Source organism: Zalophus californianus, chromosome 8 (assembly GCF_009762305.2).
Source record: "Zalophus californianus isolate mZalCal1 chromosome 8, mZalCal1.pri.v2, whole genome shotgun sequence".
In the NCBI taxonomy this organism is placed as follows: domain Eukaryota; kingdom Metazoa; phylum Chordata; class Mammalia; order Carnivora; family Otariidae; genus Zalophus; species Zalophus californianus.
In genome coordinates, this window is record NC_045602.1 from 60945407 (window position 1) to 61017495 (window position 72089).

General features: G+C 38.8%; 1 protein-coding gene across 4 annotated transcripts; it reads right to left on the reverse strand.

The window, feature by feature from the left end:
• Positions 1 to 3487: 3487 nt before the first annotated feature.
• On the reverse strand, positions 3488 to 37599 carry REL (REL proto-oncogene, NF-kB subunit). 4 transcript variants are annotated; one of them, XM_027621642.1, is made up of 10 exons: positions 37295 to 37599; positions 27386 to 27528; positions 26760 to 26908; positions 21925 to 22016; positions 10964 to 11104; positions 9737 to 9841; positions 8958 to 9170; positions 8135 to 8203; positions 7937 to 8005; positions 3488 to 6542 (listed from the first exon to the last, which is right to left on the reverse strand). In XM_027621642.1, the coding sequence occupies exons 1-10, from the start codon at positions 37302 to 37304 to the stop codon at positions 5749 to 5751; spliced, it is 1785 nt and encodes a 594-aa protein (XP_027477443.1). In that variant the 5' UTR covers positions 37305 to 37599; the 3' UTR covers positions 3488 to 5748. The 4 variants fall into 4 exon arrangements, with proteins under 4 accessions (XP_027477443.1, XP_027477442.1, XP_027477445.1 ...); XM_027621641.1 differs by having other exon boundaries at positions 7937 to 8008; XM_027621644.1 differs by lacking the exon at positions 37295 to 37599 and adding an exon at positions 36388 to 36499 and having other exon boundaries at positions 7937 to 8008.
• Positions 37600 to 72089: the final 34490 nt, after the last annotated feature.

Here is a 72089-nt window from a genome sequence, read left to right on the forward strand (position 1 = left end):
ATCAAAAACATATTTTATTTACTCTGCCGATAGCCCTGAAAACTCGATTTACTGAAGCACCAACATTATTTACTAATTATTGTGTATTACTACTCACACATAGGTGTTTAATGAAAATTTTAAAATTCTTTAAATTTTTGAAAAGTCCAATAGTAAACTGAAGTTTTGGAAACAAGTGGTAAGTGACAAATGATAAATTCTACCCTCTTTAAATAGGTCATTACTAGCAGGTGGTATTTTTTCCCAAAGCCATAGACATTTAAAATAGAAAAATATTTAGAAAATCTTTAGAAGAAATAATTGTTTAAACATTTCATCTGTGTTTTGTTTATTAGTCATGGCAGTGGGGACACGATGGGAGCTTTCTGATCTCTACTTTTGTATGAATGAAAAAAGTTATAATTACTTTTGAGATTCAGTCTTATTCACCGATTTTAAGTTTGTGCTTTAAACTCTACTAAGATGTATTAGTTAGACTATTAGTTTGACTGAGTCTTAGACAAAGGCATAAAATTGGATATAGACAAACCATACATTTATCTCTGATTAGTTGCCCACTCCTGGGCTTATAATGTTAAAATAGCATGATATTTTTTATTTTTGTGATACCAAAAGCATCCTAATTTTGCCCCTTTCATACTCAACCCCTGAAAACTAAACAGATCAGAAATCCTTCAGTGGCAACTTCATTAGCTATGATGAGGTTCCCTTTTAGGAAGACAGTCATGTAACTCCCAATTCATAATCAACTTTGGCAAAGAAATTAAGGGTCCTAGAACTTCAGAACTGAAGTCAGTAAATGACCTTGTCTTTGCTATATAATAGAAACCGGTTCTGAAAAGAGTAAGGCCAAAAGAAGGGCCTCCAGATCTGGGGAAAACAAACAGCCACTCTAAAGAGAAACCCATCTCAGGGTTCTTACTAAAGAATCTAATCCATAGCGATTTTTCTCACTCTGCCATGTATCAGAAGGAGTTTCTGGGCTTAGAGATTAATCAAGGCCACAGGATTACACCCATATTTATTAATATTTGATTAGCACTACACTATTTACAGTTTCTTATGCATCATTTTATTTAATACAACACATCTTGTGAGGTAGGTAAGCAGGGTATTATCTGCATTTTACATCTGAAGAGAGGCCCACAAAAGGCATGGTTTGTTAGATATTATATAATGAGTACGTGGCAGAGCTGAAGATTCAACCCAGATGTCCTGACAAAAAAAAAAAAAACCCTATTTTTGGGCGCCTGAGTGGCTCAGTCGGTTAAACGTCTGCCTTTGGCTCAGGTCATGATCTCAGGGCTCTGAGATTGAGCCCTGCATCAGGCTCCCTGCTCAGTGGGAAGCCTGCTTCTCTCTCTCCCTGCCTGCCGCTCCCCCAGCTTGAGCTCTCTCTCTGCCAAATAAATAAAATCTTTTTAAAAAAAAATCTCTATTCTTTCCATTTCTCCATGCTATTTAACATCACATGGCAATTTCTTTAATCCCCTAGTATATCAATGTATGATACAACAAATTATTTGGTGCTACTGGGCAGCCTGGATCACCAATTCCAAGTCTCTCTTAACATGGACAGTCTCAATTTTTTTTTTTTCCTGAAACATTAGGTTAAAAACTGACAACCCAGCTGTTAGAGAAACCCAGTTACCAGTTTAAAAAACCATTATGATAGCAGGTTCTGATGACAGAAATCAGAATAGTGGTTCTGAGGAGTAAGCAGATTGGCAAGGGCATAAAGAACAGAGGCAGAGTGGATAACATGGTAAAGGCATGGAGGCCTGGCAGCCTAAGAGAGTTTTCAAGGAATGCCAGCTTATTATAGGGTTTAAGGATAACATGATATTATTTTTAACCAGAGCATACTGAAGATTCTTGTGGGGGAAAAGGAATGAAGGCCTATACTAAGGAAGCACTAGGAATGAAGGAGGGACTAATGCAAGACATTTTTATGAGGCAGAATTTAAAAGACTTGATAACTAAGTAGGACAGTAAAGGAGAAAAGGAATAAAACATGATTCAAGGTTCCAATTAATATCTTGGGTGCCAGGGTAAATGGTAATGCCATTAATGAAAGTAGAGAATGCAAAAGGGGGAGGCAGTTTATAAAGGCATTTGGGTAGCGTGAGAGAAAGCTGAAACTGGGCACTGATGAGGTCACCAAGGGGGGAAAAATAGGACCAAATGAGGGCTGGGGTTGAGATTCTGGAAGAAAGTCAACCTGAGAGAGGAATCTTATCTACCACAGAAAGCTTGGAGGAGTATCCAAGAAGGGAGTAGCCAATAGGAAAGAAGGTTATGGATAGGTCAGGCAGAGTAAGGACTGATAAAAAGACACTAGATTTGACAAGGAAAGTGTCTCTGGTCACTTTTCCCAGAATATCATAAGAAAACAGTAAGAGGAGGCACCTGGGTGGCTCAGTCGGTTAAATGTCTAACTATTGATTTTGGCTCAGGTCATGATCTCGGGGTCGTAAGATGAACCCTGGGTCGGGCTCTGCACTGGGCATGCAGCCTGCTTAACATTCTCTCTCCCCCTCTCTCTCTCTGCTCTTCCCCCCACCCTTGAGAGTATACAACGCCTACCTCCCGCCCCTGTGCCTCTCTCTCAAAAAACAAAACAAACAAACAAAAAAACAGTAGGAGGTGAAAGACTAATAAGCCAAAGAATGACTGGGAACTGAGGAACTCGAAGCTGAAAGCATTTCCTGAGTCCGGATGTGAAGGAAGGAACATGAAGGTAGTAGGAAAGATTGTTGTTTCCTTTTTTTTTAGGGCTAGAGAAGACGTTTATCACAGTTATACAAAGAAAACCACCACTAAATGGTGATGTGAGGATAGAGAAACAAGATGGGAGAGAGAGCAGGGCCCAGGGTACAAGCAGAGTGTAGAAAGGCAGAGGGGCACTTTGTCCTTGGAAACTAAATGTGAAAAATAAATATAGTTAGAGATAGATGAGAAATACGTTGCCAAATTCTTTTTATGTTATAAAATAAATTCTATGATCAGTAAGCAGTACCTGAAAAATGAAAAAATCCATTGGAAACACTCAACACAGATATAGCAGTACCCTAATTCAGCTTACCTGGGGAAGGGCTGGACAAAACAACCCTGCAAGACAAGTCAGTTGCTTATTTAATGAACAAAAATCCAGTTAGATATTCTAACAGTCTGTGTTTAAGCTGGCCAGTGCTAATTAATACAAAATTATAGGATTCTGTATTTTTTTAAAAAAAGCTCACCACCTATCAACTACTACCTGGAGATATCCTGGGTTCATTCATATTTTGAACAGAAAAGAAATGATGCCTTCCAAGTTTTTTATTCTCCCTGGTAAGTTCTTCTAAAGTATATGTTTATGGTTTTTTTTTTTTTAAGATTTTATTTATTTAATTGAGAGAGACACAGCGAGAAAGGGAACACAAGCAGGGGGAGTGGGAGAGGGAGAAGCAGGCTTCCCGCCAAGCAGGGAACCCGATGTGGAGCTCGATCCCAGGACCCTGGGATCATGACCTGAGCCGAAGGCAGACACTTAACGACTGGGCCACCCAGGCGCCCTATGCTTATGGTTTTTAAAATTATGTAACAAATGTTTCATTTTTAAATCATAATTTCTGAGAAATATTAATGGTACCTAGGTATCTTTAATCTTTTTCTTCTTCTGCTTCCTAGACTATCCTAACCCCAAGTCTTATCTTGCTCTCCTTCCCATTTCCCAGTATCATTCAACTCGGAATTTTTATTTACATGATATTCATACATTTCCCATTTTGATTGTTCCAGTAAACTTACTGGTTTGGTTGGACACTGTGTAAATGAAATGACACACTGTTTCTAGCTCAGAACATGCTCAACATTTATGGCAGGTTCTATTTGTAAAATAGAGTAAGTCTTCAATAAGTCAGTTACTTAGCATCATGACAATTCCATCACAACTAAGATTACTGCCTAAATTCTACCATCATTTTGCCGCTGGGATTACTTTGCTTTCAGATGGTTTGGATTACATTAATCCTTGACCTGAAGGTGCATGATTCTGACATAAACCCAATGTCACATTATAAAAATCATAAATATCTAATTAAAGCTGTTCTTTCAAAAAAAACACAAACTTCTACTAGTAGTACTTTGAACATTCAATAAATATTTACCGAATGCTTAATATGAGGCAGACCCTGTTCTACAAACTGAGGATTCAACAAACAAAACACAAAAATTTTTACCTTTGTGAAGCTTATATTCCAGTATAGGGAGAAAAACTAAAAGTAAAAAATAAATGCTTAGTAAAGGTCAGATCCTGGTAAGTGCTATGGACCAACAGAAAGGAAAGAGGACATGGAGTGCTGATGCGTATAGATTCGAGGAAGGCCTTAATCAGTAACAGGTGAGTGAATCTGAAGGACATTAAGAAGTGAGTTATGCATGTATCTGAGAGAAAAACAGTCAAGCCAGAGGGGACACCAAGTACAAAGAGTCTGAGGCACGGATATACTTGGTGTTTTTGAAGAGAGACTATGAGGGCAGAGTGCCTGGAGCTGAATGAGGGGAAGAAAACAGTAAGAGATGAGATAGGAGACGAAGTATGAGCCTGCCAATTTTAAGGACTTTGATCTTTACTCTGAGTGGGAATGGGGAGCCACTGGATGGTTTTGAGCAGATGAATGATACAATTTGACTTGTTTTAAAAATAATCATTCTGGCTACTTTGGAGAGAAGAGACTATAGGGGCACAAGGAGGAAGATCAAGAACTCAGTTTTGGATATGTTGAGTCTGAGCTGGATTTTTGTTCATTAATTAGGTTTCTAAGTAGAAATGTCGAATAAGTAGTTTTACATACATGCGTAAGCTCCAAGTATGGAGGTCAGAGGACAGGTCTAAGCTAGGGATAAAATTTACGAACAAAGAGCACGAAATTGGATGAGATCACAGTGAGTGAGGAAACACAAGAAAGAAGACAGGCCTAAGGAAACTTCTTTACCTTAAAGACGTGGGTGTAAAGCTAAACTCACAAGCAATTTAGATATTTAAAATGGTCCAAAATGTAGAGAACTTCCCCTTCCTTGAAAGCTCACTTCACTTTCTGTCCAAGTTAGATTTTTTTTTTTAAGACTTTATTTATTTGAGAGAGAGAGCATGCAGGTGCACACGAGCGGGAGTGGGGAAGGGAGAGGGCAAGGCAGACTCCCTGCTGGGCAGGGAGCCTGATGCAACCAGATCCCAGGGTCCCTGGGATCATGACCTGAGCTGAAGGCAGACACTTCACCGGCTGAGCCACCCAGGCACCCCCTGCCAAGTTAGATTCTTAAAGATTTTAAAGATTTTTGATTTACATATAAATCTAAGAAACTCCAAGAAGCCTCAGAAAACCCCTTAGGGGTCACCTTGGCCTATGGGTCTCAAAAATAATAAGGAAATCATTTTTCTAATGACACAGTCATTACAGGTTTTACCTTAAATTTGCTTAAAAGCAAATATCAGTTAATTCATTTAACTAAGAATACATTAATACAATATAAAAGAAGTATAAAAAAATTGTATTTTGAAGAACTGGAGCCTTGCTCTCATTTTCTCCTCATTCTGTACTAGGAAAATGGGGTAAAGGACTCTAAAGACAAATTCCACAGCACACAGTTATCGGGTCACATGTTTCCGAAAGAAGAAACAGTTTTTAAGTTTCTATTTCAGGATTTCCCCTATATGATACTTTCCAGCTTTGAATTCAATATACCCAAACAACCAATTAAGTTTTACAAGTTACCTTGAAAAAAATCAAATGCAAATGAGTCACCTAATTGCTCATTCTGCATAGCGCCAATACTAGAATACTGACTATGAACAAAACCATGACTGTTTGGATTAGTACTGTTTGATGGTCCTGCCTCATTTATCATACTGTTACCTGTGCAGTTGAAGTCAGATCTCTCAAATGCCTCTGGCTGTGGAACAAACGCAGCCGTACTGGAGCCAGCGCCTGCTGGCATACTGGGAGAGGACATCTGATGGAGCTGTCTCAAGTCTCTCGGGTCTAACACCGAATTACATGAGGGGTTTTCAAGATTCATGCTCACAAGTCTCGGATTATCAGTCTCCCTCATGCTGTCATTACTAGGTGTTATCATATTCATAGGGCAATTCGGCAGCATGTTGCCATCAGAAATACCATATAAATCAGCTGGTGACATGGATGGTGCTTCCATTCTGCCTATGTCATTCGAATTGTTATAAATACAAGCATTAGAGGCATTCAAATCACGCTCAAGTGGCATTTCCAGATATGGCGAGATACCTTGTGGATTAGAGGGAAGTGTCCCTGTTGAAAAACCACTCAGTGGATTCGTACTGACTGTGCGCGAGGTGGGGTGGGCCCCTGACGACCAGCTGGAAGAAGGCTGAGACACCATTGAAGGTATGGGTGAAGTATGATGTGACAGTGCATTTGAGATGGACACAGGTGAGGAATAATAGGAATCTCCTTGACTTGAAACACCTGAAGTCCTGGGCATTTCTGTCAAAACTGCACCATGAGAAAAGTTTCCAGATTCTGTGGAGAGGAGAATGTATTTTTATAAACTGAAATAAAAGTATAAAAAACATTATCTCTAAATTAAACTTGCATAAACACACTAATAAAATTTCCAAGCAAACTAACTGATGGAACATTTTAGAGAAAAATATTAAATAGCACTAAAATTATTGTAAGAGTCCAAAAAGCTAAATTCTGTAACACTTACTGTTTTACAAATACCTATAAAATAATTTTGGTAAGTTATTTTGGCATAGATAGCTTCAGTCCAGTTAAATATGAAAATTTAGCTTCTGAGGCTCTATAAAGTGAAAAATAAATCAGAACTTCAGGGATGCCTGCCTGGCTCAGCTGGAAATCCTGATCTCGGGGTCATGAGTTTGAGCTCCAAGTTGGGTGTAGAGATTACTTACAAAGCATTTAAAAAAAAAAACAGAATTTCAGTTAATGGGAATCTAAATAGCCAAAATTATTTCATATTCACTACTTTTAGGAGAAAATAGAGGGATGGAGGAAATGCTCATTAGGGATGATTGAAAAATACACGTAACTCGCTAAGATATATTAAGATATAACTCTAGGGGCACCTGGGTGGCTCAGGTGGCTAAGCGTTTAACTCTTAATTTCAGCTCGGGTCCTGATCTTGGGCTTGTGAAATCGAGCCTTGAGTCAGGTTCCCGGCTGGGCATGGAGCCTGCTTAAGATTCTCTCTCTCCCTCTGCCCCTCCCCTCTCTGTCTCTCTCTCCCCATCTCTCTAAAAAAAAAGATATAATTCTAAGGTACTACAAAATTCCCAGTCAGAAAAAAATTAAGGGTTCTGTATTTATTTATATAGTATATGACTGCTGTACATCCTAAACCAGGAAAAAGCACAGATTTAAGAATGTAAGGGGAAGAAAAGACTTCTGGTTACATAACTCTGGTTCAGTGATTTAAACCAGAGGTTCACAACGTTTTTTTTTTCTGTAAAGGGCCAAATATTTTACGCTCTGTGGGCCATACAGCCTCTGTTGGACCTACACAATTCTGCACTATAGTGCAAAAAAAGCAGCCACAGACAATATCCAATCAAATGAGCATGGTTGTGTTCCAGTTAAGCTTTATTTTTAAAGACAGGCAACTGGCCAGATCCAAACCATTTCTTCCATGATACACTGTAATTAAATAAAATTACCACCATACGAACAGATGTAATTTCTCAAACAATAAATTCCAAAAACATAATCATAGTTTCCAACAGGACCTTAAGAAGCAGAGATCAATTCATTTAATATTCAAAGCATGAAATGGGATTGGAAGTGGGAATGGAAAATAGTGAAGAAGCAGTTTTCATTCCTAAGAATGGAATTCTAATATATTGGGCAAAGCATTGGTCTTTTGACCATAAGGAATACTCTATAGGATAAAATACCTTTTTTGATGAATCTTCCTTCTCCAGTTGATACTAGGGTACCAGGTCTAGGTCTTTCAGGAAAATTAACTGCTGTGATAAAGTTTTTCCATTATTAAATGCAATTTAAAAAAGAACATCAGTTAAAATTTAGAAAACTGAGTAAAGCAAAAAAACCCAAAATCTATTTAAATACAAATCAATCCAAAATAATCTTACCGCAGTCTTGCCACAGTTTCTGGAAAAGTAGAGTTGTTTTTTGTTTCTTTGCTTTATTACCGTAAGTATCTGGTTAAAAAGAAACCAGGAAATCATCACAGGTTTATGCTGCTTCTCCTTTAACAACTAAATAGGTGTTTTATTCCCATAAGATGCTTTAAACAAATGTATGTAATATGGATTTAGTAAATGTTGCAGAATGTGTCCCAAGTCAGTAGGACAGGGTATAATACTCATCTTGTTTTCTTATAACACCTGCAAGTCAACAATGTCAACTAATGCAATAAAGGCATTATTGGAGACCACTCTGAGTGGCAAGCTTTCCATCTTAAAAAGGGCACAATAAGTACAAAAACAGAATCTCAAATATACAATAATTTTGATAAACAGTTCGGATACTCTGAAATTATTCTAGATTCCTTTCCAAAGAAAGAGAGGCAAAGAGCAGAAGGATCAATCGATTAAAAAAAAAATCAACTGAAAACTTCCAGGAAATAGGGGCGCCTGGGTGGCTCAGTCATTAAGCCTCTGCCTTCAGCTCAGGTCATGGTCCCAGGGTCCAGGGATCGAGCCCCACATCGGGCTCCCTGCTCAGCGGGAAGCCTGCTTCTCCCGCTCCCACTCCCCCTGCTTGTGTTCCCTCCCTCGCTGTGTCTCTAATAAAAAAAAAAAAAAAAAAAAATCTTAAAAAAAAACACAAAAACTTCCAGGAAATAAAATGTAATAAATTATGAATAAACCTGACTGTATCCAAATGTATAAAATGTTATTAGGAGAACTAACTTTAAGAAATACATAAAACATGACCACCAAGAAGTCATACCTTTTTCATCTGGCAGATATCTAAAATCCATAGATTCACTAACTTCCTGGTCAGAAGGTCTCCGCAACTGCATTTTTACTGTCACTGGTTCTGTTATCACTCTGCAATATGGTGGAGTCTTAAAAACAATGGCTACTTGACGGTGTACATCAGCTTGTGAAAAGATACCTTTTGCTTCCCAATCGTTCAACACAAACCGAACTTCTATGTCATCTAGTGAATACAAAAGCAAAGGAATAGCAATGGAAAACAAAATCCATCTATTAATCTAAAATACAGATGGTCCCCAACTGATGATGGTTCAACTTAACAATTTTTTGACTTGATGATGGTGTGAAAGTGATATGCATTCAGTAGAAAGTGTATTTCAGATTTTGATCTTTTCCCAGGCTAGTGATAGGCAGTACGACACTCTGAAGATGCTGGGCAGTGGCAGCAAGCACGTTGGCGACATGACCAGGAGGGTAAACAACATACATCACAACTGTTCTGATTTTAACTTTCAGTACAGTTTTCAATAAATCACATGAGATATTCAACACTTTATTACAAGTAGGCTTTGTGTTAGGTCATCCTGCCCAACTGCAGGCTAATGTAAGTGTTCGGGCATGTTTAAGGTACACTAAGCTAAACTATGGTGTTTGGTAGGCTAGGTGTATTAACTGCATTTTCAATTTAAGATTATTTTCAATTTACAGTGAATTTATCATAGTATAACCCCACTGTAAGCCAAGGAAGATCTGTCTATTCTAAATTCAATGAAACAAATAAATGAATACCTTTCTGAACTTTATCACATAGTAGAAATATTTCATCACCACCTCTGACACTTCCACAGTTCTTGTTTACACGACAAATCCTTAATTCTGCAGTATTAGGAGCACCTAAATATAAAGGATTGTTTTAATGGGTTTCTGCTTTAGTAATATTTTTTATTTCTTTTTGATGGTGAGAATTCTAGGAAAACAATTTATAGGACAGATAAAAGCTTTAGTGTATACATAAATTAAGGACACTAAGTACACTAATCACCCACAACTGTCCTTCTCCCTTCTAACTGCACTGCCCAACCTGGTTTACAGCCTTGTGACTTCATTTCTCAGCAATAACTGATCCTCTAGTTAAATCTCTCTGTTCCTAAATTCTGATTCTTTCAATCCATCCATACACTGTCACCAGATTAATCTCTTAAATCATAACTATAAGCCTATAGCAATGCAATTTCATGCTTCCTATTAGGAATATAATTTTAGGAACTCTCCCTGGCAATTCAAAGTTCTCCATGACGAGGATACTCTGATCCACCTTTATAGGCCTATGTCCCACTATGCTACTATATGTAAAACAGGCAGTAATATACCATGAATAGATGCACATATAAGAGCAAATACACGTGTGCATGCAAAAACTTTGAGGGCAATTTCATAATCTTTTAAAACTACAAATACCCATATCCTTTGATCTAGCATTTGCCAACATTTCTACTTCTGTAAAATTATGCTAGAAACACATTTGCACAAAATATGCACGTACAGGATATTTTCTGAAGTACAATTTGTTAGAGAAAAAAATCGAGAAGGAAACAAACCAAATGTCTTGTAATAGGGTAATGATTTAATAAAATTGTGATAGAGCCATATAAGGAAATATGCAGCTACTGAAGAGAATAAGGTACCTGAAAGGGAAAAAGGCTCAAGATATATTGCTAAGAAAAAAAAATTTTTTTTTTAATGATCTGTGATGATTTTTTTTTAAGTTGCCAAAAGTATACTATATGAATGATAGTGATGATGTGTTTTCATATATGAAGAAACTGGTGAAATATGTACCTGGGGATAGTGATTATCTTTGGAGGAGATCAGAGAAGATCTATTCTTCTTGTTATTTCAGTAATGCTTGAATTTTTCTTATAATGAACATACTCTTTCTCTGTCAAAATACCTTAAAAAATTAAACTAAAAAAAACATAAGCTAATGCTACAAATATAAGAAAATAAAGTACTTACGGTTGTCATAAATTGGGTTAGAGACAACAGGAGGTAGAGCCGTTGTCAAATTACCATGTTCATCAGGGAGGAAAACTTGAAAACATAATCTCACCACATTGAGGTCACAATCTTCAATATCAAGCAGCTGCTGTTCAGGGACTAAATAGCACATTTTTTTAAGAATGTAAAATAGTCACATAGAACTAAAATCCTGCTAGGTCCTCCTCCCTGCCCAACATATCCAATAACCCTAGGTAGCATCCAGTCTATGCTAACAAAATAGAATAGTATACAATCTCAAAAATGCCTTTTATCATTATCATATGTAGTCACTAACAGTATCCATTAAGTTACATGCATGGTTGGGAAGTAACTACCCTAAATCATCTGAAATTTAGAGCAGAACTCCAAATTGATATTACTAACCAACCAAATTTTTACTAAAATGGTTGAAGGTTATACAAAACAGAGAAGAGGGAGAATATAAATCTGTGTAAGAATTACTATCATCCCTATTTTATAGATGAGGAACGAATTTTAAAGAGATGAAATTACTTCTCCAAAGTTCCAGATAGGAAGTGGTAGAGAAGGAATTCATACTAAGAAGTCATTGAATCCTGAACCTATGCTCTTGAAAACTGAACTCTATTAGAAAATTTTACATATGTTTTGCATAAAGGTGACATACATAGAAATATTTACCAAAATTCAGAACAATACCTTAGGAATTAAATACCAAGACAATAGATGATATAAGGTAGCCAGCTAGTTTCCATAAAAAGTTTTTTTTTTTTTTTTAAAGATTCTGTTTATCTATTTGACAGAGAGTTCACAAGTAGGCAGAGTGGCAGGCAGAGGGAGAGGGAGAAGCAGGCTCCCCGCTGAGCAGGGAGCCCAATGCGGGACCCGATCCCAGCACCCTGGGACCTGAGCCGAAGGCAGACGCCCAACCAACTGAGCCACCCAGGCGTCCCTCCATAAAAAGTTTTATCTGCAAATGAGGTTTGCTTTAAAAGACAAAAAAATGCTATAGCAGGAAAAATTTGCAGTTCTGAAAAAATATAAAAACCTTTATGACAGAATATAATGTAATGACAGTTTGTTAAATTGACATCTGAAAAGAAATCCAGGTTTAGTTTTGGAATTAAAATATTAACTGCATTTTTCAAATAATATAAGCTGTAGGAGTAAATCATAACATTTTTTTAAAAGCACAAAATACACAATTATGTGAAAATTTGTGAAATTTTCAGAAAGTTAAAATTTGAAATACTAAATTAGAAACAGTTAAAACCCAAATTCTTTAGTCTTACAGGCAATAATAAAATGACAATACAATTTTGATTCTTTTTATTTAAACTATGCTCACAGTCTCAGTAGCTATCAACAACATTTAAAATATCCCCATTAGTATTCTTAAGCGAAGCATTTGAAGGCATCTACAAGAACTTATTTGTACAACTATTAGGTCAAAATATACACCTGTGATGCAGGTGTTCGTATCATAACATAATATGACATAATAGGTGTGGTTGAAAGGGGCTTATTACAAATAACAAAAGATACTCCTTTCAATTTTTTTGCTGTCATCACTTAGCCAGGGTTTAGGAGCTCTTTGCCAGGAATGGGGGTGAAGAGCAAATATATACTTATTATAAATTACAGTATCACAAAAACCCAGAGTTAAGTTCAGCATAAGAGACCTCTTTTTTTCCAGATAGAGCCTGCCAATTTTGTAAGAGGTGGCTAAGAAAATGAGAAGTTGAGATCAACTCTCAATACCCTATAGAGGAAAAATAAAGTTCAGGTTCTACTGAGGATGGAAGATCTGATAAATGCCCTATACTCCGGTTGGGGCCCTGAAGGAGCTATACCTTAGGAGTTAAGAATGAACTGGAAAGATACCAGATCTCACAGAGATGAAGTCCGGCTTCAAATAATCTAACTCATTCACTGATCTGAGGCGATCTGAGATTGCTACCGACTAGCTGCCTACCACAAGAAAATCTTCTGGGGAAAAAAAAAAAGAAAATCTTCTGAAGACAGATAACAATATCCTAGGCCTAAAATCTTTATAATTTTTCATATACAATGACTGGTATTCTATTTTAAATAACAGGCAAATGAAGAGACAAAATAGAGGGGGTTTTTGTGCTTTTTTTTTTTAAAGAAAAGAAAAACAATAGTCTATAGAAATAGACCAGGGGCGCCTGGGTGGCTCAGTTGTTAAGTGACTAACTGACTCTTGATTTCAGCTCAGGTCATGATCTCAGGGTTGTGAGATCGAGCCCCACGTCATGCTCTGGCACTGGGTTTGAAGCCTGCTTAAGATTCTCTCTCTTCCTCTCCTTTTGCCATCCCCCCCAAAAAAGAGAGAGCACAAAGGATTCAAATAATGAAGTCTTCAGACAGGTTATTTAAAATATATATTCAAGGAGTTAAAAGACAAGATGGAGTTTAGTAGAGAACTTGAAATTATTAGGAAAGGAACCAAACAAATTCTACAACTGAAAAATACAATAAACTGAAATTAAGAATATCAAATTTATCAACTGTTTCTATAAAACTTTATTTTGTATCTTGCCTTTCTATATGCCAAGGACTAAAATTTGTTTACCAATATCTTTTACCAAGAGTCTTTAAAAATGTTGATTTACACTTAAATCTTCAATTCACTTTCAGCTGATTTCTGTATATAACAAGAGGTAGAAAAATCCAACTTAAGTCTTGTATTTTCTTAAGTGTCTTTCTGGGCTCACAATTCTACTTCACTGGCCAATCTGTCTATTGTTACCCCAATACTACACTGCCTTAATTAATACATCTTCATAATAAACCCTATTATCTGATAAAGTCAGTTTCTCGTTGCTGTTTCTCTTCTATAAAGTATCCTTCTCCTGTTCGGAATAATTTAATCATATTTAATGAAAAATCTCAAGAGTTTGGACTTGCATTGAGTCTGTATATTAATTTGGGGAAAAATGCCATCTTTATAATATTGATATTAGTGAACATGACATATATCTCCTTCAGTTTAGGTGTTCTCTATCATCTCATAATGAAATTTTATAATTTTCCCTAAAGAAATCTTGATCATTTCTTAGATTTGCTGACATGTACTTTACTTTTTCTGACAACATTCTCTTCAATTATTTGCTGCTGATATATAGAAATGCAACTGACATTTACATATTAATTTTACATCCACTCACCCTTTTAAAGTTATTATTTTAATAATCTATTTGTATGTCCTTTTGAGTTTTCACCATAAATAATAGCTTCCAATAATTACAGTTTTATTTCTGCATTTTTAATCAGGTCTCACTGCACTGGCTACAGTCTCCACTACAACGCTGAACAGAAACAGAAAGAGTACACATCCTTTCCTCATTCCTAATTTCAAAGTGAATGCTTCTGATGTTTCCTTCATTTAGGATAATGCTTGCTGTAGGCTTTTTAATACATACATATGCTGTAACACAAAATGCAGTATTTTATTCTGCAATGTGACAAATGCTACTCAGCTTTTAAAAATATGCAAAATCTGAAGTATGAGAATAATCAAATTCTCTTAAATTCCTCTAAAACTAGTTTAAAATTTCCCTTTATATTTGATCAAAAGAAAACAAGGTAACAATCATTCTTAATCTATCTTTACAGATAAATATTACACCTTAGTCCTAAGAGCAGGATGTACAAGAATTTCATTTTTATCAAAAAATATATTACCATGATGTAATATCTTGGAAGTAGATTCAAATTTTTTTAAAGTCAATTATAACATCTATTAGGTCTAGAGATGTGACATTTCCAAAATTCTAATACAGTTAAATACTATTGAAACACAAGTAAACAACAGGATAAAAATACACAGTATATAGACTAATGATTTTATTTATTTTTTTAAAGATTTTATTTATTTGACAGAGCAAGAGAGAGAGAAGGAGAGCACAAGGAAAGGGAAGGGGAGGGACAGAGGAAGAGACAAAAGCAGGCTTCCCCGCTGAGCAGGGAGACCAATACAGGGCTGGATCCCAGGACCCTAGGATCATGACCTGAGCCGAGGGCAGACGCTTAACCAACTGAGCCACCCAGGCACTCTGATCACTTGTCTTTTTAAACTGTGTTCTTAGAAAACTTAAGAGGGCGCCTGGGTGGCTCAGTTGGTTAAGCGACTGCCTTCAGCTCAGGTCATGATCCTGGAGTCCCGGGATCGAGTCCCGCATCGGGCTCCCTGCTCAGCGGGGAGTCTGCTTCTCCCTCTGACCCTCTTCCCTCTCGTGTTCTCTCTCATTCTCTCTCTCAAATAAATAAATAAAATCTTTAAAAAAAATAAAAATCTTTAGAAAACTTAAGAAAAAAATTAATAAACTGTGTTCTTTTTTAGACTACGAATATAAAATAATTCCCCCAACTCAACTGTAAAACAGTTTTTGTAACAATTCAATGTCCTCTGTATATGGAAAAAAAGTAAAATACTGAATAAAACTGAATTGCAAATTCTTTATTGTCAAAATGCTAGATTTTAATTACTGAATATTAGAATTCCTTTTATGTCCTTAAATACATAGAAAACAATAAATAAATGAAATTTTTTTCAGCTTTTGTAGTAAGAGTCCTCTACGAAGTCTAACCGCTATTCTTTTATTCCAGCTAAGTGGACACTATTAAAACTTGATATTGAAGCCCTTCATTAAATTCCTCACCCAATTTAGATTTTAGCACATCTTAGACAATTTGAACAATATTTTTACATGAAGCCTCAAGTTTAATACTACTTGATTGCTATATATCCCTATTTGCAAGAGATAGTTCCTGTTTTAAAGAACTAATAGCAAGAAAGATAAGGAATGGCCTTACAACATACTAGCTGATGTAGTACACAAACTAATTCTATGCAAAGAATCGTTTTTAATAGTCTTTGTATTTTCATATGATATTTGATCTCTAGAAAATAGACTGTCACAATGAGATAGCATCAGTCTATGGATCAGAATTTGTAGATCCTACTCTGCTAAACATTTCCAATTCCATTGTTTTGTTTTGTTTTTTTTAAAACCCAGGAGAATTGAGAAACTCCTTTGTTTCTATATATCATAAATATATATCACAAAAACAAAGTCAGCTGGTCTCTTCAGTACAGCAGAATTCTCCTATGTGAAGTGATGCAGCTATGAAAAAGTATCAATTCAGCTCTGACAAATTTCTATGTAAGTGGCAGAATTTGAACTTGCAGATCCCCAAAATAAAATAAACAACCAAAGAAAGGATAATTCTACCTCTGAGTTCAGGTTATTTAAATTAGTTTTTAGTGTTTTGAGTTTTTTTAGAGGGATTAGATTTTGTTTTGCTTAGTATTAGAAATGTACATTTTAGGTTTTATTTCAATACTCTAGGAAAATAACATATAATCATTATTTCTATTATGAAAACTACATCAGAATAGAAAATGAGGCCTACTATAACCATCTATTTATAATTTATAATCTGTTCCCCCTAACTACGGATTCCCAACTCCTTATACTGCTGATATTCCCCCTTAGCACTTTTCATTGTCTAATAAGTTATATAATACACTTATCTAGCAAATTTGTTAACTGTTAATCTTTCTCCACAGAAATATAAGCTCCTCAAAGGCAGGAATTTCTGTTTTATTCACTAACTTATCCGAAGCATCTAGAACAAGCTCAGACTATAGAATGAATAAGGTAAAAACCTGTTGAAGGAATGAATGCACATAAGTAGGTAAGATGTGTAACCTACTGCATAGAAGTAGGAGACTTTTACCTCAAGGCACTTAGTTGTGAAGATATTTAATATAAATATACTGTTTAGGTACCAAAGTGAACTATAACCCAGTTCCATCAGAGATCCTGTCCACAGTGAGCATGAAATTCATCTCAGAAGACAACCACCAAAGCATTAAATGATGCAACAGATGTCACAAAGCTTTTCATGACCAATTGCTGAGTGAATGGTATAATTAGGAGGATATCACCTTTGGCTCAAGAGAGCTAAAAAGGTTTTCAGGGCATTTCAGGTAAGGAAAACAACTTGAATATTTTTGGTAGACAAATACAAACAAGGCATGTTCACTCATTCATTTGTTCATTTACCCTTTCAACAAATTTTAATCAAGCCTCTACCATGTGCCAGATACTAGGCTATGTGTTAGAGATACATAGAAGACAGTCCTTCAGAGCCTCAGGACTCAGTTGAAGGAGAAACATGCAAACAAAATTATAGCATATCATATCAGAAATATGTAAAACATTTTGTGAAAACCGGATACTTTGCTCTGTCTGGAAAGGTTACAGAAAGCTTTTCAAAGAGGTGACCTTAAACTTGAAGGATGAGCAGGAAGAATTCACCAGGTAGATCATAATATTCCATGTAAGAGAGCTGCATATATTTAAAGGCTGAGTAGCAAAAAAAAATGTGGCTCTTCTAACATGGCAAAATGGTTCAGATGGCAAAAACAAAGCACATATGTGTGCACTCAGTATTAGGGGAAGGAGGGACAGGAAGTCAAGGCAGAGGATGCAAGCTAGAGGTGAAGATGGAATGGAAAGCAAAGACTGGATTATGAAGGGCTTTGAGTGCCAAGATTGAGAAGTTGAATCTAGCAAGTAGTTCAGAGTTGCTCAAAGTGTGGCCCATGGATCACTTGCATCAGAATCATCTAGGGCAGAGATTTTCAAATTGTAGTTTGGGACCCACACTGGTCATAAAATTAATTTGGTGGTTGGATAAGCATTTTCTTTTTTCTTTAATTTTAATTCCAGTTAGTTAACATACAGTGCACTATGTTAGTTTCAAGTGTACCATATAGTGATTCAACAATTCCATACATCACCTGGTGCTCATCACAAGTGCACTCCTTAATCCCCATCACTTATTTCACCCTCCCCCCAAGTACCCCCCCTCTGGTAACCATCCGTTTGTTCTCTAGAGTTGAGTCTGTTTCTTAGTTTGTCTCTGTTTTTCCCTTTGCTCATTTGTTTTGTTTCCTAAATTCCACATGTGAGTAAAATCATATTGCATTGGTCTTTCTCTGACTGACTTATTTCACTTAATAATACTCTCTAGCTCCATCCATGTCGTTGCAAATGGCAAGATTTTATTCTTTTTATGGCTGAATAACATTTCATTGTGTGTGTAAATACATATATACACATATATCCTTATCCATTCATCAGTTGACGGACACTTAGGCTGCCTCCATATCTTGGCTATTGTAAATAATGCTGCTATAAACATAGAAGTGCATGTAGATAAGCATTTTCTTAAAAAAAAAAGAAAGAGAGAGAAGGAAATGGAATGGAAAAGAATGGAAGAATGGAATAGCGTAGAGAACATATTCCATGTAGTAAGAATTTGGGACCCACTGCTCAGTCATAAAACTAAGTTGGTGGGTTGGATAAGCATTTTCTTAAAAAAGGGGGGGAAGAAATGGAATGCAAAGTCATAGCTATAAAAGAGTATACTGCATGTAGTAAGAATAGTGTTTTTATCTATGTATGTATGTATGCCTATATATGTATTGAGTGGAGAAATAAGATCTGTTTCTTCTGTGAGTCACAGTCAAATAAGTTAAGACACATGGAGCTACAGGCTTCTTGAAACACAGTCCCAGGGTGCCTGGGTGACTCAGTCAGTTAAGCATCAGCCTTTGACTCAGGTCATGGTCCCGGGGTGCTGGGATCAAGCCCCGAGTCTGGGCTCCCTGCTCAGTGGGGAGTCTACTTCTCCCTCTCCTCCTGCCCCCTGCCCCTGCTCGTGTGTGCACTCTTTCTCTCTCTCCCTCAAATAAATAAATCTTTAAAAAACAAACAAAAAAACAACCAACACAGCCCCAGATCCCTTGTCACACCTAACAAATTAATCAGAATGTGACCTGGAATCTACCTTTTTAGCAAGTAAGAAGGGATTCTTAATGCACATTCAAATCGAGAACCACTGGTGAAAATTATTCAGAGCCACTGAAGGATGATAAGCAGAGTTCTGAAGTGATTCCTACTGGTTTTAGAAGGATATTTTTGTATGCAGTGTATAAAGTGTTTGGAATATGATAAAGAACAGAGGCAGGACCACAAGGTTAGGGGCTAACAACAACAGTCCAGGCTACAAATGGTGTAAGCTTACTTCCATCCCTATGGAAAATGAAGAAGATGGCCAGGGAGATGGTCAGGGTAGGGTGAACAAGAGAGTTTTGCTGGAATAGTGAGGGGTTTATGAAGAGGACCAGGGGAAGAGAAGGCAGGAAAGATATATTGGAGTTACATGTGGAAAACTTTCAATTTAGGGCCATTTAGTTTTTAAACTTTTAAAAGAGCCATTCCAATTTCTTAATCAGAATAATATGCTATAAAAAGCACTGTTCTAAGAAGATTACTTCTTAGTAGTAAGTGGGGGTGGGGTGGATTCCACACCTCAAACTGTGCGATACATCCTTTACCTAGAGAGAGCAAAAGGGCTATGGTTCGGAAGAAAGGGATGTTACAAAAAACTAAACAACAACCAAAACCACAAACACTGTGAAGGCTCAACTGGCAGGATTACTTCCTTCCCCAAATCTAAATCCACCTAGGCAGCTCAGCAGAGAGAAGATCATGAGCCTGGTGGCTAGGCTACCTGTGTTCAAATCCCAGCACCACCACTTACCAGTTCCATGACCTTGAGAAAATTACTTAACTTTTCTATGCCTTCATTTCCTTATTTTCAAAATGGAGATGATAACAGTCCCTACCTCATACGTTGCTGTAAGAATTAAATGAAATAAGGAGCACCTAGCTGGCTCAGTCGGAAGGCATGTGACTCTTGATCTTGGGGTTGTGAGTCTGAGCCCCATATTGAAGGGTAGAGATTACTTAAATAAATAAACTTAAAAAAAAGTTTTTTTTTAAAGATTAAATAAAATAAAATATGTAAAACACTTATTTTGTACTAAGAACTATTCTAGGTGCTATATGAGTGTTATTAACATCATGCCTGGTTCTGGATTGGTAAAAAACCAAAAACCTAAAAAACTTCTGGAAGGCCCATCTGCCTCTTACTCCCCGCATCTTCCTTTCTTAATGCCTTTTCCACTGGAGTCAGGAGACCTAGACTTGAACTCTAGCTCTGCCACTTGTACTTGCTATGTAACTTGGGGAAATTACCAAAACCAAAGCTTTGGGGTTCTCTTCTATAAAGCAGTGTTGCTGTAGTGACTAAATACATAGCATACACAAAGTACTTAACATTTACTCCTTGACACACAAAAAATACTTAATACATGGTAGCTGTTATTTATGATCTTCTTCTATACTACACGATCCCTGTTTTATACTGCATCTGGACATAGATGGACTCTATAAGTTTGGGCTTTTACTTTAGCAATGAAAATGAGCATACTCTTGACCCAGAAATTTTCCACTTTTGAAAATTTATCCTAGGGGTGCCTGGCTGACTCAGTCAGAAGAGCAAGCGACCCTAGAGCTCAGGGTCATGAGTTCGAGCCCCACGTTGGGTGTAGAGAGGACTTAAATTAAAAAAAAAAAAAAAACAACCTTAAAAAAAATTTATCCTAAGGAAATAATCACACAAAAACTCCGTGTATAATATATGTTCAATGGAGTTTTTTTAATAAAATGAAAATAACCTAAACATTCATTAACAGATGGCTAGATAAATTGTGGTCTGTCCAAACAATAGCGTACTCTGTTAAAAAGTAAAACAGATTTATAAGTACTAACATGGCAAGATGTTTAAGATCTATTGCTAAGTGAAAAGAAAAAAGCAGTAGCATGGTTCTGTTTATGTAAAAATACATGCATATAGTTGGTATACAGGTGGATATTTACTCTTTAGTGGATTTTGCTGGGGATGGCAACTGTAACCACTCTGTATTGTTTGAATAGATGAATGACTACACCAAGCTAAATGCTGGCATCCCACACTACAGTAGTCTCCACTGTAAAAACTATGAAATGATAAGTTCCTAAACTAGGGAGACAGCTATACATATATAAAGGAAATTCTAAAAAAATACACACCAAACTTAACAGTCATCTGCTCTGATGAGGAAGACTGAAGGGGAAGAAGGGGACTTTTGTTTAGAGCATTATACTAAATAGTATGAAAAATAAAGACCTAGGGAAAAGAGATGCAGACCTTATGGTTCATAAAAATACAGCACTTGGTTATGAACATATTCCTTAAAATATCTTCATAACCCTTAAATTATTTTTATACATCCAGGAAAAACACAAACCAACGATACAAGGATGTCTTAAATATGACGGAGAGATCTATTCTTTGAAAATATTATTGCCGTTCAGTTCCTGAAAGATGCCTATTGAAGTAGCTGCAGAAGACTTTACAGTGGAGACTACTCTAGTGTGGGATGCCAGCATTTAGCTTGGTGTAGTCATTCATCCCTTCAAACAACACAGAGTGCTTACAGTTGCCAGGCGCTACACCAGATCACACTATCCCTGACAAAACCCACTAACCAGTAAATACCTAGCCTTAGACACAAACACACTATGAAAATATTTTGTATAGCTTCTACTATTTCTAAACGTCTTCTCCCACCCTGGGATTAATTTAAATTTCGCTGCTGAGTATGCCTTTGATTTAAATAACCACAGTGCCAGTTCAACATTCAGAAAAGGTAATGTATACTGTCTGCTAGAATGGCAAATGGAAGACCACATTCAAAAAGAAATCAGAACATCTGTGAGGTTTTCTTATAGAAAACAATGGCCCTTTCCACAGATACCAGAAAGCCTTGTCAGAGAATTTTTTCCCCCCAACACTATGAAAGGTTTTAAATCTTCTTCCTTCCTCGGATACAGGTATCCATCAGCAAGCAGAAAAGTGAACACAAAACTTAAGACAGCTTTTAAAGCACAGGTTCAAGATACAAACAGAATTCACTTGCACAAATAGGTCAATATCCAAATAACAGGAATAATTCTGTCAAACATACTTACCATTGAAAGGATTGATTCCTGCCCTTATTCTTGAAATAATAGCTTCTTTTACTTCTTTTTTCTTTACACAACGAATGCCCAAATTTTGAAAACTAGAAGGAAAACAGAACTTTCAAACTGTATTATAGTTAAACACAAGGACATATAAATGAGGTTTTACCAAAAAATACTGCAAAAATCAAGGGTACATCCTGTGCCTATGTCAAATATGCCAAAATAGATGAAGATTAACAGGGAAGTAATATCAAAAAGCTAAAACTGACCTCCCAAACAAAAAAGTTGTAAAAGGAGCCCACAGGTATGTTTTGCTGAGCCCATAAAAGTGTCACCTGTATTAAAAAAAAAAAAATGCGCACACACTACTAACATTTAACAATCCAGTAATTGCATATAAACATCTGGATTTCTGGCTTCTCTTGACCATTCTAAAGGTCTGGCCACAGTAGCCTAATACAAGAACACCTCGTTGGAGCTGAGCACCTGCAGCCCCATTTATTCAGGGCTCTCCAATTTACTACAGTGCCTGCTAGTCCTCTTAACACCTGATCCATTCCACGGACGTTTGATTTTTGAGCCCTGACTTCACTACTAGTAGCAATGGAATATGTTTTATGCTATATTACATGAAATTATAATAATCATTCATAAGAAAGCACTGAAATGTTTTCTTTTAAATTAGAAAGATGTTTAATATGAATAATATTTAACAAGTTTCAAAATGTCATTTATGGAAAACTTCTCAATAGCTACAAATATTACTAATTTGCATATCTGTAGCACAGATGATGGTGGGGGGAACTCCCCTACCACCACCAGTCATAGTTGTTCCCACATGGAAAAACCATGACATCATTAAAGTTGGGTGGGTGTGAATAAGGAAGCAAAACTTGGTTATAACAACATTACTATTTGTTCAAACTTCACATGGCACTTGGGCAACAGGAGGCTGCCTGCCTCGTTTGCTCCTCTCCATCTCATGGTGCCTTATGTTTATGTTCTGCACCTTCACTGTACTTGTCATTTTGTTAGCACCTAAAATATCTTTGGCACTTCTTTCCTCTACCTCCAATAATTAAAAAATAAATCTTGAATTCATAATCCTTTCTCAAAATCCTGAAACCCATAATCCTCTTCTTCAAAAGTATCCCATTTCTTTGAGAGATTCATAGCTTGGTTCTCACTTTTTCTTTGACAAAAGATTTTAAAGAATTATTTATTTTAATGTATTTATACACTACTTAATTTTGTTTCATCTGAAAAATCGTATTTGACTGCTATTCACAGAATATTAGAAGTGGTAGGGATTTTTGAAATTCTGACATGAGGAAACCAAGGATCATGAAGATTATTTGAATCAATTACTCATTCATTCATTGATTCAGTCATTCAAAAAATTTTGGAATTCCTACTCTGTACCAAACACTCTAGAAATGGGCATTACAATCCCTCTCCTCAAGGAGCTTATTCTAGTGCAGAGGTTTACAAACTGTGGCCCATGGACCATACCCGGGCCCACCACCTGTTTTTCTAAATAAAGATTTTTTGGAACACAGACAAGCTGATTTGGTTACATATTGTCTATGTGTGCTCTCATGCTATAACAGAATTGAACAGATGCAACAGAGACCATATAGCCTGCAAAGCCCAAAATATTTACTATCTGGCTCTTAACAGAGAAAGTTTGCTGACCTCTAGTCTAGGGAAGCACTTAGATCAATATTAAATAATCACATGCAAAAAATGCTAAACTGAAATCATGACAACTTTTATAAAGGAGATATACACTGTGTCACGGGAGCCTGTAACAGGAGAGTTGATAAATTCAGGAAGGACAGAGAGGCTTACTGTACAAAGTGGTACTTAACATAAACAGAAATGAACGAGGGGAAGAGGAGAGAAAGAGACTTCAGGAAGAAGGAACAGAACAAGCAAAGGCCCCTACAGAAGAGTCTTGTGAGCACAGGAAACTAAAGGAAGGCCTCTGGGACTGGAGTATAGAGTTCAAGGGGAGCACAGGACAGAGGGCTAAACATACAAGCAGACCCTGTGGTCCCTGTAGGCCAATAAGGAATACTGCCCTTTTTCCAAGAGCCACATAAAGCCCTTAAAATGTTTTAAATGGGAATGTGACAATCAGATTTCTATTTGAAAAGATGACTCCAGGGCGCCTGGGTGGCTCAGTCGGTTAAGCGACTGCCTTCGGCTCAGGTCATGATCCTGGAGTCCCGGGATCGAGTCCCACATCAGGCTCCCTGCTTGGCGGGGAGTCTGCTTCCCCCTCTGACCCTCCTCCCTCTCATGCTCTCTGTCTCTCATTCTCTCTCTCTCAAATAAATAAAATCTTTAAAAAAAAAAAGATCACTCTGAATAAATTAATTTTTAAAAAAGATCACCTTGGCTAAAGTGGAGGACAGATCTTAGGGGAAAAGGTACAAAAAGAGTTGATGCAAGACCAGTCAAGAGACTATTCTGGCAGCCTACATTTATTTTGACCACGGGTAGTGTGGTGCTGACAGAGATCACTGAGAGAAGTGCACAGATTCAAGAACTATTTAGGAGGTACCTGCTAATGAATTCAATGTGTGTGCCTGTGTGAGAGGTGTCAAGGATGATACCCATGTCTGGGGGCTTTTATAGCAACCACCGAGATAAAGCACATTGGAAGACCCATTAAGAAAGAAGTATGATCATGGTAAAGTCAGAGTTTGGGGCATATTCTATTTGAGATGCTTTTCATATATTTAAGAGAATATGTCAAAAAGACAATGAGACTAAATACCATTCTTCACTGAAAGGAACCAGGGCTCCTTAGAAAAAACTGATTTCAGGACTGGGGCGAGAAAAGTACAAGTAAGTCCTGAACACTTTGCTGTGTCAGAAAGTAAAGAAGTGCTCTAAGAAAGAAGCATATCAAAAGGACACAGGGAGCAGGAGGAAGGGGCTTGCCTTGGTCAAATCTGGGTCAATCTGAACATCAAAATAATAATGCCAGTAATGGACTACAGTACACTGAATATACGAATCCAAGGGTCTACAGTGGTATTTTTTTTTTTTTAATGGGGAAGGGGAAAAAGGGAAATTTTTCTTTACAATAGAATGCCAATTAATATCACCAATGGAAAACACTAATACCCCATGTCTCCTGAAGGGATATTTTGAGAACAACATTGCACCCCCCTCTGTAGATTTCTCATCCAAAATGTTTCATGTTAACATGAAAATATTATTCATGTTATTCATAGTAACATGAATATAAATGAGCAACTAGACTAATCCACATTGAACAACAATCTTCAAAACAAGTAGCCTAGACTCTTCAAAAATGTTAATGTCATGAAAGACCAAAAAAGGCTGAGAAACTACTGTAAATTAAAGGAACTTTACTAACCATGACAACTAAATAAACATGACAAGTAAATACAATGTGTGATCCTTAACAGGATCCTGGACTGAGAGGAGAAGCAGGAGAACCATAAAGGGCATTATTGGACATAACTAAGAATTTCACTGTCTATAACTAAGATTGAGAAGGAACAGCCAGAAAAGTAGGAAATAAAACAGGAGACTCTGTTCTCACAGAAATCAAGAAATAAGAATGTTCCAAGAAAGGAATGGTTCACAGTGTAAAATGGTGTTGGGAGGTCAAATGATATAAATAGGAAATATTTCTTGTCATATGTGTATTACTAGATATTTTTGTTTTGTCTTGTAATTGTAAGAGGAATATTTTTAAAGTATATTTTCTAGATAGTTACTATTAATATATAAGAAGGCTACTAACATTTTCCTTGTTGTAATTAGGTTCAGTTTTTTCCAAAGGCAATACATGTTCATTATAAAAAATGAATCACAGAATAAACATAAGTTAAAAGAAAAACATAAAACCCCAGTCTTACCCACCAAGAGACAACCACTATTAATACCTTAGTGTATATACTACCAAGTACATGTACATATCTGTTTTTTTTAAGATTTAAGTCACATATGCTGTCTTAAAACCTATTTATCTAACATAATGTGAATATATTTTTATACAAAGAGATATTTGCAATGTTATTTTTAAGGCTACATAGGAGTACACTGCATGGATGTACCAGTTTATCTAACTGATCCCTCCTTGTTTATTATTTTGATTGCTTTTAACTTTTTGCCATTACAAACTAAGCTGCAATGAACATTAACTATAGCTAAATGTCTGAACATGCTTAATTGTTTCCTGAGGATAAATTCCTAGAAGTAGAATTGCTGGTTTAAGAGACATTCATATTTTTCAGGTTTTTCCTATGTAGTTGTTAAAGTGCTTACAACAGAAGGATTTTATTAATTTATACTATCACTAACATGATGAATGGACCCATCTTCTGGCAGCCTCACCAACACCAAAGTGTTACATCCTTTTCCTTATCTTAGAACTACCATCATGTTACTTTTATAACCTGCCCTTTTCTAAATAATAATTCTAGGTTTCCAGACGGTTTTCTCATATCTGGTAATTTTTAACTATTAATGAAAGGACAAAGTAAAAATATATGAAAGAAAACTTTTCAGAGATTGTGCACACTAAGAAAGAAAATCACAGCATAAAATAAGTTTATGTTTACCTTTAGTAGCAATAAATAAGTATTCCTGCTACCATCATGGGCTGTGTCTACTAATAAAGAATAAAAGGATAGTTCTAATACAAGTGGTAAGAAAATTTAAATGTATACTACAGTAAACAGAAGTAGAACGAGAAATTACTTTATTTGGCTAAGAAATAACAGATGTACATGTACAGGAAACCAAGCATCCTCTGCTTATCCTATTCCTAAAGACGTCTGTGACTGCATACTTACAACAAGGGTCTGCGTTCTTGTCCAAATTCTGCTTCATAGTAGCCATCTCTGCAGTCTTTTCCTACTAAATCATGAGGATGAGGTTTATATGGGTCATTCTTTGTTACTAATGTAATTCTTACTTTTCCCTTTCCGTAATAGTTCATAATCTGAAAAAGGAGGAAATTAAATATATGATCCATAAATTGATCTCATTCAGAACTGACCTACTAAATGAGAGTTCAATTTATATAACGTAGTTAGCACTAGATAAATAAAGTCCAACTGACTGGCAAATACCGTTTGGATGGAACTTTCCAGGGAATACTAGAAGGGAAGAATTTACCTCTCAGTTCCTTGGCATATTATTTTCTGCACTACTTTCATTTGATTCTGCTTATTTTCTTTTTAAAACAAGCTATACCAAAATATTATCACGGAGCGAGAGAAAATACTTGGATGTTGGGCCACTGAATGCCATGCTCTTATATTCACTGTTATATCATAAATATCCGTTGAAAGTATACATGTAAGCCACAGTAGAAATGAGAGCACACTGTGAATAAACTGGGCCTTTCAATATAATTGCTATAGATAAAATATGGAGCAATCAAGAGTTAGATACACACAGGAGAATGGTCTATTACCTGGATAGATGGGTATGTTCGGTTGTTCTCTGTGCTGTGCTCCCCTGGAATGCTGCCTGCTGATCGCCCTTCACATTTGTATCTAAAACGCATGCCCCTCTGCCTGGGCTGTTCAATGATCTCTATACATGGGTTATACCCACCTGAAAATTTAAAAAAGGAGGAGGGTGAGATTATGATAGCAGTAATAATGGATTTGACCATTTTGGTTTTTTTTCAAAATAGCAGACTAAAAAATTTTCCCTCTCAATATTAAATAATAAGGTTGAAATATAATTACCCAAGATTGGATGGTAAAGGTGCCTCTTCTCCCATTCATACTGAGCTCCTATACAGTGTTAACACAAGTCACTCAAATCATATTTGTTGGTTAGCACTTTATCATTTAATATCAAGAACTAATGCCAGTGTGAAGTTCCGAGATCCCCACTTCAGAGATATTCACTTCTCACGTTAAGACCAAGTACAAGGACATCCCTCAAGATTCCCCCAGAAGGGTCAAGAAGATAGTCTTCAAAAGTACACCACCATACTCCAAAAGTGAGTCGAGCTGCTTGATTTTATATTAGACCCTTAACAGTGGACTAAAAGACTGCTAATTGAAAATGAAAATGCATTTAAATCCTTGCAGAAGGATATTTTTTTTAATATCCCCATTGGAATCTTAAGGGACTGATACATAGAACAACAAAACAAGTTCCAGAAGTGTTCATTTTAAGCTCAACAGAATTTTCAATCAGTTCCATCTAAATCTTTACTGAAGACACAAAAGAGGAAAATAAGTTACTTACTTTCTAAAACAGATGTAATTCAAAATACGGAACTTCAGAATGAACTGATCTACACAACATGGATGAATTGTATATGTTATACACCTGAAACTAATGTAACATTATGTGTCAACTATACTCCCAATTTAAAAAAAGTTACACTGACTGAAAGAAGCCAGACCAAAAGAGCACATCCTGTAGGATTCCATTTATATAAAACTCTAGAATATGTAAACTATAATCAAAAAAAAGCAGAACACTGATTGCCTAAGAACAGGTGTGGAATGGATAGGGAAAGTCAGGGGGATGATGGATATATTAATTATCTTGATTGTCATGATGATTTTAAGGTTGTATTCATATGTCAAAAGCTATCAAATTGCAAACTTTAAGCATGTGCATTATAAATTAATTATATGTCAGTAAAGTTGTCTAAAACATATGCATCTTTACCCTTATTATCCATACTATAGAAATGAAAAGTTCAATGAAGACACTCAAGTGTGCTTACAAGTAGGGTACTTGGCAATGTGTCTTTATTTCAGGGGCATGAAGATGTCTTCCATTCAAAAAAACCCCATTTTCCTTCCATCAGTTTAGTGATTTCTAAATTCCCACAATTAGATAATCCATTTCTCTGACTAAAGACTTATCCCGTTAGAATGCAAGCAAATCTTTAGAAAGGGTAACACAATGGATCTTATTGGTACAGTGTGAGGAAGAGGCCTTTTGAGTCCTACTTAGCCATATCTTAATAGCAAGGACCCTAGAAATGTATCTTCTAAGTCTCCTAATCTATGAAATGGGAATAATAATAGCACCTACCTCATGTTGTGAGGTTCAAGGTAGTGTGTGTTCAATTCTTATCAAGTATCACACCTATGACAAATACTCAATAAATGTTGTCTACTATTGTTTCAGATGCTTTCTTGAAAATGATTTATAGTGATACCATGATGGCGTAGCAACTGGTACTTTCAAGAATTTTATAGAACAGTGAGGCAAACAACACAAATTATTAGACTACAGAAGAGTCCAACAAAACAAAATTTTGTTTATGCTAACAAAATTGTGCATTAAATGATAGTAAAAGCAAAAGAATCAGGGATGCTTGTGTCAAATCAAAGAAAAAAGAGTTAATGAAGCAAAAAGGTGAGGAGAGTAGAAGGGAAGGCCTTCTAGTGAAAGGGAACAGTGTGTCCAAAGGCGCAGCAGCACAGAAGAGGAAGAGTTTAAAAATGACCAGTGAAGCCACAGTGGAAGTGGAGTACACTTCTACTGTTGGAACCAAAAGCCAGAGTACATTTGTAATCTGTACAAATCTGTACAAAGTACAAAGGACATTAGGAGGGCGCCTGGGTGGCTCAGATCGTTAAGCATCTGCCTTTGGCTCAGGTCATGATCCCAGGGTCCTGGGATCGAGCCCCACATCAGGCTCCTGGCTCAGTGAGGAGCCTGCTTCTCCTCCCTCTGCCTCTCTCCCTGCTCATGCTTTCTCTCTATCTCTGTCTCAAATGAATAAATAAAATCTTAAAAAACAAACAAAAAAAAACAAAGGACATTAAGGATTTGGATTTATTCCACAAGTGACAAAGAATCAATGAATGGCTTTATGGAGGGGAACTGTATGATTGGACTGACATTTTAGAGTAAGAACTGTGGTGGCAGTGGACAGATTGAAAAGAAAGGAGAAAGAGTATGATGATCGGTTTTGAGGCTGTGACAGTACTGTGGGCAACAGTGAGGGCATGTCTGACATCTAGTAGTAGTAGCAGGAGTGAAGGATTATTTCAACAAAACTGACAGTTTCTGGTGACTGACTGAACATTAGGGTTAGGAGCAAGTAAAGAATCACTGAGGCTCCACAGTTTCTACTTTGGGTTACTGAGGAAAGTTACTCGTAGAGCCAGGGAAACCGGACTTTAACCTAATCACGTTCGTAATACTTATTTCAATTTTACTGAAAAATGTAAGGCATGCAGATGCCTTTCATTTTTCACTGTCACATACTTATATATCCTTGTATATTATGAATAACTCAAATTCACATTTCAGCTTCAAATATTTCACATCCTTATGTATCATTGCAGGAGTACTTAAAAGAAAGTACATTTTCCTCTCAATAGTTCGAAATACTCAACAGTATTTTTTAAGTGATATCTTAAATAATTTATGTGCTTTAACTAAAGGTCAAATAAATCCCTGCCCACTACTTATTTAAAGGTGTCTTGGTGGGCGCCTGGGTGGCTCAGTTGGTTAAACGACTGCCTTCGGCTCAGGTCATGATCCTGGAGTCCCTGGATCGAGTCCCGCATCAGGGTCCCTGCTTGGCAGGGAGTCTGCTTCTCCCTCTGACCCTCCCCCCATCTCATGTGCTCTCTCTCTCTCATTCTCTCTCTCTCAAATAAATAAATATCTTTTAAAAAAAATAAAAATAAAGGTGTCTTGGTGGGAAGTTGATAGAGAATTACATCATTAATGGTAAGTGGCTAACTTCTGAGGGAAGAGTGTGAATAAAAGTGCTAGGCTCATAGGGATTTTTCAAATATTTCATTGGTTACACAACACTTCCTTAAACTAGAAAGTATTTGTAAGAAAAGTCTATAGGCAAGAGAACAGAAAAGCAGTTGTTAAAAGATAAAAGAATTTTTAAAGATGTGAAGTTATAAAAATGACAAATATTAGTGATCATATAATATCAAGTACTTAAAAAACCTTTGAAATCTATTCTTCCTATTGTACAAGCTCTTTACTGGTAAAAACGCTCATTATCAACCAGGTAATATGTTATTGTAATGTTTCATATTCCCCCAGCTGGAAATAATCTCCCCTCCTCTAAATTATCATAGTATTTTGTTCATGACAATTATTCCAAATAACTATAATTTAGGGAAGACTCACTGTTTTATTTCTTCTTGAAAAAAGCTCCTTGTTTTATTTCATCAAGCTACTTGAAGGCAGGAATTGTGACTTCCTCATCAGTGCCGTGCACACAGATATTCAGTAAATATCTGGGGAGTGAATAACTGAAAATCTAAAAATCTTTTTGTTTGTGTAAGTTATACAAATATCGGAAGGATCGTATTAGTGATTAATCAGATTTTCCTTATTAGGTTCCACTATTATGGAAAAAAATAGTGCTTTGTAGGTATTAGAATTGCTATACTTTTCTACTCTTCATACCTATTCATAGTCTAATTTATCTGTACTTATGATTTAAAAACACTTCCCAGCTATAAATCATTTACATCATTTACATCATACATCAGTATAATGTACCTGTTACTTCCTCCCTTAGTACTGTGTTTGAAGTGCCATTCTTCCTGAAGACAGAGTGCGGAACTGTAGTTTTGTACGGAGTGGAAGAAGGTAAAGTGTAAATCAGAGAATTGTAGGGAAAATAAGTACTCTTAACTAAGATTATCTCAAATCACTACAGTTTTGAAAAGTACTGAAATTTCTTCAAAGTGGTTAAGCAAGTTGAGCTTAAGGTTAAGCAATGTACTTTTTTTTAACCAATACTATGCAAAGCTGGGATTGACCCCTACATTTTTAACAATATTGTAAAATGCTAATACAGACCAGAATAATATTTCAAGTAGAGCCAAAATGTTTGCAAGATAGATTTATGTTTTTATTTGCACTTAAGCAAAAAAAAAATGCTCTTTGAGCTTTTAAGATTAAAAAATTACATTGAAATAAAAGTTAAAAATGGAGTCTCAATTGTCAGAAATAAACACATTAAGTAAAACTTTATGGCTAACACCAGGAACCAGCATTAATTGTTCAGGAAAAAATTAATTACAGTAATTATAATACTGTTTTAAAGTACTTTTACATATATTCTCATTTGATCCTCTTAACTTTAATCTTCATAAAAACAGAACAGGAATTATCTCCCATTTTACAGATGATAAATTTCAAAATTATGAAGCCATAAGAAATAGAAATTATGAATGACATTAGCAAATATGATAGCTGGGATCCCAATTGATCAAATTTTTAAAAAAAGCATAAAAACAGCTAGAGGTAAAGTCACAATAACTTATTACAACAAATAACCTAAAATAAATACAACTTAGTTTAAGAAGATAATGCATCTTGGAATAGGCAAGTGAATATTTAGATCCAATGAAATTCCTGGAACAGAGTTCATAGTGGGGGTGTATACTAGAATCACTTTGGAAGCTTTTTCAAAAAACATACATGCCCTGATCCCACCTATAATCTGTTGAATAGAAATAGAAATCTTTAAAGCCCCGACATATTTCTGGGAAAGCCTTCCAAGCAATTCTAACACACTCCTGATTGGGAACCAGAGCCCTAAAACATAAAGAAGCAGAAACAATACACATATCCAGAAAAGCAATCCAAAAATTCATGTACAAGTATGGGCTGGGTGACAAACTAGGCAGAGGAAAAATCTGACTTTTTTTTTTTTTTTTAATTCTGACGACTTTAACTCTTTTTTCTCCCACCCTAAAAAGCTTAGCCAAATATAAGGGAAAAAAGCATTATGATAGGGATAGCCTTCAATCACACCAATTTATTTAAAAGGTAAATTGTTTGCAAAATTAATACTGTAATTATCATCAGTAACATTTCTTAAAATAGGGCAAGCAAGTGATCACACGCTAATGTATCAACACCACAGCTGAGACTGACTGCAGACTGCATCTCCCTCGCAGAAGTATGGGATAACAGACTGCCTGAGAGCCAAAGGAGCAGATGGAGCTAACAATATATACTTTCCTTAGTATCACTTTTACTCACTTTGGAGAAAAAGAAAATAAGATCTATTTATCCTTCCTCAAACCTAGGAACCCAACTGAATCATGGTGATAAGCTTCTTTACCTTAAGACACACTTTTTCCATTTCTTCCTAATTATGATCAAAATTTAGAGTTACCATTTCTCACATAGATAGAATGGCATTCAATTAACAAAGGGGCAATGAAAACTTAAGCCTATTCCCACATGATAGAAAAAGACTAACACAAAAGGTGCAAAAGAAATCAAATGAAGGATAAGTTATATCAATCAAATTAGTAAAAGGACACACGGTCTATCTAAGAAATTTTTGATTTACTTTCTTTCAGAATGTTTACTATCATTTAAGTGGACAAAGGAGAAAAGATACACTGCCTCCAAACATCACTGTCAAATTTTTCTTCACTAGCTTAAAAATACAGAAAACCATTCCAAATTATTTAAAAGTAAATGCACATTCTCATAAAGTCTTGAAAGACTATTTTCTATCTAGCATCTGTTCTATTATTGCAAGTTTTGAAGGTTTCACAGAATTCTAGAATGTCAGGATACTCAATAGTGAGTGCCAACTACCTCTAGTAGCTCCTGTTTCCTAGGGGTCTGAGTCTCCAAACAGCTCCACTATATAAGAAAACACATTTATGGGCATGAATTGTCTCTGTTGTTCCTCAAAACAAGATGTTGTAGTAGTTATTCCCATTTTTATATTACAGAGTGGCAGAACTGGGATAAAACCAGGTTCATTATTGGCTAAAGTCCAGATTTATTCCAATTTCGGAGGCTGATTCTCAAGTCTTAAGCATCCAAGTAAGGGAATTTTCAGATGAGTATTTGGCTGATGTACACACCATAAGGTAAATAAAAGATGCAAGAGCTTCACAACAGAGATTCTACTGCTAGAGATTCCATTATGGTGGGGAGAGAGGGAATCTTGAAAAAAATGTTAACTTCCAGAATGAAAAAGCAGAGAAATATTTAAAAGCTGTCCTAGATTACTCAGGTATTTAATCAAATTAAAAATAAATGGCAGTACCAACTCATCTATCTTAAGACTGCCAGATTTAAAAATAAAAATTACAGGATGCCTACTTAAAAATGAATTAAACAGGGGCGCCTGGGTGGCTCAGTTGGTTAAGCAACTGCCTTCGGCTCAGGTCATGATCCTGGAGTCCCGGGATCGAGTCCCGCATCGGGCTCCCTGCTCAGCAGGGAACCTGCTTCTCCCTCTGACCCTCTTCCCTCTCGTGCTCTCTATCTCTCATTCTCTCTCTCAAATAAATAAATAAAAAATCTTTAAAAAAAAATGAATTAAACAAAGAAATTTTTTTAGTATAAGTATGTCCCATGCAAGTATTTGGGTCATGTGCCTACAAACCCAATCATATGCAGAGAACACAGATGAAAGCAGGATGGAACAGAAGGAAATCCTAGGCCTCTTATATTGTATTTGGGAAAGATACTACACACACCCCAGATGTTCCCAATATCGTTTCATCACAATTCCTCCTTAGCCATTTCACTCACTCATTCCCTTTACCCTATCATATATCACCTTAATTCTTTTATACAGTAGTTGTCTCTACATTTTCACGTGCCACATTTTGGAAACAGCCTTCATGTTTATAGTGTGTAGTCTTCTACTTAAAAAAAGTCATTTGCTTTAGTTGTCAATTCCAGCTTCCGGCTCTATCATTAATGATTAAGTTGCATCATAATTACGCTGATTTTTTCCCCCCTTACTCAAGAGAAATACTTATAGTTCTCTTGAGATCCACACCACAGAGTTGGAAGTAGTGTGGTTTATAAAAACAATTTCTTCATGTACTTCCTATTTTATGACCCAACAGATCTATACTAAAGAACACTGTGAAGAAAAATCAATTATCAAATTTTAAAACATATTTTACCATACTTACAAGTAAACAGAGCTATCTGTGCATAAGAATATTTTGCACTTTCTACAGGAACAATGAGAAGCTTTAAATCCAGACAAAATAGCTAATTTTACTTAAACAAAACAGAATCATAAATATACAAGAGTAGTGACTGCTCATGCACACCCTACATGGGACAGGGAACATTTTTCTTAACAGTACCTGTTCTAATTAATTGTGTCAAAAGACAGAAATCAAGGTGTTAAAACAAAAAGGCCATAAAGACAGCTTAATAGAACCCGATCTGTGAAATCCTAAATAATTTGCTAATTTACCTGAACAAAATTTAGAATCCTATAGAATCATATACATATATATAATTTTTATATATCTATATATTAAATTCCCCATTACTCATGGTACTTAAATTTTTGCTAATGAGATTATGATCTGTTACTTTTATATTCTACGTTTGTTACTTTACATATAACAAATCCAGCTACACATACCTATTTACATGACATCCGGTGAGAAAAGAAGAAATGGTCTTAAGTGCCTGGTAATCAATAAAAATACTTTTTTGAGGTTTTACTACTACCTTACTACAAATAATCTAAACTAGACAGTGATAACTAATTAAGCAAAATTTTTTTCCTATTACTCTTTCAGTTCAATTACTGTTTCAAAACAGGATAAGAATTTATAATTTACTTAATCTTTCTCTCTAAGGCCTTTACAAGTGATTAAGAAAAATACTCCCAGACTCCTTTTTAAAAATTTCCTTTGCAGTTTTCAAACAACTGAATTACAATTTAAATAATCTGTCATATTTTAAATAGTCCCATTTTAATGCAACTCCAGAAAAGGCAAAAAAAAAAAAAGATAATTACCCTACAACTTTCCATTCCTTTAAATTTTTTCCCCTTCAATTTAGGGAATCAGTCCTCACAACAGTACAAAATATAGTACCATTAAACAAATTTTAAATGGTATCATTTTTTAATAATGTGGATCTTACCTTCTATGTAAATAGTTCTTTTCTCTCTTTTAAAAGAATTAGAAGTATTACACTCATACCACATATCAATGAAGTTTGGTTAAACTGCCAGCAGTCTGACCTTTTTTTACTTATAATGCTTATAATCCTTACCATTCTTTACTATTTTCATACAAAATCTTTCTGTCATCAAATAAATTAGCCAAATATTTCAGATCTTTGCACTTTTAATCTAAACGTGCTTTTAAATTATAAATTTACAAAATTATCTGAAAGTTTGGGGTCACTGAAGTGGGTAAAGAGAAAGTTGAAATATTTTAAACTACACTTGTATTGTCACATAAAAAACCACAGACAAACTGAAATCAAATGTCATGTGAACCACCCCAATTTCCTTTTCGGCCTACAGCAGTAGCTATGGCATTGTTCTGCTCAACCCCTTAAAAAAAAAATCCTTTAATGCTTTCTACTTCCTCTTCTCAGCTAGATATCAGCCTCTGAGGGTCACTGAACCAGGGTCTTGGGAGGACGCGGGTCAAGCATAAACAGGTCCCCCAAAACCTTCAGCCTCCTAGTATAGCGCTAACTTACCCTACAAGGCCTCCCTGCCTCTGCTCACGCTGCTTCGTCGGCCGAGAAAGGGCCCTGTGAACCTTGCCAGGATCCTGTAAAGGTCCAACTCGAACACAGTCTACTTGATTTACTTCCCTTTAGGTTACAGGCAGATCTAAACCACGGCTATATATATGAGACTCCCTCCCCTGCCCTCTAACCTGTTTTTTGGTAAACTCGTTTCCGCCCCAAAGCAAGAGATCTACGCATCGGTTAACTGAAAATAAATTGTTACGTTAGTGATGTAAAGTTTTCATTTCTACTCCTATTTTAAAGCACGGATATTCTAATACTCCTTTCCCCCTTTCTTCCAACAAAGAAAAAAAAAAAAAAAGACTTCTCCGTAAACTAGAAAGTACCCGCTTTATAGTAGAAATTAGCCACTTTGTTGAAGCAACTTAAGACCCGTTATACCACTGGTGACTTTTAAAGCCGCACCACATTTTGTACAACTGTCAACACATCCAGCGATCACCTCCTGGCACTTGATGAAATTAAACTAAAAAAGGAGAGTACTCCTGAGGTCTGAAGGTTCTTCATTCCTGTTCTAAAACATAAAACCACCATTTCAATATAAATCAATTTTTAAATACGAGAACTCTCCGTCCTCATTTAGATTCGTGTTACTTCCGTAATCCTAAAAATCAAGTCGTTGGGAATTTCTAAGGTTCCGGCTATTATAAGGGCATCAAAATACAGAGCGTGACTTTGATTTCGCTCGCAAACCCCGTGCCAGGTAACTTTTTTAAAGGCTAACAATTTGCCAGGTGAGACAATTTGAAAGACAGAACGCACACAACCGAAACCGAGACCCCGACACCCTGAACTGCAAGACCCCCCGGACGAGCTCCTTCCCGCGGCCCGGACCCGCGCCTGAAACACTCACCCGAGGCCATGGCTGAGCTCACCGCGCCGCCCTCTTCAAGAGTCCGACCCGAGGCCGCCACAATCAGCCCGCGTCGGTCCGGCGGCGGAGGGACTCTGCCGGCGGGACCCCCAGTCCGCCTGACCAACCCCCGGGGCCTCCTCCTCCTTCCCGCCCTCCTCGGGACCTGCGGCTCACACCTTCCCACCCCCTTAATTCTCGCGTTCCGGATCACCCGGCTTCGCCGTCCAAGGTGCGGGAGCCAGGGGCAGGGGGCGGAGCGCCGCGAAACCCGAGCGCCTGCCGGGCCTAGAGGTAGGCAGCCTGGCGGGAGGGGGATTTCCCGCGGCTGACGTAGGCCCCCCCCCCGCGCCCCGCCCCGTCCTTGCCCCGCGCCCCGCCCCTGCCGCCCTGGGCTTTGAGACTGGGTCGCAGCAGCGGGAGGCGGGATCTTCGGGAGCGCAGGGAACGCTGGGAGCCGGGCGGTGACTGTCCTGAGCGTGCGAAAGCCGCCGACTCCGGAGAAATCCCCCTCCTCCAGGTTGTTCTTAGGCGCGTGGTTTAAAGTTCAGGAGCGGGTGGGAGGGTGCGCTGCCGTCCAGGGGGCCGGCCGCCTGGGAGCACTTGGGGGCGGACCGGGCGGCGAAGTGGGGCTGGCTCTCCCGGGCCCCGGCGGACGGCGGCTCGGGGTTTTCGATGGGTGGTTCCCCCTCTTCCCAATTTCGTACATGCAAATCTTCGCCCCCGCACCGGTCGGCGGCGCAGCTCCGACGTCCCGGTGCGCCCCGCAGGGGAAGTGAGGAAGCCGCTCGCCCCTGTGTTCATTTGTAATTCACGGATTTGCATTTGGGGACCCCCGCAGTCTGATTTTCCCCCATTTTGTCTGAACTACGAAGGTTCTGTCAACCTTACGTAGTTTACCTACGAAAACTTTTTAAACTCTTAAGATCCGCCCTTCCAGTTCGTTGCCTTATGACGCGGTGTGCTCAGGATTAGTGAAGGAAACGCTGTTTTAGGATTTGACAGATACCCACGAGGAAAGGGGGAGTGGAACGAAAGAAAGTTCAGTGTGTTGAGGGACTCTAGTATAACTTTGCTTCTTTCATGGGCTAAGAATCTCCTGTGTGTCAGTTTATTTACCTCATTTATAACATTCTAATTTTATAGATGATGTAATAGGGGTTCTGAGAATTAAGTAATACTTCAGAGAAAAAATAATAAAGGTAATACTTCAGAGAAGTTAAGTTCTGGTAACAAGAAGAGCACAGTTTTAATCCAGGATTGTCTAACTCCATGCTCTTTCCACTATACCTTACTGGCTAAAACAAGTGTGGAGAGGGAATGGGGATTATCAGCCAGCTATATAAGCGCGAAAACTGGAGGACCCAGTTGGGTGAATAATTAAAAATAAAATCTCCTAATATAAAAACCCTCCACGAAGAGTAGAAAACAATGAAACAACTTTATTATTGAATAAGCATTAAAACATGCTGTGATGCACTGAAGAGATTATAAAGACAAAAAAAAATCTCATTTGTTTATGTAGCAGGCAGATACAATCCATGACAGACCTGCTGTCTTTATCCAAAGGAAAAAATAATACGAAGTTACAGCTGGAAACCAAAAGCTGAGGTTTAAACTCCCACAAAGACAGGGAGGTGGAGGTGGGGCACCGTCCTCCTTGATACTTCCATTTCAAAGAGGTAAATTCAAGGCCCCCAAGAAGGACCTTAGGGGGATTCAAAACTGGCACGAGGCTTACTTAGCTTTTTTAAAGGTGCACATACATCTCAAAGAGATAAATCATTTACAATTTTGATTTTTTTAAAGGAATTGCTGAATGAAAAGAAAGGAGGTGAAGTTTCTTGTCCTTTTTGGGACCAGGGAAATTTTTTAATTTAGTTTTTTAAACTTGTATTTACCCTTACAACCCCCAAGGTTAGAGCTGTAAGGGAGAACTGAGGAGAGATTTTTAAGAATCCATTAGGAAGGTGAATGACAAATAGGAATGGAGAATATTTTGCGTGTATTTATTTATATTTCACCCCCAGAAACTGATTGGTTTTAGGCACCTCTTGAACTTAATAGGGGATAATAATGTTTGTTTACTGAAGAGTTCTGGACCAAACAACAGTCTGTCCCAGTTGCAGACTTCAGACCAGTTCTAAAACCACTCCAATCTATAAAATCACAAGTTGCAGCTAAAGAGATTTAGTAAAACTACAGAATTTTGAACTAAGTTTTATCTTTTATTTTTCAAAGACTCTGACTAATTTAACTCTCACTAATAGGACAGCATGTTTATATTTACTTCCAGGGCTCTTTTTGTCACATGACTAAGCTTATTATCTCCCCTTTTATTATGGGTTTTATTATCTCCCCTTTTTATTTTTTTTTAAGATTGTATTTATTTATTTGAGAGAGAGAAGGAGAGAGCAAGCGAGAGAGCATAAGCAGGGGGAGCGGCAGAGAGGGAGAAGCAGGCTCCCCTTTGAGCAGGGATCATGATCTGAGACAAAGGCAGACACTTAAGCTTAACTGCTTAATGGACTGAGCCACCCAGGTGCCCCATCTCACCTCTTTAAAAGTTTTTTTTTTTTTAAGATTTTATTTATTTATTTGAGAGAGAGAATGAGATAGAGCATGAGACAGGGGAGGGTCAGAGGGAGAAGCAGACTCCCTGCTGAGCAGGGACCCTGATGCGGGACTCGATCCTGGGAGTCCAGGATCATGACCTGAGCCGAAGGCAGTCGCTTAACCAACTGAGCCACCCAGGCGCCCCTAAAAGTTTTTTTTTAATCCTTTCACTATTTCTTATGTTTTTAATTTTTTAAATTTATTTTTAAGATTTTATTTATTTATTGAGAGAGAGAGTGTACCTGCATGCATGAGAGCTGGGGGCGTGGTGGGGGGCACGGTGCACAGAGGGAGAAGGAGAGAGAGAGAACCCCAAGCAGACTCTGTGCTGAGTCTGGAGCCTGATACAGGGCTCGATCCCACGATCTGGAGATCACAACCCCAGCCGAAATCAAGAGTCAGAAGCCCAACTGACTGAGCCACTCAGGCGTGCCCCTTTATTTTTTTTTTTTCAAGATTTATTTATTTTTAAAGAGAGAAAGCACGAGCTGGGGGCAGGGCAGAAGGAGAGAAGCAGACCCCCTGCTGAGCACTGAGCCTGACTTGTGGCTCCATTTCACCACCCTGAGATCATGACCTGAGTCAAAACCAGGAGTCAGATGCTTAACCCACTGAGCCACCTGGGCATCCCCCCCACCTTTCACTATTTTTTAAAGTAGCTGAACCCCCTCTTGAAAGATTCCACATCTGAAAAGTGAAAATATTTTAGTTGTACAGGATATGCGTAATTTTTTGAAAAAGAAAGATTACGTGACAAGGTAATGGATGGACTAAAAACAACAAGGGTAAGTGGTGGTTTTGATTTTGGGGGGGCTTACGCTGGTGAAAAAATTTATTACTGTAAAGATGATAAGCAGCTAGTTGTTGGGGCTTATAGAAAAGAATAGCACATGTTTTTCCTCAAGGGTCCCCAGTTGTTGTTAATGTTCAGTTCAACAAATATCTCCTCTGTGTCAGGTACTCCTTACTTGGGAGCCCCATAGACATCCCAAACTCAACCTACTCAACATCTTTTCTCCCAAGTGTACTCTTACCCCATATTTCTTGTACCACCATCTACCCAGATACAGGTCAGGAAGCTGGGAGCCATCTTTGACTTTTAGCATCTCCCATCAACCCCACAACATCCAATCACCAAGTCCTGCAGATTTTACCAATAAAATATGAATCCATTTCTTCTCCACTTTATTGCCGTTGTCCAAGTTCAAATCTTCATCATATCTCACCTAAACTCCTGGAATGGTCTCCTATTGTGCCCACCTACACTTTTGTCCCCTTTGAAAGCCATTCAAACCTATTCAAATCCATTGCTGCTTGAATCTTCTGTATGAATGCACATCAGACTTTCTTTAGCCTCATTTTCTGCATTCCATGCTTTGCACTTTTACGTCATTGAACTGCTTCATAGCTTCTCGTATTCCATAAGCCATATGGTTTCTTATCCATCTGCCTTTGTACTTACTCTCTCCTCTGCCTAGAAGTTCCTCCCCAGAGACATGCCATGTTCATGGATTGAAAGACTTAATATTGTTTAAATGTCAGTTCTCCCCAAATTAATCCATAGGCTTAGTGAATCCCAGCTAAAACCCCAGCATATCGTTGGGGTTGACAAGGTGAGTCTCAAGTATATGTAGAATTGCCAAGGGCCTGGAATAGCCAAGCCAATAGTAAAGAATAAAGCTGAAGAATGTACATTACCAGATATCCACATTTATTATAAAACTACAGGAATTAAGACAGTGTGATATTGGCACAAGTTTAGGTATTAATGGGCTGGATTAGAAAATCCAGAAACAGACCCATACATGTACAGTCTCTTGTTTATAACAGTCTCCACTGCAAGTGGTGTGGGGGAAAGGAGGCCTTTTCACTAACTAGTGCTGGAACAAATCTGTCATCTGGAAAATAATAAAAGCTGACCCCAACTTATACCCATACCCAAAGTATTATTTAAAATGGATCATAAACCTAAATGTGAACAGCAAAATAATAAAACTTCTAGGAGAAAACATAGAATACCTTCATGACCTTGAGAAAAGCAAAGACTTCTTGAACATTATACAAAAAGCAATAACTACCAAAGAAAAGATAGATAAATTGGACTTAATTAAAATTAACAGGTGTCACTAAGAGAATAAAAAGGCAAGCCACATACTGGGAGAAGATACTTGGAATACATACATCTGGTAAAGAATTCTGTGGCATCCATGAAGTTACTTTGCTCAGATCTCCCTTCTAGAGAGGATCTACCTCAGCTTGCAAGCCAAGGCCACATGTTTCCTTGGAAGCACCTAGCCAATTATGAGCACAGTTGTGGGACAAGGGCTCGCTATCTCTAGCGAGTACAGGACTTCTCTATGGGGAGTCGTTGTGTCAGAGCTCCTTACTGGGCTGGCTGAGACTCTTAGAGATGTACGCCAGTCTGATTCTGTTCCTGTCCAATTATTCCATTTCCCTTTTCACAAGTGTCAGACCTGTATCTGGAGACTCTTCTTGCCTATTCCTTCTTTCTCTCCCCTTTTTCTTTCGTATATATCTCTTGCACTGATGATTTCATCTTGATATCTGCCTCACACAGGACCCAACTCATTCATTCTACAAATCAGTAAGAAAAAGTAACTCAATTTTTTAAGTGGGCAAAAGACCCCAATAGGCACTTTACAAAAGAGGATAACCAAATGACAATAAGCATATAAAATCAACATATAAAAAGGCGCTCAGTCAAAAGAGAAATGTGTATAAAAATAATAATAAAATATTGCTACACCTGTGTCAGAATGGCTAAAATTAAAAGAATACCAAGTGTGAGAATGTGAAACAAATGGAATTCCCTTATATTTTTTGTGGGAATATAAATTGGTATAATAACCTTGGAAAATTGGCATATAAATTGGTGTCTAACCCTAAAATAATAAGTATCATATGATCTAGCAGTACCACTCTTAGGTTTATACCTAACAAATACTTATATTTATCAAAACATGGGCAAGAGTATTGAAGGCATCTTTATTTGTACTGCTCAACAATATGAAAACAACTCAAATGTTCATCAACAGCAGAATACATAAATTGCGATATATTCATACCGTGGATTTCTCCCGTTATGAAAAAGAATGTATTATTGCCACACAACAATATGGATGAGTCTTACAAATGAAAAGCTATACACAAGAGCGTGCATACCATATGACTCCATTTATAGGCATACCTTGGAGATAGTATGGATTTGGTTCCAAACAACCACAATAAAGCAAATATTGCAATAAAGTGAGTCAAATGAATTTTTCAGTTTCCCAGGGCACATAAAAGTTATGTTTGTACTACACTGTAGTGTATTAAATGTGTAATATCATTATATCTAAAAAAAAAACCCCAATGTATATACCTTAACTTAAAAATACTTTATTGCTAAAAATACAATCCTCAGAGCTTTCAGTGAGTTGAAATCTTTTTGCTGGTGGAGGGTCTTGCTTTGATGTTAATGGCTGCTGATCAGAGTGGTGATTGCTGAAGTCTGGGGTGGCTATTGTAATTTCTTAAAATAAGACAGTAATGCAGTTTGTCACATTGATTGACTCTTCCTTTCATGAATGATTTCTCTGTACAGTGCTGTTTGATAACGTTTTACCCATAATAGAACTTCTTTCAAAACTAGGGTCCATCTTCTCAAACCCTGACACTGATTTATCAACCATGTTTATTTAATATTCTTAATCCTTTGTTGTTTTTCAGCAGTCTTCATGGCATCTTCATCAGAAGTAGAATCCATCTCGAGAAACTACTTTCTTTGCTCATCCATAAAAAGCAACTCATCCATTAGAGTCTTGCCATGAGACTGCAGCAATTCAGTCCCATCTTCAGGCTCCACTTCTAGTTCTCTTGCTGTTTTCACCACATCTGCTGTTCCTTCCTCCACTGATGTCTTGAACCCCTCAAAGTTTTCTATGAGGGTTGGAATACACTTCTTCCAAACTCATGTTAATGTTGATATTTTGAGTTCTTCCCTTGTATCATGAATATTCTTAATGGCATCTAGAATGCTGAATCCTTTCTAAAAGCTTTCCAATTTACTTTGCCCAAATCCATCAAAGGAATCACTATCTGTGGCAGCTGTAGCCTTATGAAATGTATTTTTAAATTTTTTTATTTAAAACAATTTTTTAAATTGAATTATAATTGACACACTATATTATATTAGTTTCAGGTGTACAACGTAGTGATTCGACAATTATATACATTACAAAATGATCACCATGATGAGTATAATTACCAGCTGTTACCATACCAGGTTATCACAATTTTTTTTTATGTTATGTTAGTCACCATACAATACATCATTAGTTTTTGATGTAGTGTTCCATGATCCATTGTTTTCGTATAACACCCAGTGCTCCATGCAGTACGTACCCTCCTTAATACGCATCACTGGGCTAACCCATCCCTGCTCCCCGCTCCCTTCTAAAACCCTGTTTGTTTCTCAGAGTCCATAGTCTCTCATAGTTCATCTCTCCCTCCAATTTCCCCCCCTTCATTTTTCCCTTCTCCTAATGTCCTCCATACTATTCCTTATGTTCCAAAAATAAGTGAAACCATATCATAATTGACTTTCTTTGCTTGACTTATTTCGCTTAGCATAATCTCCTCCAGTCCCATCCATGTTGATGTAAAAGTTGGGTATTCATCCTTTCTGATGGCTGAGTAATATTCCATTGTATATATGGACCACATCTTCTTTATCCATTCATCTGTTGAAGGGCATCTTGGCTCTTTCCACAGTTGGGCTGTTGCAGACATTGCTGCTATGAACATTGGGGTGCATATGGCCCTTCTTTTCACTACATCTGTGTCTCTGGGGTAAATACCCAGGAGTGCGATAGCTGGGTCATAGAGTAGCTCTAGCTATCACAATATTTCTAACTATATTCCCTATGCTGTACTTTTCATCCCCATGGCTTATTTGTTTTATAACTGGAAGTTTATAACTCTTAATCCCCTTTACCTATTTTGCCCATCCCCCCAATCCTCTCCCCTTTGGCAACCACCAGTTTGGTCTCTGTATTTACAGTCTGTTTCTGCTTTTGTCTCTTTGTTCATTTGTCTTGCTTTTTAGCTCCCATGTGTAAGTGAAATCATATGGTGTTTGTCTTTCTCTGACTTATTTCACTTAGCATAATACCCTCTACGTCCACCCATGTTGTAAATGGCAAGATTTTATTCTTTTTTTTAATGGCTGAGTAATACACCATGGTCTATACCACATCTTCTTTGTCCATTCCTCTATTGTTGGATGCTTAAGTTGCTTCCATATCTTGGCTATTGTAAATAATGCTGCAAGAAACATAAGAGTGCACGTATCTTTTCAAATTAGTGTTTTTGTTATCTTCAGATAAATATCCAGAAGAGGAATTACTAGATCATATATTTCTATTCTATTCTTTTCTTAATTTTTTGAGGAACTTCCATACTGTTTTCCATAGTGGATGTACCAATTTACACTCCCACCAATAGTGCCCGAGGGTTCCTTTTCCTCCACATCCTCGCCAACACTTCTTATTCCTTGTCTTTTTGATACTAGCCATTCTGACAGGTGTGAGGTCTCATTGTGGTTTTGATTCCCATTTCCCTGATGATTAGTGATGTTGAGCATCTTTTCATATGTCTGTTGGCTATTAATCAGATTTTTTAGTTGCATGAGTTCCTTTTATATTTTGGCTATTAACACCTTAGCAGATGTATCATTTGCAAATATCTTCTCCCATTCTGTAGCTTGCCTTTTCATTTTGTTGATGGTTTCCTTTGCTCTGCAAAAGCTTTTTAGTTTGATGCAGTCCCAATTATTTATTTTTGCTTGTTTCTTTTGCCTGAGGAGGCGTCCAGAAAAATATTGCTGAGGCCAATGTCCAAGAGATGTTTTCGTTTAGGAGATTTATATTTTCAGATCTTACATTTAGGTCTTTAATCCGTTTCGAGTTTATTTGTGAGTATGGTGTAGGAATGTTGTTCAGTTTCATTTTTTTGCAAGTAGCTTCCAGTTTTACCAACACCATTTATTGAAGAGACTGTCTTTTCTCCATTGTATATTCTTGCCTCCTTTGTCCTAAATTAATTGACCCTATAAATGTAGAAGTTTTTTTTTTTTTCTGGGATCTCTATTTTGTTCCATTGATCTGTCTATTTTTGTGCCAGTACCTTCTATTTTGATTACTATGACTTTGTAGTATAGTTTGAAATCTGGGATTATGATCTTTCCCGCTTTATTCTTCTTTCTTAATACTGCTTTGGCTATTTGGGGTCTTCTGCAGTTCCATACAAGTTTTAGAATTATTTGTTCTAGTTCTGTGAAAAATATTATTAGTATTTTGATAGGGATTACATTGAATCTATAGATTGCTTTGAGTAGTATGGACATTTTAACAATATTCTAATCCATGAACATGGTCTATGTTTCTATTTATGTCATCTTTAATTTCTTTTAACAATGTCTTATTGTTTTCAGAGTACAGATCTTTCACCTCCTTGGTTAAATTTATTCCTAGGTATTTTATTCTTTTTAATGCAGTTGTAAATGGGATTATTAATTTCTTTTTCTGCTAGTTACTAGTATATACAAACACAACAGATTTCTGTATATTTTGTATCCTACAACTTTACTAAATCAAAATGTATTTATTTTTTTACATTTATAAGATATATTTGTGATTTTTCTGACCAAAGTGCAATGATTTTTAAATCTCCTTAAACAAATAACTGAAAAAAAGTATTCAAGAAAATAAAACACAAATGGGAAATTTAACCATTAGATTTTTTTGCTTCATACCAACCCTATGTTTAGTCTAGAAAACAAACTTTGAATGAAATGTTACTAAAATACTAGCCAAATCACAAAATGTATTTCTTACATAATAAGACTTAAAAGTCAGAATGACTCCTTGATCTTTTGGCTGCAGAATGGATGTTGTGTTAGCGGGCATGAACACAACATGAATCTCATTGTACATCTCCATCAGCACGCTTGGGTGACCAGGTGCATTGCCAATGAGCAGTAATGTTTTGAAAGGACCCCTTTTTTCTGAGCAGTAGATCTTAATAGTGGTCTTAAAGTGTTCAGTAAACTGTATTTGAAACAGATGTGTTTAATCTAGGCCTTGTTCCATTTATAGAGCACAGACAGAGTAGATTTAGCCTAATTCTTAAGAGCCCTAGAATTTTTGGAATGGTAAATGAGTGTTGATTTCAACTTAAAGTTACCAGCTGCATTAGCCCGTAACAAGAGAGTCAGCCTGTCCTTTGAAGCTTTGAAGCCAGACACTGACTTTTTTCTAGCTATTCAGGTCCTGTCTTCTTCCAATAGAAGGTTGTTTTCTCTACATTGGCAATCCGTTGTTTAGCATAGTCAGGGTCATTAATGATCTTAGGTAGATCTTCTGGATAACTTGCTGCTTCACTTCACACTTTTATGTTGTAGAGATTGCTTCTTTCCTTAAACCTCATGAGTCAACCTTTGCTAGCTTCAAACTTTTCTTCTGCAGCTTCCTCACCTCTCTCAGTCTTCATTGAAGAAAGTTAGGGCCTTGCTCCGGATTAGGTTTTGGCTAAAGGGAATGTTGTGGCTGATTCAGTCTTGTATCCAGACCACTAAAACTCTCCATATCAGCAATACGGCTGTTTCTCTTTCTTACCGTTCGTGTGATCACTGGCATAGCACTTTTCATTTCCTTCGAGAACTTTTCCTTTGCATTTACAACTTGGCTAACTATTTCTAACAGGAGGCCTAGCTTTTGGCTTATCTTGGCTTTTGACCTGTTTTCTTCATAAGCTTAATGATTTCTAGCTTTTGATTTGAAGTGAGAGACATGTGAGCAGCACCTGGCTGGCTCAGTTGATAGAGCATGAGACTCTTGATCTCAGAGTCATGAATTCAAGCCCCACATTGGTCGTTCAGCTTACTTCAAAAAAAAAAAAAAGTGAGAAACATGTGATTATTCTTTCACTTGAACACTTAGAAGCCATTTCAGGGTTATTAATTGGCCTAATTAATTCAATTGAATTAATTCAATTCAATTCAATTCAATCAATATTGAATTAATTCAATATTGCTGTGTCTCAGGGAATAGGGAGGCCTGAGGAGGGGGAGAGAGATGGGGAGCACTGGTTGGTGCAGCAGTCAGAACACAACATTTATTAAGTTTGCCATCTTACATAATTGTAGTTTGTAGTGCCCCAAAACAATTACAATAGTAGCATCAAAGATCAAAGATCACACATCACCATAACAAATGTAATAATAATGAAAAAGTTTGAAATTTTGTGACAGTTACCAAAAGGTGACACACAGACATGAAGTGAGCAAATGCTATTAGAAAAATAGTGCCAATAGACTTACTTGATGCAGGGGTACCACAAACCTTTGATTTGTAAAAAAAAAAAAAAAATCTGCAAAGTGTACAATAAAGTGAGAGCAATAAAACAGGGTATATCTGTATATCAAGTTCAAAAAACAGATAAAAACTAATTTTTGTATGGAGGGCAGAATGTTGGGTACCTTTGGGGTAGATATTGATGAGAAGTGGCCCAAGGGAGCCTTCCGAGTTGCTAGAAATGTTTTATATCTTGATCTGGGTGGTGGGCGATAAAGACTCTCTCCTTGGCCAAACTCTAGTCAGGCTCTTCTGAGCCCTGTTTTTCACAAGTCCTCAGTCTTGGCATATAACAACTTCCATCTCTTAGCACAAATTAGTTTTCCCACCCCTTACACTAAGAGGCTTGAACAAACACTAGCAGAGTTTCTAACCACTCAAGTCCAGGATGATGATGTCAGCCATCCTTAGGTTGGTTGCTGCTTAGGAAAGCACAAGACCCCCAAAAGAATTCACCGTTTATTCCAGCCAACACTTAAAGACAGGATGCCTGGGGGCACCTGGGTGGCTCAGTCAGTTGAACATCTGCCTTCTGCTCAGGTCATGATCTCAGGGTCCTGGGATTGAGCCCCACATTGGGCTCCCTGCTCAGCAGGGAGTCTGCTTCTCTCTCTTCCTTTGCCCCCCGCACCCCACCACTCGTGCTCTCTTTCTTTCAAATAAATAAATAAATAAATAAATAAATAAAAATCTTTAAAGACAGGATGACTCTTTCTAGTCTCTGTGGGAGAGTGGGAGCCTAACTTCAATAAATGCTGGTTAACAAACACAGATGGCCCCTTCCCATTTTTTATGAATTTCCACATCCCTGACTGCTCATTTCCCCTCCCTATTTCCCCCTTCTCCATTGAAAATGCCCAGTCACCCCTGCACAAATCAAAGTTGAGTTCAGTTTACACTGGACTCTCTTCCCTATTTCAATACCACTTTAGAGTCTGGATAGCTTTTTTTTTTAATTTAATATTTATTTATTTATTTTAGAGCTCACGCACCCTTACATGCATGCCGCACAGAGGGAGAGGGACAAGCAGACTCCACGCTGAGTGTGGAGCCTTAGTGGGGACTCAACCACGACCCTGAGATCATGACCTGAGCTGAAACCAGGAGTCTGATGCTCAGCCGACTGAGCCACCCAGGCACCCCTGACTTTGTATATCTTTAACATGGGTTACATATATTTAAAAATTGAGCTATACTGGTGTGTAAAGACTTGCACACTTTATGTGTGTTATACCTCAGTTTTTTAAAAGTATCTGAATAGACTTGTGAATAACTTTCCCCACGAGGGCCACACAACCTGCATAGCCTTTCCTTGAGACCCTGCTCACCATCTATCTCCCTTCTCTCCAACTTCTAACACACACTTCTTCACCTGTTTCATTCCTACTCATCCTTTTAAGATTCAGTATACAGATTCCCTTAGCCAGATAGGCTGTTCCTTCTTTGTCCTTGGTTAGCAACATCAGTAGTTCCCCGAGTAAAATTCAAAACTGGCCCCTGTACACTGAGGACAAGGAGAGACTGAAGAAAGGCACACCACTCCAGATTGGTAAACTGCAGGTTTAATAAGCAAGGGAACTTACAAACAAGGTTTGTCTTGGGCAGCTGCAAGACAAGTAGATCTTGCTAGATTCTTAAAAGTTTATTTTGAGGCCTTAATGGATTTCAGTCACATACAAAGTCCAGATGGTCTCAACACATTACTCTCTTAAAGCTGCACCCTTGAAATGGCTCCTAGTGTGGGAATGGTGAGTAGAACCTATATTCCAAGGACAGGGAAGAAGGTAAAGAGCCTCTGATGGCCCAGCTTGAGAGTCAACTGGTGGTCACGTCCTTTCGACCTCCTCTAACATCGGTGCAACATAAAAAACAGCATATTACCTATCATCCTGCTTATCACACTGAACTACAGTTTTCTAGTTATGTGCCTGGTTCCCTTACTTAAAATATAAAATCCTTGAAAGCAGGGAGTCTCTTTATTTCTGGTGGCTGGCATATATAGCAGATATTCAATGTTTGCTGAATGAATTTTCCTGATTAGTGATCAATACCTTTTTTCCTTGAGCCTGGTTTGGTTATTAAACATCCCACCATGTCTGGTCTTTAGTGTGTGGTATATTGTACACCTTGCATTTGGATAGCTCTTCTGAGCCTATGGGGGGCCACAATGGTTGATTTTATTATGAAACTTTGCTATAAACACATCTATTCAGTTTGATAACAGGCATCTTTTTTCTTATAAAGCAATTTCATTTTTTATCTCACTTTCATATTCTTCTGGGATCATAGGCCCACAATACATCAATTTACTAATCAGATTTGTTTGTTTCTTGAGAGATGTGACTTCTTGATTGCTACATCATTTAAAAAAAAGATTTTATGTGTTTAAGCCTGTTCTTTAGTATCAAGAACAATGATTCTTCACCTTATCAGATCAGTGTCCACTGTTTTATAACTTATATTTGTAACATCCCCTTTACTATCCTCAAGTGAAATTCATAGATAAAATCTACCTCACATGTATATTGTCAAGCAAATAAAACAATGGTCTAACAGCAATATCCAGGAGAAATAAAAAGCCATTTATAAAAAAAAATAACACTTCAATATGTAAATGTTTGGTGTGAATAATGGGAAATATGTATACTTAGGTCTCTGCCCCCAGTTCCTGGCACAGAGCTCCTTAAATCTCTTGGAATTTCCTGAGTGATAGCAATGTCTTTTGTTCTAATGAGGCAGCTCCTTATTGGCTCCTGGTTGGTCACCAAAAAGACCAAGCTGCAATGAGAAGCTTGGAATATTCAGCCCTACCCCACCCCGCATTCTCCAAAGAGGGAAGAGGGGCTGGAAATGGAGTTGATAATTGATCATGCCTATGTGATGAAGCCACCATAAAAATCCCAATATTATGGAGTTCAGAGGGCTTCCAGGTTGGTGAACATGTGGAGGTTCTGGGAGAGTAGCTTGCCTGGAGAGGGCAAGGAAGCCCCACCACCCTTCCCACATTCCTTGCTCCGTGTATCTGTGCATATGGCTGTTCATCTGTATCCTTTATCATATCCTTTATTATAGACTAAACTGGTAAATGTAAGCAAATGTTTCCTTGAGTTCTGTAAGCTGTTCTGGCAGACAGTTGAATCCAAAGGGGAGATCATGGGAACTTCTGGTGTGTAGCCAAGTTGGACAGAGGTTATAGGTAACTGGGGGACCTACTACTTGTAGTTGGCATCTGAAGTGTGGGGGCAGTCTTATGGGACTGAGCCCTTAAATCTGTGGGATCTGATGCTCTCCAGGTAGATAGTGTCAGAATTGAGTTAAATTGTAAGACAGCTAGCTGGTGTAACACAGAATCGTTTGGTGTGTAAAAAAATCCCACACATCTGGTATCAGAAGTTGTAGGTTTGATAGCATGAGAATAAAGGAAGAAAACTGAGTTTTTCTTTTTTTTTTTAAGATTTTATTTATTTGAGAGAGCGAGTGGGAGGAGGAGCAGAGGGAGAGGGACAAGCAGACTCCATGCTGAGGGCAGAGCCCTGTGCGGGGCTTGATCCATTGATGTAGAGATCATGACCCAAGCCGAAATCAAGAGCCAGTCGCTTTACCGACTGAGCCACCCAGGCGCCCCCAAAATTGAGTTTTTCTTTACACACTGGGGGTTGACTACATTAAAAGACTTAATGAGAGGGATGCCTGGGTGGCTCAGTCAGTTAAGTGTCTGCCTTCGGCTCTGGTCATGATCCCAGGGTCCTGGGATCGAGTCCCGCTTTGGGCTCCTGACTCAGCAGGGAGCCTGCTTCTCCCTCTGCCTGCCGCTCTCCCTGCTTGTGCTCTCTCTCTCTGACAAATAAATAATAAAAATATTTTATAAGTAAATAAATAAATAAAAGACGTAATGAGGTTTTCAAATGTTTGTGCCTACGTATTAGCATCACAGTGAATGTGAGTGCTGCCCATGCAGCCTGATGCTGTTTTGTTATGGTGAGCTGTCAAAGGTGCGATTTTACAACTTTCAAAAAGTTTTTTAATTAGGGGCACCTGGGTGGCTCAGTCGTTAAGCGTCTGCCTTCTGCTCAGGTCATGATCTCAGGGTCCTGGGATCGAGCCCCACGTCGGGCTCCCTGCTCCTTGGGGAGCCTGCTTCTCCCTCTCGCACTCCCCCTGCTTGTGTTCCCTTTCCCGCTGTGTCTCTCTGTCAAATAAGTAAATAAAATCTTTTTAAAAAAAGTTTTCTAATTAAACAATCTTTTGATTTACACAGTAGTTGCATTCCTGGGGGAATTCAGTGTATATGAAAACCACGTGAAAAATATTTTGTGCTTATATGTAAAATGGAATTGTGTTCCAGGCTTATAATAGATTTTTTACCTACATGCTTGTGAGTATCAGGTGAGACACTGGGAAATCATAAGGATGGGGGCCAGCTCTTGGCTGTGCCAGATTCTCCCTAGAAGGCATGTAGCATCTCTAGCCACCCCCCACAATAAGTGCCCACAGGGCCCCCAAATCATTTTGACAACCAACAATTTGGTCACAGATTTCCAAAATATCCCAAGGGGTTTGAAATAGTGGTTCTTTAATTTTGGGAGTCATAAGAATCACTTGGGGAGCTTATTTGGAATGCATATTCCTTGGCCCCATTCTCAAAAATTCTGGTTCAATACATAGGGGAAGGGCTCTGGAATCCATGTTTTTTTATTTACTATTCTAAGAGTTCGGTCCCTCAAAACTCACTAAGACAGGCTTTGCTCTTCACTAGAGCCATGATAGTCAACTTACTGTGCTCTCCTACAGAAGCCAAGACACAGCAGGGGACAAATTTGCCCCATAAAAACCGTTATATTTAGAGATGTTCATTTGGTACATTTATGTTTTAAGGCCATACAAATTGTAGTAGTATTTTTGGCAATACATTTTATTGCTATCAGTTTATGACACCAACAGAAGTAAAAATTCCATTAGTAGTCGAAAATTGTAATGCTGTTGAGTATATTCTTGCCGCTGTAATAACTATGTAACACAGAAGTAAATCTTAGAAGTCAAGTGATAATAGGGGAGGGCCAGAAAAGCAATAGATAGTGGTAGGTGAGGTTAGGGAAAGTATTTGGAGGAGACAGGAGAGCCCCAGGTTAATGGCAGCCTACCGAGGAATTCAAACGGACAACAGAGCCAAAAGGAAATGGCATCCTACCCTTCCAAGTAAACATCACAACTGAGAGGAGCTTCTTGATTTAATGATTAATATGAAAACCCAATACCCCACCTAGATGACATCTGTTTTCCACAACCATTTGAGAACCATGCACAGCTCTGGAGTTTGATCAGAGGCTTTTCTTGTGAGCAGAGATGTAGTTCATCCATTAGGGTCCGGGGCACTCTTTTCCCAGGTGCAAGTTGTTTGGGAAGAAGTAGGAAGACTGCTTTATGGATAAGGAGTCAGGCAAAGTGAGTGAGAGAATCTTGAATAATATTTTATGGAGGCTATGAAAAAAGTCTGTTGACTTATCCCTGTACCATAACTAAGGTGTTTGGCTTTGCAAATAACACAGACCTGGATTTAAATCTTAGTGTGGCTGCGTTTTAAACATGGGATATCGGACAAGTCACTTAACCTCTCTGCGCTTGTCTGTCTCACAGACATGTCCCGAGGACAAAATGCCATCATCAGTGTAAAGGGTCTGACACAGGAAAAGTGTTTTAAAAATGTTAGCAGGTTTTTTCCCTCTTTTATTATAAAAATTTTTAACATGCAGCAAAGCTGAAAGAATTTTGCAAGGACCATCTATATGCTCACCAACTAGATTCTACCATTAATATTTCACTACACTTGCCTTATCACTTGTCTAGCAATTTTTCTATTCCTCTATCCACTACTCATCTATCTTATTTTCTTAAGGTATTTCCAAATCAGCTGCCAACACTGGTACACTTCTCCCTAAATACTTCAGCATATAGAAGCAATTATTTTTACACTTCTCTAATAACCACAATGAGGGACACCTGGGTGGCTCAGTGGGTTAAATGTCTGCCTTTGGCTCAGGTCATGATCCCAGGGTTCTGGGATCGATTCCCACATTGGGCTCCTTGCTCAGCGGGGAGCTCGCTTCTCCCTCTGCCTGCTGCTTCTCCTGCTTGTGCACACTCGCGCGCTCTCTCTCTGACAAATAAAATCTTTAAAAAATAATAATAATAACCACAATGATCCTGTTCATCAGATTCAATGTCTCTCCCTCAAATAATGCTGGATGAATATTGCCAAATTGCTTCTCTTTGATACCCCTTTTATCTGTGTTACCTTCCCTCTGTTGCACAGTTTATGTAGATATTTTACATCAATTTAGGTAACAAGACTACACTCGGGGTTCCTGGCTGGGACAGTCGGTGGAGCATGTGACTCTTGATCTCAGGGTTGTGAGTTTGAGCTTCACGTTGGGTGTAGAGATTACTTAAAAATAAAATCTTAAAAAAAAAAAAGACTGCACTCTAGTCCAAATTAGAGTACTCTCAAGTCAGGACAGGTAGTTGCAGTAGTGGGACTCAGCCATTGGAGTGGATTTTGCCTGTGCTATTAGCAACCCCACCCCCACCCCCATCCCCCTTCCTCCCCTGCTTACTTATTACTCAGTGAGCATTGTTTAAGATCTCTAAAATCCACTTCCATGAATTTAAGAAGTTGTAAAAGACAAAGTTGGGGGAAAACACCTCCTAAAGGGCAAGGATTAGGATGTACAAATCAGTTTTGAAGAGCCCTAGAACCATTTCTACTTTTTTCAGCTTACTGAAGCATTCTTTTGTATGGCTGCAGTACTCATAGCAGGAGGTAATACTTAAACAGGGCAGATGTTATTTGAGAGAGGAGAAGGAGAGAAAGAAAAACTGAGTGTTGGAGAGACCAGGACAATGGAAGCAGAGGGCATGTGGCACAAAGTGCCAGCTGACTTCTCTTTCTGTGTTAACTAGCTTGGTATATGATTGCTCAGCTGTGCTGTGTCTCCCAACTTCTCTTGAGTAGAGATGATATGTGCTCACCCTTTCCTAGGCAGAGACTTTCAGATAGTGAGCCTACTTATTTGCCTTTTCAGGGGCTAAAAAGATGTCCTGTGATCGATAGTCAACCCTATAATTGAGGACAATGTCTTGGAGGTTATGATTGAGAAACAAGATGGAAGGAAACCGTGTGACTGCATGGAGCAGCCTGCAACTCAGACACTAAATTAAGAAATGAATTTCTGTCTTTTCTGAGCCATTTGGGTCTCTTTGTTATAGCAACTAGCATAACACTAACTAATATGAATATATATTGAGAAACAGAAATGGTAAAATTTGGTAATGGAAGGATTAGAAATATTTGAGGGAGTGGTTTAGTTTTATTTTGTAGACAGTGGAGAAAATTGCCAAGTTCTTTTTTTTTTCTTTTTTCTTTTTTAAGTAAACTCTACACCCAGCATGGGCCTTGAACTCACAACCCCAAGATCAAGAGTCACATGCTCCACCAACTGAGCCAGCCAGTGCCCTGAAAATTGTAAGTTCTTAAACCGGGTAGTGCTATGATGAAGGAAATGAGACTGATAGCATGAAAGCCTCCATGAAGAGGTTATTTGAGGTGAAACAAGCATGAGCCTGAAACAGACCAGGATATTGAATGTGGAAATGAAGGAAAAATGAAGAGGAAGGAAAACAATTAAGAGACATTACAAAGAGAAATTATAGGCCTTGGTGACCAACTAGTTATAGGGAATTAAGGAGAACCAGGAGGCAGAGGAAAGTCCCAAATTTCTAATCTGGAAAAGTGCTGATACCACAGGAATTGCTGACAGGAAAATGGAAATATGTAGATTTACTTTAAAAAAAATCAGGGGCGCCTGGATGGCTCAGTCGTTAGGCGTCTGCCTTCGGATCGGGTTGTGATCCCGGGGTCCTGGGATTGAGCCCCGCATCGGGCTCCCCGGAGCGGGGAGCCTGCTTCTCCCTCTCCCACTCCCTCTGCTTGTGTTCCCTCTCTTGCTGTGTCTCTCTCTGTCAAACAGATAAATAAAATTTTATTTTATTTATTTATTTATTATCCCCGCAGAGCGGGGAGCCCGATGCAGGGCTCGATCCCAGGACCCCGGGATCACGACCCGAGCCGAAGGCAGACGCCTAACGACTGAGCCACCCAGGCACCCCAATAAATAAAATCTTTAAAAAAAAATAAAAGCATCATATTGTTAAAAAATAAAATAAAGTAAAATAAATCATAAATAGTTTGGAGTATGGCAGCAGACCCAGATCCCACCATCACCAATGTTGCCTATAGTCCCTCCTATCCAGTGTGGGTCCATGTACCACCATTTCTAAAGGAAACTTTAGGGGCAAGGGACAGTCCCTAAAGGAAGGACTATAGCTCTGAGAAACCTGCCCACTCACCTATTTTCATTTAAGGAACTGAAACATAAGGCTTGTGAACACACAGGGAAATGAAATCTTCGTACATGAAAACTCCAAAAAGCAATCATAACACTCATTTTTCAAATGCCTCTCTCTCTGTAATCTCTATGTTTATATTGTTTGAGCCCTATAGTATTATATGTGCTAGTTATGCATGTATCACATGGCCTGGAAGGATGACACAGCGTACTAACTTGGTTTCTGTAACAGTAGTAATACCTGATGTTTCACAAACATGAGCTCTAATAATTACTTGCACAGATTTAGAATTAGCATTTTTCGGAACTGGTAATAAAGCCATCATTAAAGTCATATGATATTTCTCAACAGAGGATAGTTAAATTTTAAGGTTGGAAGGAACCTTATAGAAATACAGAAAACTTGGGGCGCCTGCGTGGCTCAGTCGTTAAGCGTCTGCCTTCGGGCTCAGGTCATGATCCCAGGGTCCTGGGATCGAGCCCTGCATCAGGCTCCCTGCTCAGTGAGAAGCCTGCTTCTCCCTCTCCCACTCCCCCTGCTTGTATTCCCTCTCTTGCTGTGTCTCTGTCAAACAAATAAAATCTTAAAAAAAAAAAAAGAAATACAGAAAACTTAAGTACTTTGCCCGTGTTCATGCAGCTAGTTTGTTGTTGAATTGAGACTTGAAACTAGACCTCCAAACTCTTAGTTTGGATCTTCCCCCCCCACCCTGCCATATTGCATTTCCAAATGTGATCTAAGACATAAAGCAATATAAAAATATTTGTTAGCTAACTAGCAGCCATAATCTCACTAAGAAAAATGCTAACATACAGAGTGTTTAGCATTCATAGGCTCTATATCTTTTAAGACTCTTTTTTTTCCCCAACAGTTCTTAATTCACCATCTCTGTTGGAAAAGTAAAAATAAGATCTTTAACATGTTTTATTAAAGGCACTGACTGTGTCTTATTCATCATTTGTTCCCTCTAAGGTCTAGCACAGTGCTCTGAGTATTGTAGATGCTCAATAAATATTTTTTTTTAAAGATTTTATTTATTTGAGAGAAAGGGTGTATGAGCTGGGCGGGTGCAGAGGGAGAGCAGAGAATCTCAAGAAGACTCCGACACTGAGTGGAACTCCACACAGGGCTCAGCCCCATGACCCTGAGATCAGGACCTGAGCCAAAACCAAGAGTTGAACGCTTAAAACCAAGAGTTGAACGCTTAACCAACTGAGCGACCCGGGTGCCCCATGCTCAGTAAATATCTAATGAAATATAAATTCTTATACATTGAATCACTCTAGTATTAATATGAGTGACAATGTATCACCGCTGGGCATTAGGTACTATATATATATAGTATCTAATAGATCATATATATATGGGTCATGTATATATATATATATATATATATATATATGAAGGCGGAAGATTCAACTCTCTGGCCCCAAAAAGGTAGGTAACTATACCTGCAGAGAGGCATAATAGTGATTATAGTAAGACAAATACCAAAATCATGGATTTAATATCATAAAAGCAAGCTTACAAATTCTTTTTAAGTTTTATTTATTTATTTGACAGAGAGAGACAGGGAGAGAGGGAACACAAGCAGGGGGAGTGGGAGAGGGAGAAGCAGGCTTCCCACGGAGCAGGGAGCCAGATGTGGGACTCGATCCCAGGACTCTGGGATCATGACCCGAGCCGAAGGCAGTCGCTAACGACCGAGCCACCCAGGCACCCTTAACAAATTCTTTAATAATGTTCGAAGTCCTTAATTTTTGCTAAAATTTTTTATTTTAAAATTACAGCATCAAAGGGTGCCTCGGTGGCTCAGTCCATTAAGCATCTGACTATTTCAGCTCAGGTCATGATCTCAGGGTCGTGAGATCGAGCCCCTTTGTGGGGCTCCTCCGTCAATGGGGAGTCTGCTTAAGATTCTCGCTCGCTCTCTCCCTCTATCCCTCCCCCAACTTCTCTCTCTCAAATCTTTAAAAAAATTTACAGCATCAAAAATATACATCTAAAACATTCTAAAGGAAGATTGGAGAAAAAAAAATGACCTGTAATTCTGCCTCGCTAATACAAATGTCACCAATGTGCAGGTATGAGAATGTATGTGTTCCCTTCCAGAGCTTTTTTATATGCAAGCTTTGATGTATTTCTTCTGCTATTTCTTGATCATCGCAAAAAATGAGAGCACAGAAAATGAGACTCAATTAAAATGACCTCACCCCTAACCCTGTGCAAAAAACGTCCAAGAGTAATGGTTGGCAGTAAATCCTCACATAGCTTTTTTTTAATTTTATGTAGCTACAATCATGAATACTATACATACATAAAATTTGGTAGCCTTCTTAAAAAAATATACTATTCATATTTTCCTGTGTTGCTATAGTTTTATGTGTGTGTGTTTTTGTTTTTTTTGTTCCTTTGTTTGTTTGCTACATAGATTTTATACTAACCTGTTTAAGGAAGGAAGTTGGTGGGGCGCCTGGGTGGCTCAGTGAGTTAAGCATCTGCCTTTGTCTCGGGTCCTGGTCCCAGGGTCCTGGGATGGAGTCCTGCATTCAGCTCGCTGCTCAGTGGGGAGCCTGCTTCTCCCTCTCCTGCTTCCCCTGCTTGTGTGCTCACTCTCTCGCTCTCTGTCAAATAAGTAACTCTCTCTGTTTAAAAAAAAAAAAAAAAAAGGAAGTTGGCTAGAGAATGGATGTCCTAGGAAACTGGAAATTGTTCCAAAGTTTATAAGTCTTAATGAGGTTAAAACCAGATTTTGTACGACCATGGAGTGGGAAAGTTGGAAAAATAAGAAATTATGATCTGAAAGTTGGGCTTTCTAAGTTGCAGCATACGAAAGACTTATATTTGTGTGTGTGTGTGTTTTAAGATTTTATTTATTTGAGAGAGAGAGAGCACAAGCAGAGGGAGCAGCAGACAGAGGGAGAAGCAGGCTCCCCACTGAGCAGGGAGCCCGATGTGGGGCTCAGTCCCAGGACCCTGAAGACCCATGACCTGAGCTGAAGGCAGCCGTTTAACCAACTGAGCCACCCAGGCACCTCAGAAGGCTTAGATTTATTATCTAGCAACTGAGATTGAAGACAAGCATAACTTCATCTAATAACTTAATTATTCTAATATTTCATCTAATATTTACAGCCAACTATCAAAAACTCTAATGAGGTTCAAAATGTAATAAACCTAATTTTAGAATTTCCAGATGGAACTTTTTCATTTTTATAGCAAACATATACACATTTATCTATATTTAGTTATTTTTAAAAATGATAGATCAATGTTATAAATCATAAAATTATACTTTAATACTACTGGCTATGGTTTGAATACACTTTTTGTCTTAAACATTATATGATGTAGGTCGCATCATTTCTCTACGTGGTTCTTACTGGGTTCTGTTTATATAAATGAAAATTAAACTTAATAAATGTTGAATTAATCAATGATTAAGTACTTACCACATGCCAAACACTGTGCTAGGCCCTTGGAATACAGAGGAGAAATTATGTCTCAGCACCAAAGACCTTCTAGCTAGTGGGGACACAGACCTGCCGTTTCAATATAAGATAATTAGAGCTGAAAGAGGAGGGACAGAATGTAATAGAGCAGGGAGTCTTTTCCCCTGCTTTGCTGGGCCCAGAAGACCTCCCCTACTGTCCAACACAGTATCACACTTTGTCACCTAGGCCTCAAATAGGACTGCTTATGTGCAAAGTCTCACAGAATCTATCATGAATACTTTTGGCTCTGATCCCCCCCCCCCCCCGCTGTGACTCTAAATCATCATCAGGCTGCTGATGGTGCCAGATGCTACCCTGTCCCCTCTACTAGCCTCGCTTTCCCATTTATCTCTTGAACCTCCTTATACCAGAACCGTTTCATATTTCTGCAGCCACAAAACAAATTTCACCATATACATGAGCTCATGTTGGAGGAAGTAGAGAGTGAAAGTGGCATCTAACTTCATTTTTAGCATTTGAGCTCCAGTGAGAACACTCTGGTAATCCAGGAGAGAAAGCTTACCCACTCAACAACATGGAAGATGGACTAAGGGAAGTGCAGGACTAGAGGCAGGTGACTGTTAGGGAAAATAGTTGTAATAATGGTGGGGAGAGAAGATAAGTGTTTGATTTGAGGCAGTGGCTTTGGGAAATAGACATTTGGGGAGGTAGGTAAACAGAACTTCCAGGTTTCTGCTTTGAGCAACTGTATTAATTGTGGTGCCATTCAATGATCTAGGAGCTCCAGGGGAGGGGAATGTCTCCCTTTGTATTACAGTAAATCCAAATATTAAAAGGCCCCCTGTCTGTCATTCTTTCTCCTCCTCCCCCTTTCTAACAGAGCCTTGATTTTGTTTGGCTTATCTACCCTGCTACAAATGCCAACTTCGTTTTTAACCCACATCACGATAATCCCATCTTAAGCCAAAGAGTGGTTTAGGAATTGGCAAATGATAAAATTCTGACTGACTGATACGGGAGGGGAAATTTGCTGGGGAGATTCTGGAATACATTTTTTTTTCATTAATGAAAAGAGATACCCAGGAATTCACTGGACTTTGCTGTGTCTGCATGTGACAAGTAAACTAGAGAAGCCATTTTAAGACCACAAATTAAAAATAAAAGCAGCATGCTGAAGATATTAGAGCAGAAAGATTTAGAAGGAATCTGAGTTTTCGATGACATGGTTAGCAACTGAGTAAGAATCATCTCACCTCAGACTCCTTGTTATAGGAGATAATAAATATTCCCATATGGTTTAAGCCAGTTGAGTTGAGCCTCCTGCTTGCAGCCCAGAATGATTTAAGAAATATAGAACTGTGGGGCGCCTGGGTGGCTCAGTTGGTTGAGCGACTGCCTTTGGCTCAGGTCATGATCCTGGAGTCCCAGGATCCAGTCCCACATCGGATTCCCTGCTCAGCAGGGAGTCTGCTTCTCCCTCTGACCTTCCCCCCTCTCATGTACTCTCTCTCTCTCATTCTCTCTCTCAAATAAATAAATAAAATCTTAAAAAAAAAAAAAAAAGAAATATAGAACTGTCCCTAAAAGAGAATTCTAGCTAGGCTTGTAATTACTTGGGAACCAGATCTTTGGGGCTGGATCCTCAATAGTCCAACCAATGGCCAAGAGCAGTTCACTACTAAGAAGGTGAACCAACTCTTTGAGGTCTGAGATCTTGGAAGATGGTCTCCACTAAAATATGTATTTCTTTAAAGTGGGCATTTAATTATATCAATATTAAGTTAAGACAGTACTTTAATTTTCACTTCCTGTATTATAGTTACGGTATGCATACTGTTGCTTAAGACCACTGGCAGATTCAGAAATAGAACACAGTGCCTAGGCCAAAATGGAAGTTTACAACTTTGACAAAAAGCCCTTTGACAAAGAGTACAGGAAATAAAAGTCAACCAAACAGGAAGTAAGCAGAGTAGAACAGAGCAGCCAGAAATATTTGAGCCTGGCACAAAAATTAATCTATCGGCAGAACACGTAAGACCCAAGCAAAACATTTCAAGCTGAAATCTTCAATTTATAAACATTTTAAGGGGATCATGAAAGAGGGAGGAAAACACAGGAAGGAAAAGGAAGAGAGAAATAATGTGTCTCAGTGGAGTTAATTATTACATAAGCCAAATAATGTCTTCTGCATAAATTAATGGCAGTTGAAAACCTTTCTGCAAATTCCTTGACCCTTCTCTCGTTAGGAGATGGATTCTGTGGCCCCTCTCTTTGAATCTGGACCAAACCTTAATGACTGGTTGACCAGTGAATTATGGCAGAAGTGACATTACATGACTTTCCAGGCTAGGTCATGAAATGTGGCAGGGGCGCCTGGGTGGCTCAGTTGGTTAAGTGTCCTACTCTTGATTTTGGCTCAGTCATGATCTCAGGGTTGTAATATCAAGCCCCTCATCGGGCTCCACACCCTGCTTAAGATTCTCTGTCTATCCCTCTCCCTCTGCCCCCCCCCAAAAAAGGTGGTGCAGATTCTACCAGGTTTGTTGGACCCCACATTAGAGCCATGACCCACTGTATAAGAAGCATTACGACCCTTAGATCACCATCTGATGAGGAAGCACAAGCTAACCCGTGCAGACAGACCACATGGAAAGTCCCCCTTACATGGTGAAAAAGAGATGCCCAGGCATCCCACCCTCTGCCAATGCCCACTCTTTTAGTTCCTGCAACCGCATGAGAGATCCTAAGGCAGAACCACCTAGTGGAACTATTCCTGAATTCCTGACCCACAGAAACCTTGAGAGATAATAAAATGATTATTGTTTTAAGCCAATGAGCTTTGGGGTGGTTTGTTATGCAACCATAGATAACCAGAACAATAGATGAGTTGATTTAAATGCTATGGCTCTTTATTAAGTAAGGAAAGAACCCAAAGGGCCCGTTAGAAGTCATTAGAACTAATTACCATGACAAGCAAAGTGAAGTGTTGGTTTCCTGTCAAAGGATCTGTTACCAATAATAAACGCAAATAATTGGTGAGACCAAGTAAGATTCTCTAAAAATCTCAATTCTGAAAGAACTTCATTTTATTTTATTTTATTTTATTTTATTTTATTTTATTTTATTTTATTTTAAAGATTTTATTTTTTCATGAGAGACAGAGAGAGAGAGGCAGAGGGAGAAGCAGGCTCCCAAGGAGCAGGGAGCCCGATGCGGGACTCGATCCCAGGACCCTAGGATCATGACCTGAGCCGAAGGCAGACGCTTAACCATCTGAGCCACCCACGCGCCCTGAAAGAACTTCATTTTAGTTAATATGACATGTTTAAAGATTATGCCATATTTCTCAAGGGTAATTTGTGTAAGTAGTTTACTTTCTACCACTTTTTATTCCTATTTCAGAGATTCATATTAGTAATCCCCGCCCCCCCAATCTGTGGTTTTCTGTGGGGCTATGGCCTAGGACTGCCAGTGGATGCCTGAAACCATGGCTAGTACTGAACCATATATACACTATATTCTTTCCTGTACATACATCCCTATGATAGAGCTTAATTTATAAGGCACAGTAGGAGATTAACAGCAATAATGAATAATGAAATAGAACAATTATAACAATATACTGTAATAAAAGTTATGTGAATGTGGTCTCTCTCTCTCTCTCAAAATAGCTTATGTGCTGTATTCACCCTTCCTCTTGTTGTGATGACATGAGATGGTAAGATGCCTTCGGGATGAGATGACGTGGAAATCCTGAGGCATTGTGATTTAGCAGTAGGCTACTATTTTTCCTTCTAACAACAGGTCAGAGGAAGGATTCTCTGCTTAGACCGCGGTTGACTGTGGGTAACTGAAACCATGGCAGGCAAAACCTCGGGTAAGGGGTGGGGGGCACTACTGTCCCAGCAAACTATGACAGATATTTGGGCTGATTTCTGTCTTGTCAACTCAGCTACTCAAAGAGCTACAAGCTAGGAGGCTCAGGATCTCTGTCCACTGGGGTCCAGTTTCCTGATCTCAGGATGTTTAGTCACAGAATATTTTTGTAAGGGAAAGTCCAGGACATTTTTAGTCCACATAGGACATGTAGCTAGTGGGGCCACAACTGTGGGCTAAATTTCAGGATAGGAAATGTTTATGTCAGAGAAGTCAAAGCCTCCTACAGATCATGCTTCTGGTATTAGTTCTTGTTCTTGTTTTAAAGTACTGAAAGAAAATGAAATAAAAATTAAGATCAACCAAAGCAAGTTTAGAAAAGTAACGTGGAACATGTGTATAAAATGCCTAGAAAAGACAGATCCGGAGAGACAGTTGATTAGGTGCTCCCTAGGGCTGGAGTCTGCTTGAGATTCTCCCTCTACCTGCCTCCCCAACCCAGCCCCCCCCACTCCCTCTCTCTCAAATAAATAAATCTTTTTTTAAAAAATAAAAACATTTAAAAAATAAAAACATAATAGTAATTGAGTATAACTTGTTTTTGTAATATTAGGTCTATTGATGACAAGAATTCTTTTTTGAAAGATAACATTTCACTTAACTGAGGTTCAAAGTTAATATTCTCTATCCTCAAATTGATTGCAGATGTTCTTCTGAAGTAAAAAGGGTTTTTTAGGGGCGCCTGGGTGGCTCAGTCATTAAGCGTCTGCCTTTGGCTCAGGTCATGATCCCAGAGTCCTGGGATTGAGCCCTGCATCGGGCTCCCTGCTCAGCGGGGAGCCTGCTTTTCCCTCTCCCACTCCCCCTGCTTGTGTTCCTGCTCTCGCTATCTCTCTGTCAAATAAATAAATAAAATCTTAAAAAAAGAGAGAGAGAGAAAAGAGTTTTTAGCTCATGAGCCATATAAAAATAGGCAGTGAGCTGGGTTTGGCCAATGGGTCATAGTTTGCCAATTGTGGCTCTTGAGGACTGTATTCCTAAAGGCTGGTTTATTAGTTTCCCATGGCTTCTGTAACAAAGTACCACAAACTGAGTAGCTTAAAACAACAGAAATTTGTTATCTCATAGTTCTAGAGGCCAGAAATCCGAAATCAATGTTGCAGAGCCATGCTCTGTCCAAAGGCTCTGGTGGAAAAATACTTCTTTGCCTCTTCCAGCATGTGGTAGCCCTGGGTGTTCTTGGCTTGTGGCAGTATCACTTCAAGCCCTGCCTCTGTCTTCTTGTGGCCGCCTTCCCTTTGTATCTGTGTCTGTGTTTCTCCTCCTATTCCTACAGGGACACCAGTCATACCCTAATTCAGTATGACCTCATTTAACTAAATACATTTGCAATGACCCTATTTCCAGATAAGAGCACATTCACTGGTACTGGACTTGGACATATCTTTTTGGGGTACCCAATTCAGCCCACAACAGCAACGGACTTGGGTAGAGAGCCCTGGAGGATCCTAAGGTCAAAGGTGTCCTCCTTATGTACCTCCAAGAACAGTGATGCTATTGATAACTACCAGATCTGGCTCAGTTCTCAACCTAGGGAGCATTTGCAAACCTGGAGCACAGAGCACCACCCTTCATGGTTTCCACAGCTCCGAACACTTGGACAGTTATTTTGTTGTTGTTGTTTTAAGGCCCTTAGATACTATAGTTAGGTGCTTTCATTTAAAAATATTTCACTTGGGATGCCTGGCTTGCTCTGTCAATGGAGTGTGCAGCTCCTGATTGTGAGGTCATAAGTTCGAGCCCCATGTTTGGGTGTAGAGCTTACTTAAAAAATAAAGGTAAAAATAAAAATATGTCACTTACTATTAGAAAAATGACTAGAATTCATTCTATACTAGAGTGAGTGTTTCTTAGCTATTTTGAACTTCCTGGAAGCTTCATGATACATCTGAGACTCTAGAAAGTGGGCAAATTTTTTCTCTTATAGTGTGTTTTCACCTTAAGACTTTTTAAAAAGCCGTTATTATGGTCCAGGCAAGAGTTAATGGTGGCTTATTCCAAGGTTGTAGCAGATAGAAAGAGGTTGGGTGGATTAATGATCTGTTCATAGGCAGGATCTGTAATATTTGAAAATGTATGTATTTAAGGGTGAAGAAGAAGGTGTCAAGAATGACTTTCAGCTTTCCAGCAGCTGGGTGGAGAGTGGTACCATGGAATGAAATAGGGAACATTGGGAGAAGTCTGGGGTAGAAAGTTTGGCATGGATATATTTGTTCTGAGCAGATTGCTAAACAATGCAGCCTTCTATATGGAGCTGAAACTGGAGATATAAATTTGAGAGTGGTTGTGGGATTTAAGGGGACTCAAGAATAATGCCCCCTATCTTCTGAATTCAGAGCAACAGAGAAAGAGATGTTAGGGAACAAAATCCCAGCTTTTTAATTTTTTATTTATTATTATTATTTTTTTAAATCTCAGCTTTTTAATTGGTTAAGCTGGACTGTAGACTACAGCTTTGATTAGTAGACAAAACCGGGTTTTTAAATATCTTCCCACTGAATTTAAACCTATTGGCCTCCAACTGCAGACCTCCCTATTGCAGAAACAGAGCCTGGCCCAACAAAATTGTGTCATGTGGGAGAAAGAAATGGGTGCCTGCTGCAGGGGGCACACATCCAGACAGAGAAGAGGAGAGGCACCAAGCTGTGTGTGAATCACTCCTCCTGGGGCAAGGACTGAGTGTTTCAGCAGGAAACACATGGTATACTCAAAGAGGTAATTGAGGGGAACAGAGCAAAGGGATTATTTACAGAGGCATGGGCAAGGTTGAGGGTACCAACAAAGGATGTAGAAGCATCCAGGAACTCCATACAGGGAAGTTCTAGTGAGGATCAGGGAAGGGAGCTCTTACCAGAACTCAGTGAGAGCTCTAGCCAAGGCAGAGGTGCTGCCCAACAGGAATGTGGCAGAGGAAAGGAGCCAGGGCCAAAACTGGTCCTGCCCCCAGAGTGAGGGTAGGCTGTGGGTGAAGATAAACACCTGCCTACTCGCCCATCCCACCATCTGAACTCGCTCCCATTGACCAGACCCCCAGGAAACTAGGGGACTATAATGACCATAGAATGCAGTCCATAGCAGTCAGCCTGCCCAGGCACAGAGCAGGGCAGAAAAGGGTGGGGAGTGGGCAATCAGAAAATCACCAGCGTGTTGTTAGTAAGCCTGGAGAGAGGGCAAGAAGTGTCACTCTGTGGTTCAATCGTGGCAGGGGACTTCCCTGAGGTAAGGATTAGAAACCTGTTGTCCTGCTCCCACGTTTATGAGGCAAACCTACACCAGCACCCTACCGTCCAGTGCTCCTTGGGTCCCTCCTTCAACCATTGATGGGTAGTTTAGCCTTTACTCCAAGAAGACTCTGAAATGGAAGCAGAACAGTTCTTTAATTAAATGCCCACTGCACCCTAGGGTGAAAAGAGGATCACTATCCTCATTCCCCTCTCACATTTGCTCTGCTGTTTTGTCCAACTGGTTTACCAGAAGCTATGCAATGGGATCAGATGACAATGTAAACATATGACAACATGATGTTTAACAGTGATGCAACACCAATAAAATTGAAATGTCCCAAATAACCTTCCATCACAATGTTTCATCAATACTGAGAGGTGAACTTTTTTTTTCACATTTTAACCTCTCTAAAATGGGGAGTTAAATGACAATCTCTTGCCAGGCAGCTGTTATGACGGCGACGTCATTGCCTGCCACGTGCATCAAAACTGGAAGAATGGGTGTCGGCAGCTTGGGAGAAAACCGAGCAGACAGAGCAGAGCACTTCCGTAAAATACTCCCATCGCCAGTGCTCTTGATGACACAGAAGGTGACATTGTCTGAGATCACACAAGCCACTCTGATTTAAATAGTGGCTCAGCCATAGGGACAGAAGGTGAATTAGTGGTTGCGGGGGTAGGAGAGTGGGAGCAGTGGGCTGGGCAATGACGGCTAATGGGTGCAGGGTTTCTTTTTGGGGTGATGGAGACGTTCTGGAATATGTAGTGGTGACCGTGAGCATATTAAAAACCACTGAACTGTATACTTTCAAAGGGTGAATTTTGTGGAATGTGCATGATATCTCAGTTTTTAAAAAGCGATTTGAAACCTTAGGGGAAGCGAGGTAGTGGATATACAGGAACTCTTGGTATTTTCACAAGTTATTGTGAGTCCAAAATTATTTCAAAACAAAAAACTTGAAAGAAATGTGAGAAGGGAGAACACGGTATAAAACGGAGGTCTTAATGTAAAAAAATCTGTATGCAGAGTATGTTCTAGACTTGTGTGAAGCCTTAGGAAAAAAGTAAAATGATACTCACTAAAAGCTCTTTTCCAACTCTGAAAACAAACATGATTCAGAATATTTGGGTTCTGAATATAAAGAGCTAAGAATACTTGAAGTTACTTTGCTCATGTTTTCCTTTTTATGTAGGCACAAGAACAACATATGGTAAAAATCTGTATCTAAGTAAGTCTAAAAGAGCTTTAACTGTTAAGTAAGTATAAGATCAACATTTTAAGTGACAAGTATTGTGTTAAAGTTTAATTGGCAGCTTCTCCCCCTTCCGTGGTGGTATTTAGATGTTCTGAAATACAGTCTTACATTCCCACAGAGGAATGAAAGCTCCCAGATGGAATCTCCATGCTCTTGTAAGATAAAAACCGCAGACATGGAAGCGCATGGCTCTTACACAAACTCGTTCTGTTCAGCCCCACTGAACTCAGTGCTTGGGAAGAGAGCGGTCCCTTCCTTGGTTGCAGCCAACATCTCTTCTGTGTTCCACTGTTGGAGTCCAAAGGGTTAACAGGACAGAGCCGGTTACCCCAGCACCAGCCCCACACCTGAGAAACTTAGAAAACCGGAGCCCATCTGCCCGTCCTGTGGCATTTAGACCAGTTCTATCTCCCGATTCTCGGTTGTGAGCTGTAGAAATGGACTCTGCCTGATTTAAGCAGATAGGGAATTTATTGATAGTTCTCTGGAGAGTTGCGGCGATTTGAAAAGCTGGCTTTGAGTGGCCTTTGAGTGACCTGTCAACCGAGCCCATGAAGACACAGTTGCCTGCAGGTGGGCTGTGCACCCCCCTCCATGGAGAATTCTCCGCCTGGCCTGCGTCTGTACATCACCGACTCCGGATTCAAAGCTCTGGGTGAGTGGGTCTCACTGACGGAGCCTTGGTCACGTGGCTGCACCCTTGTCATGTGGCTGCAAGAGAAGCTGGGAAAGTGAGTAAATGGCACTTTCTGCTTCTATAAAAGGAGATAGACTCTGCCTCCCACCAAGACTTTTAAGGTGGGGGAAGAGGTGGCAGATGATGGGCAGCCAAAATCATGATGAATATCTACTTCAATCAAAATAAGGTTCTCAGAATCCCAGAACACACACACAGCACTGGCGCTGGCTAGAGACCCTGGCAGAGGCCCAGCAGGATCTGAGGGAAGGAAGGAAGACAGAAAGAAAACAGGAAAGAAAAATCTTATCGCTATCAGCCTTGTCTGAATGCCTCTGAGTCTCCATGGCAGTTTGCTATAGTGCTTGACCTGTGAACTTTTTGGTGTTGGGAGAAGTCTTTCATCCAGAGGTTAATTGTGGCCTAGGTGTGCCATATCATATCTGGAAATTAAAGCCTTCCCACCCTCTTGAAAAATTTAGAAATTTTTAACGATGCTCCTTTCTTCCCCATTCGGTATATTTAAAAGCCCCTAATTTCTATTTCCCCCGTGTCTCTGTCAAAACCAGGACTCAGCCACATTTCTTCTTATGAGCAGCCCTTGCAATGGAGTGCTGATAAGCTGCCTCCCGGGGGGGGGGGGGGGGGGACAAAAAGAGAGAGAGACCCTGAGGTATAGCATTTGCCAGTTTCCTCAGTGTAAGTTCTCCCACCATGGAAGATTTCAAGCTAGCAAAGTTGTGCCTTGCAAAAATCCTTGACTATTTATCAGCTTTTCCGAGCCCCTAGGAGCTATTGCCTCTTGCCCGGAATGTCTTAGGCCTGTAATACCTGCCTCCTAAAGCAGTTTTCTCACTTATTTAATCTGGAGAACCATTCACAGTGGATTTCTCAACCAAAGCTGCTGTTGAATATATGCTCCGTGAGGGCAGAGGTCTTTGTCCAGGCTGTAGTCCCAGAACCTAGAACAGCGCCCAGCACATGTTTGTGGCGGTGGTTCTGAGGCTCTTCTCTGGGGCTGGGGAGCACAACCCCATCAGCCATGTGCTAGGCCACAGAACACTGCCTTTCCCTTGGTATTCGAGCTGTGCCAAAGGCAACAGAGAGTGTCCTGTCTTTTTCTGCGAAGTGGGAAGTGTCTCTGATCATCTGTTTGCCTCTGTCATTACACTTCTCTTTTTAGGAAGACTCAGCCCCATTTTTAACATTTTAACTTGCTTTTTTTTTTTTTTAAAGATTTTATTTATTTATTTGACAGAGAGACACAGTGAGAGAGGGAACACAAGCAGAGGGAGTGGGAGAGGGAGAAACAGGCTTCCCGCCGAGCAGGGAGCCCGATGCGGGGCTCGATCCCAGGATCCTGGGATCATGACCTGAGCCAAAGGCAGATGCTTAATGACTGAGCCACCCAGGCACCCCTTAACTTGCTTCTTAAGTTGATCATTTCCTTCTTGATATGTCAGCCAGTGCTGTTTTTTGCTGTATCAATTAGTGTTTTACTCTTTCTTTCCCTTTGCTTTTGAGTCAAGACATTTGCTTTCCTGATATAATCCTTAGACTCTGTCTTGTGGGGTCCACCCCAGCGAACAATGTGAATTGATGAAGTTTTGAATCTGCCAGAAATATGGCTGTCGACACAGGTCTTGTCCTCCTTTATCTCTCCTCTTCCTTGGGTGGGTGTTCTTTCATGGATGGCGCTAGTGTCCTGGACCAGTACCTAACCTAGGCCTGGACTCTGTCTACCACTGTCCTGCCTGGTTTGCATGCAGTTCATTTCATCTTCCTGGGCCTTTCCCCAAAGTCCTCCTCCAGAAGTTTCCCGGGTAGGTTCCCTCAGGGCACACACCCAGCCTGCATTGTCTCCTGTCATAACTGAGCCACCTCAGAGCTCACTGTTAATGCCAGAAGCAGTCTGTGCTCATCTTCCCAGACCTCCCCACTCAAATCCGGCCACAGGTTGCGTGACTACCTGTTGTAACTGTCGTAATCTTTAAAGGGTGATTCCCCAGTTAAACTTATTGTTGACTCCTTATCTGACCTTTTAAGAGGGCACTTCTCAAGAGCTTCCCGGAACTGTACTCCCTGGTTGGGGCGGGCAGGGTCTAGATTATTCCAGTCTGTTCTCTGAAATTTCACCTCCCTCTACGAGAGTTTTTTGGATCCTAGTCAACCTTTCTGGTCTAGTAATAACCCAAACAAACAAAAAGGTGTTTAACACCTTCTTTAAGAGCAGTTAGGTCCAAGCATATCTCATTTCACCTTTCAAATTGGACTAGCCTCCGTGATCAAAACCTGTCTCTTAGGGAAATCCTTCTCTCTACATGGCAGTGGGGGTAAGGCCCGGTGCTGGACGATCAGAATAGACAACAGCTGCAAACAACCAAGGTATGTCTCTGGCTGAACCTCGGGCTTCCCCTGCTGACCACCCCCCTCCATTATCATCCTGACTCCTTTATTTATCTTTCTCTCTCCGACTGCTCTCATTCTGACTTCAAGATCAAAGTTTTGTTAAAGAAAAAAATATTTATAACTCTTGTTAGAGAATGAATGGTAAGGCAGACTTTATTCAGGAGTAGGAACCAGGGCAATGGGGTTTTGTAGAAGGGGAGTGAGATTGGACTCAACTTGGAATACAGCATGAGCAAGTGGGAATGTATAGCCAGAGAGTGGGGAGGGGGGTCCGTGGATGGAAAATCACTCAGAGGAAACATGAGGGGTAAGGGGGGTGTTCTGGCTAAGCCCACCTCACAGGATTCTTGCTGAATGCAGGCCAGGGAGACCAGACATCACCTGGGCTGCTGGAGGATGAGGA

What these genes read in the sequence shown, in the direction of transcription:
- REL (XM_027621640.1), bottom strand. Translation starts at nt 27,589, where the DNA reads ATGGTCAAATCCATTATTACTGCTATCATAATCTCACCCTCCTCCTTT. An exon ending in AGGAATCAATCCTTTCAATG is followed by an intron (nt 11,105 to 21,924) that starts GTAAGTATGTTT and finishes TGTGCTATTTAG; the next exon opens with TCCCTGAACAGCAGCTGCTT. An exon ending in TAACCCAATTTATGACAACC is followed by an intron (nt 9,842 to 10,963) that starts GTAAGTACTTTA and finishes CTTTATATTTAG; the next exon opens with GTGCTCCTAATACTGCAGAA.